Source organism: Candoia aspera, chromosome 10 (genome assembly GCF_035149785.1).
Source record: "Candoia aspera isolate rCanAsp1 chromosome 10, rCanAsp1.hap2, whole genome shotgun sequence".
Taxonomy (NCBI): Eukaryota; Metazoa; Chordata; class Lepidosauria; order Squamata; family Boidae; genus Candoia; species Candoia aspera.
In genome coordinates, this window is record NC_086162.1 from 17,860,881 (window position 1) to 17,932,059 (window position 71,179).

Sequence of the window (71,179 nt, forward strand, 5' to 3'; positions counted from 1 at the left end):
CTCCTTGCCCCGTTGCAGCTCAGAAAGCCTCCGCCCCAGAACTCTCCCAGATGGCCTTCCTAGGGGCTCCCTCCCCTCCCCTCCCCTCCCCACGGAGGACACAGAGAACTCCTGCGACCGACCCTAGCTACTCACTCCCCCTGGAGTCCCGCAGGCACGCGTCCCCAGGGCCGGGAAAGGCCCCCTGACACCCCCCTCCTTGCGTTTCACAGCTTCAGGATCCACGTCCCCACTTGCGCTCTTTCTGGGGAGCTTCCCTCCCGGCAACGCCGGGGATCCCCCCTTTGCTTTCCTTCTGCTCCGCTCCACGGTGCAGGCGCTTTATCAGCCTGGAAAGGGGACGGCGAGGGGGCTGCCCCACTCCCAGACTCTGGCATTGGCGCTCGGGGGCGCCCTATCCCCAAATCCCCCCGCCCCCCGGACTTACTCCCTCGCGAAGGACGTCCGGAGCTCTGAGCGATTTCGGCGAGGATCTCCCGCGATTAATCCACGCCGCCGACGCAACCCCGGTGCGCCTGGCCAAGGGTCCCGCTTCTCGCTGGCCACGCGATCCGCTTCGCCCACAGCGTCTGCCCCGCGCTGTGTCCGTTTTGCGGGCGAGACTCCCAGCCCCGCCTCCGAGCGCCCTCCCACTGGCAGCCCCAGCCCGGTCCCTCGAATCCGCGCGGGTGAGCAGCCGGACGCAGACTGGGAGCGGGGCGGTGCCGGCCGCTATAAACTCATTCCCAGATAAAATAAAATAACACGCATTTTATTCTTCCTTAGATTCCGAGCCTGCAGACCTCCTATTTTCCCCAATGCCCACCCTGTAAGGTAGGCTGGTTGGAAACATATCAACGGGCCCCAAAGGCACCCAGTGAACTTGCTCGGCAGAGGATGCCTTTAAAATTGGCTCTCATCTGGAGAGGTGAATTGATGGGTTTACTTAATTGTGGTTAGCAGGCTAGGTACATACCATGCATTAAATCAGTTTGCCCCCCCCCCACACGAGTTTTGCAGAGTTGGTCAAGCCAAAATGAAACAATTGTTTTATTGGATTCTCACAGGGTGCCAATGTGGTTTGCAAACTGTGGCTTCTATCTTAATGCAAGATGCAAATCAGCCCCACTTGGCTTATTCCACAAACTAGGATTATACAAGCCATCATTTCATATGATATCTGCTGGGTAAAACACCAAATCTTATGCCAGAGATCCCAATCTACTTTCAGTCCATTGTTTAGGTTTAGCAGAATGTCACTGGGTGATTTAACAAGATTAAAGTCCTAATTAACACTCATCAAGTGACCCTCAGTATTATCTGCTCATCAGGCCAATCATATTCAGTCTATTAACAAATATTTATCAGAGAGAGCTATAAAGCTCTTTGGATTCTTACCTTAAAAGTCAGCATTGATTTCTCTTCACACAGTCTCAAATTCATTCCAAGAAAATCAACTCTTCTTCAAACTCAATATTTAATTTCATTTAGAGGTGGGCAGCCCTGGGGGTTGCAAACAGGCCTTAGAACCTCCACATCCAAGACCACACCCCTGAATATTGAGGGTGATTTTCCATTGATTTCTAGCTTACTCCTCCCTCTTAACTCAAAGAGACTTAACAAAACTATTATCATCTTTAGAAGCCCAAACCCAAAACTCTGGCCCTGCTCCTCTTGGTGACAAAACTGCATTTATGGAACCTGCATCCCTTGGTGACCAAAGGTTAAAAAACTACAGTTCAACCTGATCATCAGATGACTTGCTGATAGCTACCAGATCTGAGCAGAATCACTAGATGGCAACTAGGAGTTAAGGTTTTCCAAACCTTTGCTGCCATCTAGTGGCTGTATAGAAGTTTGCAACTCAGATTTGGCAGCTTTAGGATACAATCTTTGCTTTTTTTTTTTAATTCTATGCAGATGATACCACTTTGATGGCTGAAAGCAAAGAGGAACTGAGGAGCCTTATGATGAAGGTGAAAGAAGAAAGTGCAAAAGCTGACTTGCAGCTAAACCTCAAAAAAAACCAAGATTATGACAACCAGCTTGATTGATAACTGGCAAATAGAGGGAGAAAATGTAGAAGCAGTGAAAGACTTTGTATTTCTAGGTGCGAAGATTACTGCAGATGCTGACTGCAGTCAGGAAATCAGAAGACGCTTAATCCTTGGGAGAAGAGCAATGACAAATCTCGATAAAATAGTTAAGAGCAGAGACATCACACTGACAACAAAGGCCCGCATAGTTAAAGCAATGGTGTTCCCTGTAGTAACATATGGCTGCGAGAGCTGGACCATAAGGAAGGCTGAGCGAAGGAAGATCGATGCTTTTGAACTGTGGTGTTGGAGGAAAATTCTGAGAGTGCCTTGGACTGCCAGAAGATAAAACCAGTCCATCCTCCAGGAAATAAAGCCAGACTGCTCACTTGAGGGAATGATATTACAGGCAAAACTGAAATACTTTGGCCACATAATGAGAAGACAGGACACCCTGTAGGAGATGCTGATGCTAGGGAGAGTGGAGGGCAAAAGGAAGAGGGGCCGACCAAGGGCAAGGTGGATGGATGATATTCTAGAGGTGACGGACCCGTCCCTGGGGGAGCTGGGGGTGTTGACGACCGACAGGAAGCTCTGGCGTGGGCTGGTCCATGAAGTCACGAAGAGTCGGAAGCGACTGAACGAATAAACAACACAATGGTATGGCATAGCAGTTTGGTGTTCAGGCTGCTTTTTCTTGCTGGGAAATCCTTGGGAGGTCCAGCAGCCAGATGTGTTGACTATTTAGCCGTGACAAGTCACGTTGCCCGGGGTGCACCACAAGGAGGCTAGTCTACATTGCACTGAATTGGGCTGAGAGAGAGTGACTGGCCCAAAGTCACCCAGCCAGCTTTCATGCCTAAGGTGGGGCTAGAACTCACAGACTCCTGGTTTCTAGCCCAGAACCTTAACCACTAGACCAAACTGGCTCTCACACAATCTTTGTTGAACTAGTAGGGCAGCAGGCTGGGAGAATGACCATGGCAAGGGAAAAAAAATATGGCTCCAAGATTCAGGCTGCTTGCTGGGGAGTTGGAAAGAGTGGAGAGAAGAGCCGCAAAATCCTATCAAGAACTGGGTATGCTCAGCCTACAGAAGAGAAGGCTAAGGGGAGACGGTGGTCTTTCAGTACTTGAAGGGCCGTCACAGGGAAGAGGAGGTGGAGATATTCTCTGTAATGCCCAAGAATAGGACAAGACCCAAATGGGTGGAAGTTTTACAGAGGGAGATCCAAAATTGAAATGAAGAGGCATTTCCTGGCTGTGAAAGCTATTGAGCCGAGGAACAGCTGCCCCCTGGAGTCATGGGTGCCCCATCTTTGAAGGTTTTCAAGCAAAGGTTGGACAGCTATTTGTCTGGAATGGTCTGAGGCAGTGTTTCTCAGCCTTGGCCACTTGAAGAGGTGTGGACTTCAACTCCCAGAATTCCCCAGCCAGCATGGGAGAAACACTGGTCTGAGGATTCCCACCCTGGGCAGGGAGTTGACTAGAAGACCTCCAAGGTCTTTTTGAACCCTCCTCTCTCACACCTGCACATACACCAGACCTGAATGCTTTAACCCAGTGTTTCTCAACTGTGGCCACTTGAAGAGGTGTGGACTTCAACTCCCAGAATTCCCCAGCTAGCCATGCTGGTTGAGGAATTCTGGGAACTGAAGTCCACACCTCTTCAATTGGTCAAGGTTGAGAAACACTGCTTTAACCATTGCATAACAGATCTGCCACATTCCTACACCTGCATTTCAACTGGGCGATTTTACGCATGACCAACCAGTAGAGGGCAACCCATTTCCACCAATCAACTCCAATCAATCTAACCAATCAAGTTTCACAAAGGTGTTCAGTATTTTCTTTAGGGATAATTGGCCAGAATTGAGCTCTCTGTCTGTCTCTCTCTTTAACATTGCCAGCTTGTTTAAGGGCTCTTCTGTTGTGCCTTTAAAAAGGAGAAAAGTTTCACCTGCTGAAGTTCTCTGCATTAGGTTGATGCTTAATGATTGCAAAAACAACACACTTATGAACAAATGCACGGAGAGAGGGGTGTGTGCATGTGCAAATACTGTGGAGGCCCAGGGCAGAATTTACAGATAAATGTTATGATTTAGCTTGATAGGTGAAGCAAGTCATGATGGACTTGAATGTCCTGAGTTGGCTGACCTTTTTTTTTCTGGAGACAGGAGTATTATCTTGTCTAATGTCGAAGCCCAGCACTGGAGGCATTTTTTTGCCTTATTCCTTGATTTTCTCTCCAATGATTTATCCGTTGATTTCATGTATAAGGTGTACAATTTATTTATTTATTTATTTATTATTCAAATTTTGTTACCGCCCATCTCCCCCAAGAGAGACTCTGGGCAGTTTACAATAAAATTCAAACCACAAAACATAAACATTAAAATCTGATAAAGTAAAGAATTTACCAATATAAAATACAGCGTAGATAAATATAATATTAAATATTAATATTAAAGCAATTAATATTAAATATTAAATACATAAATAAATTTATATTTTTATCACCGCCCATCTCCCTCATACGGGGGACTCTGGGTGGTTCACAATAAAACAGTTTAAAATGAATAAAATCATAATATCATTAATCTACAAATATCTATATCAATAAATAAATATAAAATGTAATGAGATCCAAGTAATGGGAGATCTAATACCACCCAGAGGGGAGCAAGATCGGCCTCGGCAGGACTAGGGAGCCAACCAACCCCAAGGGTGGCTCTTCCTCTCCCCACTCCAGGCATGGTGACAAAACCAGGTCTTCAGCCGTTTCCTGAGGTCCAGAAGCGAGGAGGCCAACCTCACTTCCGGGGGAAGGATGTTCCAAAGGGCGGGAGCTGCTGCAGAGAAGGCCCGCCTCCTGGACCCCGCCAGCTGGAATTTTCTTGCAGATGGGGTCCGTAGCATGCCCTCCCTGCATGACTAGGTGGGACGGGTTGATGTAACAGGGATGAGACAGTCCCTTAGGTAACCTGGACCCATGTCATGTAGGGCTTTAAGGGTGATAACCAACACCTTGAATTGGACCTGGAAGCAAACTGACACCCAGTGCAGCTTGCACAGCAATGAGGTAATATGTGCTGATCTTGGAGCACTCAAAATCGCCCGCGCAGCCGCATTTTGGACCAGCTGTAGCTTCCGGATACTCTTCAAGGGTAGCCCCATGTAGAGTGCATTACAGTAGTCTATATGGGAGATGACCAGGGTGTGAGTGACCGTTTGAAGGGCCTCGATATGCCTTAATATTAAAGCAATTAATATGAAAGCAATATGAAAGCAATTCCAAAATGCAAACAAAACATCTGGAAAAATAAACACAGACATCTGGAAAACTAAAACCACGAGCTCTAAAAAAGAGTCATATAACACCCCAGGAACATGCACCCTCTCTGGCCCAAGGCTAGGGAAGAGCCAAATGTTAAGAGCTCTTTTGAAAAGATGGGTGTGTGCGTGTGCAAATGAGTCTCGGGCAGTGTTTCTCAACCTCTGTAACTTTATGCTGTGTGGACCAACTCCCAGGATTCCCCTAGCCAGCATGCTGGCTGTGGAATCCTGGGAGTTGAAGTCCACACAGCTTAAACTTACAGAGGTTGAGAAACACTGCTCTGGGGGATGTTGTCCCACAAAGCAGATGCTATGAAGGAGAAGGCATGCTTCCTAAATATAAACAGTTTGAATTACACATTGTCTTGAGAACTGTCCCCGTTATAAGACTTGAACATCCTTCCTTAAGTAGGGAGTTATTTTGGACCATGAGTGCTTGGAAGCACTGGAAAATTCCTTTTCTTAAATTTGAGGGTCCTCTTCTTTCCCGTATGGGCACTGAATCTCTGTGACGTTGTAAGCAATTCGTCTTTCTCTTTCTTCACCCCCAGACAACTTTTTTAGAACAAGTCTTCTTGTGGGTACCGCTAATAATTTTGGGAGCCCTGGCCATACCCAGAGACAAAAGTATTCTCAGCAGTGAAGATGAAACGAAATAGCTTTAGGCTGGTCAGCAACTTCTGCCCGTGGGTCAGAGAGAGAAGGAGCTGGGCTGGAGAACTAAGAGGTGAGGTCTTGTCTTATTTCTTCCCCAACCCCTGATCAAAATGGCACCAGGGAGTCTCTCGGACAGAAATGGAGCCCATCCAGATTCCTCCCCCCGCCCTAGCCTGTGGATGGCAAATGGGAAGCAGCCAGATTTAGGCCAAGGTGTGTCATTTGCTAACCTCAAGGACTTTTAGAAAATGGAGGCAATTCAGATGGATTTCTGGCAAATATCCCCCATATAGCAGTGATCTTCCCCCCCCCCCCCCACCACAGTAATTTACTGAGATTTCCCAGGAAATTCCCCCCATCCTGGGCAAACTTCTCTTTCTCCTCCTCCTTTATTGTGGTTGGTCACACAGTCAGCCAGATGTTTAGACTGGATTTGGCAATTTTGTCCACCTACTGAGTCCTTCCCAAGGACCTGGGATAGGCAGATGTTGTTGTTTAATATTAAAGGTATCTCGCAGGACGTAAGCTATTCTGAGTAAAGCTTTTGCTCAGAGCAGCTTACATCCTGTGACTATACTTTTAATATTATTCAACAACAACATCTGCTTATTCCAGGTTCTTGAGAAGGTCTTCTCCATTATTATTATTATTACTTTTATTATTATCATTATCTGCTTTGGCCCCAGGCTGTTCTTACTTTAAACAGCTGCTCTATAAGTTCAAGCCCACTCCCCCCAACCCCAAAGGCACTTGCAGAACAAAGCTGGGCTGTGTGCAGGGAAATGCCGAGCCCTGGGCGGGAATCCCAGCTTCTAGGGCATTTGGCCAAACAGCTGGGCTCTTTGTAGTGGTGGGGCCAGCTCTTTGCTCCACACTCGGCTTTCTAGCTTGGCATTTGAGCCGGGATGAGAGGGGCGGATGAGAGGGTGTCGGGGGAGTGGAAACTATTAGTGCTTGTTGGCGACTCCCTGGAGATGGAGAGATGGCATCAATCTTGTGGCAGTTGCCAGGCTCCCTACTTTGTACATTCAAAGAAGGCAAGTACAAAATCTTGGCCCAAAATCTTGGCCCAATCTAAAATACCAGAACTAAAGAGCAGATGGTGTAGCCTTTAGGATGAGAGTTTTATGAACTTCAGCTACTCAATGTCTGGATCTGATATAGAGTGCTGTGTTTCACCTAACCGTGGTGTGTTGAATAAGCTATGATTGGCAGGGTTCACACAGCATGCCACCTCCCAAACTCAAGTCAACAAAACATAGTTGCAGTGCTCACCTAACATGCAATGTTGCAAGAACTCCAGCATATCATGGTTTAACAGGATGGCCTGGTTCACTAGGCGGTGACAATGGCTGTGTCCCCCACCCTTTTTAAGCCTCCCCTCAAGGGCTGGCAGGCCCCCCATTCTCCCAGTGTTCCAAAAGGCCTTTAAAAACTGATTCTTCCATCAAGCATGGAAAATGTTAATGGATTAGGAAAGATTGGTTCGGGCATCTAATCGGGACTCGTTTGGGGCTGTTGGTTTTATTATGGTTTTGTGATCCAGAGTTGTGACACATAAGATGGATGGTCCTACAAGTCTTTTAAATAAATAAATAAATAAATAAATAGTCTAGCAGGCTAAATAAATCCAATTTTTTGGTTTTGCAGTTTACACTATTTCTGGCTTAGCCAACAATCCCCAGTGTCTGTGTTGATATAAGATGTGAAGACGGAACAAACCATATTATACTGTGTTGTGTGAATGATTTGACTTGGCCCCTGTGGTTTGTAAATCATGGTTGATGATTTACATGTTGTGTGAACTCTGTTCCTACCCTACAAGCTAGGCTTCACACAACATAATGGTTGGGTTCAGGCAACTCACAAAGTTGCACAATTTTGTGAACCTAGTTGCTTTTTTATCTACAGATTGGACTCACGCATTGGGCCAAGCCATGGTTTGCTAAATAATCCACAACTGGCTGGGTTCTTGAAGGCTGGTACACCTGGAATGATGGAAAAGGCCAAGTTTGTTGGACCCAACATTGTTCCCAGGAATTGACAAAGATCCGTCTTGCTGTGATGGCATCACCAGGAGTGGGCTTTCCTGTGTCAGCAGAAGACTCATCTATCCAAAGATGAGAAAGACAGATAGGGTTTTGACAGACTCGAAAACAAGCCATGATGATGCCAGAATGATGGCACATGGTTTATAACAACATCACAAAAATGATGCAATGACGTAACTGGCATCATGATGTTCAATGCAAGTTTGTAAGTTGACTCATTTGCCCTCCACAAATGCCCACGATAGCATGGACGGCATGATCTTGGTTTAGCATACATGCAAACCCAGCCCTTGTAGTTCGTACACCACAGTTTAATGTATTCAACAAACCATGATTAACTTATTGTGATGGATACAAATGAGCCCTTATTTTCCTGCAAAGAGCTCAATGTAACTTATATGAAGACAATGGCAGATCCCAAATCATCATTGTCATTTGAATTTAGCTCTCACCACAGCAAGCTAACATACTGGCTGTGTTCATGCAGCAAGGTCAGTTGCATGAACACTAGGAATTCCTAGTGCCTCTATTTGCACAATATATGAAGCTTGGTTAGTTTAAACCTTGTTTAGTTGACGGAGGACTTAGCATTGTGCCTATGATTCCACAGCTTGTGCAAACACAGAAAGTGGGTTGATTCATTAACCAGATTAAACATATTAAGAAAACGCCACAGTTTGATCTTGCTGTTGGCTGTCCTTCAGGAATGTGGCTGGGCTTACATCTTTTATTTGGTGTATTTATTTATTTTATTGGGTGTGTTTATATTATTTACTTACATTCCATTTGGTTTCCACCACGGTTGTTCCTCTGGGTGTCCTCAGCATCCTTTCGGTATTCATTCACTGGAGGAGCTTCAGCAAGATTGACTGCTTGATATATCTGCAGGGTAGAGGCCAAATCTTGCTGGAACTGCCCTTCTAAAATGACAGATGATTCAGTAAAAAACTGGAGAAAATTCTTCTCCAAACTCGTGGTGGAACCTGAGTCACAGTGAAAGGGAAGAAAGAATACCAAGAATGAAAGCTTCAGCTTGATATCATGGAGATTGGAGATAGACCTCCACCGCTTTTGAAGTTCTACCAGAGGTTGCCATTATATACAGTATTATCTGTCCTCAGGCCTAAGAACTTATTGTTTCTATTTTTAATTGCAAATAAATCCATGATGGCTCTTCATGTGGGATAACTAAGAAGGGATAGGTTAACACATCTGCCAGCAAGTCAGTGTTGATGTCAGCACCCGCTCATTCAAGCATTCACACACACACAGTCAAGGAACTGGATTTCTTTGAACTGTTTTATTGAAGCGTAATGAACGGTACAGAAGGCAAGCTGCGAATAAAGACTTCCCGCCAAAACCTACTTTAAACTACATTCCCTTAGCTAGTTCCCTTTCCCACGAAACGTGTCACTCCCCCTCCCAACCAGATGGTACTCCTGTCGTATCTCAATCCCTTGCCCTTGAGGTGCTTATAGCCCAAACAACCTCTTACATTCCAACTTCACACACCCCCTCCCATCTTCTTCCCATCCTGCAACTAATGAGAATGACACAATGGGAGATGCCCTGATAAGGGTTTCTGTGAAACCTTTGATCAGGGAATCTGACAGTTGACAGTGAGAGCATAGAGAGATTTTCTGCAGGACAATCTGTCCCCAGATTGGCCCTTCAGGTCTTCCAACGGTGCCCCCATTGCCACTGTAACTGAGTCCCTCCACCTTGCTGCTGGTCATCCTCTTCTCTTTCCTTCCACTTTTCCCAGCTTTAGAACATTTTCCAGAGATCTAGGTCTTTGTATAATGTGTCCAAAGTTGGGTAATTTGAGCCTGGTCAATTTGTGCCTCGAGTGAGAACTCTGAACTTGATTGGCTCTATGATCCAATTGTTTGTTTTCTTGGCTAATATTCTCGGAAGTCTTGTCCAAGGTCAAAGTTTACATATTACCTATTACACAAAGCTAAAATATAGCTTCATGGAGAAAATCTATGTGGTCGCTAGGATTCAAAAACGACTTGATGGCACACAATCAAAAATGTAGCTTCTTTGCAACTTAGCCTGTGCGTGACCATGGGTTTAAATGCCATGGTTTGAGGCTTAGACTGTTGCATGAACCTAGTTAACTGTGATTCGTTTAATAATTCATTTTAGTAATGTGATGTATGATCCAGGTCAGTATTATCCCAGAAGACAATCCCTGGAAAAATAGCCCAGTGCCATCAACAGGCATCCCTAAGAAGCCACAGTGACTTCATTTGCATGATGACATCATGGCACTATGTCACTTCCCTCCTTGCCTCCCCCCACCCCCAGACACCCATGGACATGGGACTTCAGAAGCAGCAAGGAAAAACCAGTAACAGTGTTGCATGCAACTTACACACTTGTTTCAGTCATTAAGCTGCAGATCTTAACTGCATCATTTGCACAGTGAAGTCCTGGCATCCATGTTTACATTTTGACATCACTGGCTACAAACACCTATGCATGCCAAACCCATTCTGACGTTCAAAGACTGGCACAGATGGATGCTAAATGGAAGAGAAACACCGGGTTGTCTTCCTCTTTGTGAATGCTCATTTCCCACGTGGTAAGGCCGGATTCCGCAATGGATGAATTCTTCAAAGGCAGGCAATATTGAAAGAAAGGAAGGGATGTGCAGCACTGAGAACGTCATGCTTGATATGCAGCCAGCGCAGAAGCAGATGCCGTGAATAGCAGCGCGGCGGGGGGCGCAGTGTATGGTCAAAAAAGTCAAGATGGCGGACATCCCTAATGTATGGGGACAGAAAAAAGCCAGGTCTCTACAAGGTGCAGCTGGAAAGCTACCAGTGGACGTGATCCGTCCAGAACCCGCCTGATCGCTTCCGGAGGGAGCCTGGAAACGTGTGAATTAGCTTTCCTTTAACGCCTACTTCTCCCGTTGCATGATAACAACCCTCACGATTCTTTCTCTACGCCGCCCGTGTTTCACCGCGTCCCCGCTGCCGCGCGGTGGCCCTGCCAGTCAGAAGCCTGCGTTTCGATTGGCTATCAGCAGCTTGGCGTGCTGGCTCCCCCACCCCCACCCCGTGGTTGCGTGTCTTGGTGCACGTGTATACGCGGCGGTGATGCGTTGGAGCCGAGGGAGGAGACGCGAGGAGCGGTTGCTCGGAGGCGCTATATTTAGCCAAGGGATCGCTGGGCTTCTCTGTTTTCGCTTACATCTTGATCGATGGGGTTTATTTTTGTTTATCCGGCGAAGAAGCCAATCGATTAGATGTAGTTTTTAGACTCGAGGGAGCGCTTTGAAAAACTCAACGCGCGCGCGCGCCAACGCACCCGCGCGCGTATATCTACCCGGCGAGCCGCGGAGAAGCCCCACAGCCTTCTCGCAAGAGGGCAGGGCAGGGCAGGGCAGGGCAGGGCAGGGCAGGGCGCGCAGGAAGCGGCAGCAGCAGCGGCGGCGGCGGCGGCGGCGGCGGGCCTCCCGTCCCCTCCCCGGGAGGCTGGATGGGGCCAGGCAGCGGTTCGCCCTGGCCGGGAGGTGGCGGCTCTGCAAAAGCTGCCTCGGAGCCCGGCGCGAGGACGGAGGCGCGGTGGCTGCTCTTGGCATAGACCCCAGGAGAAGGCAGGGGGGCCCGGGCGCGCGCGCGCTCCGCTTTGCGGACTGCACGGGGAAGGGAGGCCGCGAGCGAGCGGCCGAGGAACCCTGCCGCTGCGCCTGCTCGCCTGGCTGGCTGGCTGGCAAGATGGGCTGGGGCCGGGGGATCGGCGGAGCCGGCGCCCCGTTCCTCCTCCTCCTGCTGCTGCTGCTCGTGGCTGGGCAGCCGGGCGCCGGCCGGAGGCCCCCGAAGAGAAGATGCGCTTTGGGCTGCACCTGCACCAAGGACACGGCGCTGTGCGAGGGAGTCAAGGAGATCCCCCGCGATCTGCCCCCGAACCTCATCTCCCTGTAAGCTTTCTTTGGGCGAGGGGAGGGGGGCTTCTCTTAACCTCTCCCTGCCCATCTACTTGCTTTTTTTTTCTTTTTCTTTTTTTTTTAAACCCCCACCCCACCCCCTTGCTTAGAGGCAGCAAAAGAGCTAGCAGATCTCCTGGGTTTTTCAGGTTAAGTCTGCGTTTACCCCTCTCCCTAGGTCGAGGCTTGGGGGGCCCGAGGAAAGGAGAAATGGAAGCCCCTCCTGGACATCCCTTCTCCAAAGGGAGACTAGCTGGGCTTGCCCCCCCCCCCCGCGTTCTAAAATCTCCCACAGGGGGCCACGGTAAAGATCTGCAACCCCTGGCCTGGCACAAGCCAGGGACTTCAAAGCTGGGCTGGCCTGCAGAGTTGAGGACAACTTGGCCTGTCTCTTGGTGACCAGAGAGGCCTGGAAGTGGCTGGGTGGTGGTGGTGGGGGGGGGAAGCAGGTAAAACTGAGCTAGCAAGGGGCCACGGAGTGCATTGCTTCCCCTTGGTGAAAGCACCCATCTCTGGTGCAGCGATGGAAACCTGGTTAGCAGGGACGTGGCTGCGAAGCAATGGATTTTAACCAAGGCAACACACACATATGCACACTCTCTCCCAAATTCTGCTTGAAGCAGGCTGAAATTCTCCCCTTGACCACACATCCTCTGTCTTCTACCTTAGAGCTCACCTCCTAAAGGCAAGCTACCTTAACGGCTAGTTGCTTCCTCTGCATTTTTTTTCTCTTAATGTATTTATGGGATATCTGACAGGCAAGTTTCCAGTGCATCTTCCATCATTGTATCCCTGAGACAACAACCCTGTGAAAGAAGAGAGGCTGAGAAAGAGCAGCTGGCCCAGATTCACCCCGACTCCAGAACACAAACGTAGGGTTCCCCCATCTGGGCCTTAATCAGTACAGCACGCTGGCACTCAAAAATCAGGAAAATATGTCCATCCTGAAAAGGATGGGCATATTGTTGAAATTGGCAGCTGCACACATTCCCTCCTGCCACAATTCCCCTCCCACAAATTATTGCAGGTCCCCTGAGAAAATTAGATGCAGCTTGGCAACCCCTGTCCCCCCCACCCCGCCTTTGAAACTGAAAATACATGCTCAAGAAAGCTTGCAAGAGGGACATCTCCGTTCCCACAAATGTGCCTAATCGCTGCATAAATTCCTCCAGGTAAAGCTAGCCCCAGGGACCGCCAAGAGGAGAGTGTTCGGACTGCATCAACGGATTTGGGAATGCCGTCCGTGGCTAATTTATTCCTAGCAAGGCTACATTGGATAGTACTTGAGAGCTTCTGGCTAAGCTGGGAGGGATCTGGCTGGCCAACTCCCTTGGGCCAGGCTTTGATGCAGCTGGCTGCGTTGCTCTCCCAACCTCTCCCTCCCTCTCCCTCTCTCTCTCTCTCTGCAGGTGTCTCATTCGGTCAGGGTTCACTGAGGTCTTAGAAGGCAGCTTTCAACAGGTGCTGTCCCTCCAGCTGCTGTAAGGATCCTCTCGGTTGTGGGTGTTGTGGCGTGCGTCAAAATGTGTGTACTTGAAGTGCTCCTCAGTCCGTGTGCATGGTACAGGAGAGCCTGCCGCTGTTTTGCTACCCAGCCTCCCAGTCGCAGTCTCTTGCTGAGAAGTCCTCTGAATGTCTCTCCTTTTGTGTAATTGTGCAAATGCATATTATTTCACCTGATTCTTGGGCAAGGAAAGGGGCTGGGGTTCATTCTTTGGGCATAGGGGTGTATACACTTCTTTTCTTTCCCTTGGACTCAGTTCTTTGTGGGCCCATCATTCAGCCTCAGAAGGGCCCCCTGAGGACCTGGGGGAAGGAAGGTGAGCAGTAGTCATAATTTAAAATGTTCACGGCACGTGACTCTATTTACCTGTATATCTCAGGTCTGCAAGGTTTATAGGTCTTCCCAATCCAGCACCCTTTGCTCCTCTAGATGTGTTGGTCTGCAGCTCCTCAGATTTCCAATCAGCATAGCCTCCCAGTTGCAGTTCCATCATATCTGAATATTGGGAAATGATGGTGTATTCTCTCTGAAGTTACAATGTTAGGATTAGTTGGCGAAGTAATTTTAATTGATGCTTTTAAAAAAAAAAATCCATTCAATCATGTCCAATTCTCAGAGACTGCCTGGACAGTCCCTGCAGTTTTCTTGGCAAGTTTTTGGAAGTGGTTTGCCATTGCCTGCTTCCTAGGGCTGAGAGAGAGTGACTGGCCCAAGGTCACCCAGCTGGCTTTGTGCCAAAGGTGGGACTAGAACTCACAGTCTCCCAGTTTCTAGCCTGGTGCTTTAACCACTACACCAAACTGGCTCTAATTGATGATTGTGTGAGGTGAAAGGTCCCCTGTGCAAGCACTGAGTCATGCCTGACCCTTTGGGGGGATGCCGCTTTCGCGACGTTTTCTTGGCAGACTCTGTCGGGGTGGTTTGCCATTGCCTTCCCCAGTCGTCACCTTCCCCAGCAAGCTAGGTGCTGATTTTACCGACCTCGGAAGGATGGAAGGCTGAGTCGACCTGAATCCAGCTTCTGCTGGGATCGAACTTGGGTCGTGGGGAGAGTTTCAGTTGCAACACTGCCGCCCACAACTCTGCACCACACGAGGCTCATTATAATGATTAGGAGCACCCAATTAAGCAGTCAGCAAATTTATGTATACCTCTGTCTCTACTGATCAGTCTATGTGCAAAACAAAACCCCAAACCCTCTAAAATTATAACTGCATCAATGGCATGTTAGGAGCGATCACTCCTAGACAAGCAAAAACAGAGCATGCACTTTTTCAAAGAAGCATGTGCTGCCATGCAGAACAATTACACCATCTGAAGAGCAAAGACTCTCTAGGGCGAAAACTTCGACCTGCAGACGAACAGTGCGTTTAATCAGTTAGTTGTTTGGTGAAGCTGCCATTTCCTTATTTCAGTAGGATTCCCTGCAAAGTGAATAGACCTAGAATTGTGCTGTTAATTGATTAATGCATGAGCTTTTGTCAATTAGCGTCTTTAATAGGGCAACGCACCCCTCTCCAGTCTGTCTACTGATGGGTTGTGTTTGAACAACATATTTTTCTCAGCCAGTTACAAACCACAGTGGCTCTATTTGTGCAGCAGGCTAAGCTTGATTAGTTTTAATCTTGAGTAGGTCTTTTTAATGCCTTTGCATGTTGTACAAACTCAGCTCTTTGGATGAGTTGGAGTGTATTTTTCAAAGCTACTAAATGGCTTAATTCAATAACCAAGTAAGTTCCCATATTTATGGATTTCAGAAGTGGGCTGTGCTATTTCACTGGCTCTCACTTGTGAATTAGCATTCCTGGGAGCATAAGCATATATAGGCTACTCCTATGGCATGCACTTTAGGCGCGAAGATTACTGCAGATGCTGACTGCAGTCAGGAATTCAGAAGATGTTTAATTCTTGGGAGGAGAGCAATGACAAATCTCGATCAAATAGTTAAGAGCAGAGACATCACACTGACAACAAAGGCCCGCATAGTTAAAGCAATGGTGTTCCCCGTAGTAACATATAGCTGTGAGAGCTGGACCATAGGGAAGGCTGAGCGAAGGAAGATCGATGCTTTTGAACTGTGGTGTTGGAGGAAAATTCTGAGAGTGCCTTGGACTGCAAGAAGATCCAACCAGTCCATCCTCCAGGAAATAAAGCCAGACTGCTCACTTGAGGGAATGATATTAAAGGCCAAACTGAAATACTTTGGCCACCTAATGAGAAGACAGGACAGCCTGGAGAAGATGCTGATGCTAGGGAGAGTGGAAGGCAAAAGGAAGAGGTGCCGACCAAGGGCAAGGTGGATGGATGATATTCTAGAGGTGACGGACTCGTCCCTGGGGGAGCTGGGGGTGTTGACGACCGACAGGAAGCTCTGGCGTGGGCTGGTCCATGAAGTCACGAAGAGTCGGAAGCGACTAAACGAATAAACAACAACATGGCATGCATAGTATGTGCTCATCCTATGAATGAGAGTTTTTGATTATCTACAGATGAACATGTGCCTGTTTTTAAACTGGTAAAGCATTGTAGCTACCCATTGTACTGGGAGGAATGCTGATTTAAAAAATGCCTTCTTTCCCATTTGCATCCTAGGAGACAGTAATTGGCAAAGCAATAGTGGTTTGTTGTTGTTTTTTACCAGTGAGATGCCTACTAATCTTGGGCATTTAGGGTCTGGAAGCCTCCCAATCCTGTGTGTATATTCGGATAGGACCTGATTTAAATATACCGTGCAGAGAAAGACATTTACTCAAGACTTTCTTTGTTGTCCCATCGAGCGCTCCAAAACTGATCCCTGAGGTTGAAAAACTGATTTTTTTTTAAAGCTGAGTCTATATGGACTCTGACTCATGGCTAGACCGAGGGAAATTTTAGGCAGGAAACAGATCACTTCTACAATCTGGGTTTCATGGTTTTAGAATGTGTTAGCTGAGTATAACCCCCTTTTTATTTGTATGTGTGTTATGTTTTAGAAGTAAAAATGCTCAAATGAACATCTGTAAATATTTTTAGCCCAGCCAGTTGCTGATGGATTATAAAGGGGGAGCAGGGGATGAGGACAATGATGAGGATGCTTGACAGAACTTGGCAAGCAGTGCCACCTTTAGTGGACTGCAATGCACACCGTCTTGTCCCAGACTCTACCAGGCCCTGGGTGCTGCTTTCCAGACCACTGGGCCTCCATGGCTGTTGGGCCCCTGACATCTGCCCTGCAGTCTGAACCTGACTACGTGCCCCCCAATTGCAGAAAGGGCTGTGGGGAACTGTATGTGCATTAGAACTTACTACTTGCCAGCTTTAATCCCTGTCTTGCTGGGCCATCCCAGAGTAGATGTTGCAAGGCTTGATGCCCTCAATGCCTCCCCAACTCTGGCTCCTCTCTAGCCAGCAGCCGGGACTCCCAGCCTTTTGCTTCCAAGACCCCTAGAATAGGGAGTCTTCTGATCCTTCCATCCTGCAATACTCCTAGTTGGTCAAAGTGCTGTCGTTCTTCATAGAGGTGGTGTTTCCTTTAGGAACCCAATAAGTGGCTGTTCCTCCTTTGCATTTCTTTCATCTGACCAGCTTGCCTGCTTTTCCCCCAACCTTCTTCCCCATTAGCTTGATCACTTACAACTCCCTGGAACTGATCGGGGACGATGCTTTTGTGGGACTTGTACATCTGGAATATCTGTAAGTGTGCAACAGCGGTGGGTTTGAGAAAAGAGGGGCAGGTACATTGGGGGGGACCAGGGTGGGGTGGCACTGGGAACTTGCCAAGGCTCAGTGTCTCAGACAAGGACAGGATAGCATGGCTTCTTCCAGTGTGATGGAACAGCCACCCTCATCCATCCAATCCAGCAAGGGCTATGGCGAGGGTTGATCGAGTCCCAGTCTTATCAACATCTGGGCTGCTATATGTTGCAGATAAGATGCAGAGACTACAGCTCATAAAGAGGTGGGCTTGTTGGGTTTGAAGACTGATTAGTATCTATGGAATGATATGCTGGAATTGTATAAGACTGAAAGTCCCCAGGAGGGGAATATATCTATAGCAAGACTTTTTTTTTTAATCCATTCAATCATGCCTGATTCTTGGAGACTGCCTGGACAAGTCCCTGCAATTTTCTTAGCAAGGATTTTCGGAAGTGGTTTGCCATTGCCTCCTTCCTAGGGCTGAGAGAGAGGGACTGGCCCAAGGTGACCCAGCTGGCTTCTTTGCCTAAGGCAGGACTAGAACTCATAGTCTCCTGGTTTCTAGCCTGGTGCCTTAACCACTAACCAAACTGGCTCTAAGAGTAAGATATGCAGTCAGCTAATTCCGAAAAGCCCTTTCCTTTAATCATGAAACTTTCATTCCAACATCTGGAAGGTTAGACACTGCAGATTCCAGATTTAGAGCCAATTTGCATTTTGTTGTGCATGCTTCTTTACTTGTTAGATTAAGATGCTGCCTTTCCTCCAGAAGCAAAAGACAAGGTACATAGCACTGGCCCTCCCTGAGTTGAGAAAGCTTGCCTGACCCAAGTTCCCCCATGAGCTGAGGATGGATGTGATCCCTGGACTTAGTCCAATGTCTTACCCGCTGCCCCATTCCTTTTGCTCTCTCTCCGTACTGAGACCTACAAGGTCTTCTCCTACTTGCCAGGTTCATCGAACAAAACAGACTGGAAGCCATCTCCAAGAACGCCTTCAGAGGCCTGAAGAACCTTCTCCATCTGTGAGTACTTCGTGGACACCTTCCTAGTTCCAGTTTGGACTTGGAGTTCTTACAGTTTACCACACAATCTCACTTGGTATTTTTTAATTAGATTTTTTAAATTCAGCCGTTACGTTTGGTCAACTCAAAGTGACATACGTACTTAATGGTCCCACTTCTTATTTTCCCCAAACCAACAACGACTCTGTTGGGCTGAGAGAACAGGGCAGCCTAAAGTCACCCAGCCAGCTTTCAGGCCTACAAGAAGACTAGAACTTGCCATCTCCTCGTTTCTAACCCAGCAGCTTAGCCACATACATACCATACTGGCTCTCACTTCCAAATACCACCACCACCACCATCAGTCTTCATATTTGCTGGCCAATCACCATATGCTTTATTTAGTCCAACTCCTGTTTGTCAAAACAATACTATCCACATCTTTTTTTCTTCCCTTCTTGCAATAAGCATAAATTTTCACTGAAATAATCTGGGTTTGGGCTGCAGCTCTTCAGATGACATGCCTTGATTCCCATATCATGCCCGGTTAATAAAACTAGGTTTTACTCTCCATAATGGCCATGTTCATATTAAACTCAGAGTATGCAAAACAGTAGTAACGTGCAACACTCAAGAATCAAAGGCCAAAAGATGCTTCGGAGTGTGCAGGGGCACACACATAGCAACCAGATATGACTTTTCCCAGGATTGTGTGTCAGCTGCATTAAGTTCCAGACAGGTGCTACATTTGAACCTGCCCACCAGCCCCTTCTTGGAAGCACCTTTTTGCCTTCAGGTTCAAAGGGTTTCATAGGGCTACAAACTACCTTAAGACTTCATGTTGGGTCTGGATTGAGTCCAAATCTGCAGGATGCAGTGTTCACAAAGCCCCGCTCCCTTTTGTACATGAGTTCACAAAGCCGTTCTTTAGCATCCTTGAAGTGGATTCACCCAACACACCCATTTGCCTGCAGTTTGCAAACCCCCATTGCTGGCTTCACTTCATCTATTCAGTCAGATCCAAACAAAGCTTATTATGGTTCAGTGCAGTGTTTCCCAGATTTGGCCATTTCTGGATGTGTGGACTTCAATTCCTAGAATTCCCCAGCCAGTGTGACCCTTGCTGAGCCTTCTGGGATTTGAAGTCCACCCATCTGCAAACTGCAAAAGTGGAACACTGGTGTAGTGCAATGTGTTTCCTCCAACCTGCGTATGCCTCATTGGCACTTTAGCCTCAGACTGCAAACACTTTGCTTGGCCCAGATCCCCTTATTGTCTCAAACACTCCTTCATTTGCCAACATGCAACACACGGCGTGTTCCCAGACCTGCCAACTTCCTTTAAGTACATTGTTTTTCCTTTCCATTCTCACAGGAATTTAGCCAACAACAACTTGCAGACCTTACCGAGGCACCTCTTCCGAGGCTTGGATTCTTTGACTTCAGTGTAAGTTGTGGGTCCAGGAAAAGAAACAGGGGTATGATTTTGGATACAGAGGATGGTGTTACTCAGCCTCCTGTCCACAGCTGGTCAGGAGTGCAATCAAAGGACACAGGGCCTTGCGTATAGAATCCAAACAAACAGCTGAATATCACACATCCCAGTGGGCTGGAGATTATATGTCAGCTGTCCAGTGGCTTTTAAATGGCTTGGACCACAACTCCCCATCACCCAAAGGAGCATAAAAATTGTAGTCCATTATACCTGGAGGGTACTAGGTTGGAGAAACTTGATACCTAATCTCAATCCATACATCCTATTGGAAGGGAATGAAATATTGGGGGTTTCCTTGCTATGCTGCTTGGTACAAAGACCTCCATCGTTTAAAACCAAGGACAGTTTTTAAACAGGTTAGTTTCCATGCTTGCCATGAAAGAGGTGGATATGAACACAAAAGGATTGGAAGTGTAGCTCCAAAGTGTAGCTTTTGTGAGCTTTTGTACTAGGTTGATTTAACAAAGATTTTTACAAAGAAAATAGAAGCCCACCAAAAATTGTATCACCAAATTTTGATGGCCCAACCTGAAGATTCTCACAGGGTTGCCTATGGTTTGAGGGCTGCACATTCCCCATTTCTGGCTTAGAGGAAGAAGACAAGGGTGTGAATTGTGGCAAGAAAGAGATGGGCTGGCAAAAGAATTAACCAACCCTCCCCCAAGTACCTGAAGCATGGAAAGACATCCCCCCATCACGTGAAGCTGGCCCTGGGTGAACATTGTGCAGCCACCCTGCACTCCTGGTGGTCACCAACCAACTTCATTCTCAACAGGGACTTGCGGGGAAATGCTTTCCACTGTGACTGTAAGTTGAAATGGCTGGTGGAATGGTTGAGCCACACCAACGCCTTGGTGGAACCCATCGAGTGCCACTCGCCGGCTGAGCTGAACCGCACAAATCTCAGTGAACTGCGCCCTGAAGGTTTCAACTGCATCACCACTGGTATGTTACCCTTTGTCCTGTGGGTTCCCTCCAGCGAGGAAGGACTGCCAGCCCTGCCATGAATCAAAGGTGGGGGGAGCTGCCTCAGTCAGCAAGTTTTACTATCCTGGAAGTGTCAGCCAAATGGGTTAGCTATTTGCTTTGTTTTAATTATAGTTTTCCTAATGGGGAGAAGACAGGTATTTGTTGGATATTGTTGCTCTTATCTTTGTGTATATATTGCTGTTCTGTTTATAGGGCATTTTCTGTCTCGAGTACCAAAAAAGACTTAGTTGACATTGGATTCTAGGTCTTTTGACTTGCAGGGAGAGGATCTATCTGCAGGTTTGATTCAAGCATCCAGACATCTTGGCTTGACGCCCTTCTCCTTATTTAGAGAATTTACAGCCATGGAAATGGAAGAAGTTTGAATTAAACATAAGGGACAGCTAGAAAGATTATAGATTTGTCAGTGATCAAATGAAAGCGGTTTGCGATGTGTGAGTACTTACCAAGCTCCTATCTCACTAAGGAACGTGGCAGTTCCAATCTAAATTAGGGGCATCCTTCAGATGTGTTGGAGAATCCCACAGATTCTGGGAGTTGAAGTCCCATTCAAGTACATCTGGTGGCCAGCAGAACGTAGACCGAGGTTGCGTAGATTGTGGTGTCTTTTTCCCAGCCTTCTCTTCACTTTACCCTGCAAACTGGCTGATCATGCTGAAGTCAGTGTTTGCTTCAATTCACAATATGCCCACTTTAATTCAACAACTTTGGATGTTTTGAATGGCTGAGAAGTGGGTCTTAGGAAATGTGCTCTTCCCTATGTGGTCTGATCTGTTCCATGGTATGTCATGCATTGTGCTGGTGATCCTTATCTTCAAAGTCTTCAAGAGAGGATTTAATATCCCAGGAGGAGGTGGGAGAAGTCTATGCAAGGACAGTGATTATCACAATAATCACATGCCACATTTATTTCTGGAGGTCTTATTCCCTTGAATGCTGGGTGCTGAAGGTTGGTGGTGAAAAGCTTAATTGTTTTCATGGCCTACTGATGAGCATCTCACAGACATCTGGTTGCCAATGTTGGAAGCAAGATTCTGGATTAGATGGACTCACAACTTTTGTTAGTCTGAAAGCTGAATTTGGCTTTTGAGGATTGTGCTGGGGGATGAAGTTCCAAGAAGTGGAAAAGACCAGTACAAAAACCTAAATTTGGCTCCTTGTTGCATTAAAAATTGCAATTCAGTAGCAACTTCAGGGCAGGCTTGAAGGCCCATCTTGAGGTTTGCAAGGCAGTGCATGGAACCTAGGCTTGCAGATGCTCCTCCCTTGCTCTGAGCTGACCCAGCAGGATTCATCATTGTGAATCAGCCATAAGGCGTAGCAAAAGGAAACAGAGTGAGCAGATAAAGATGTGCTGCATGGGACATTTAAAAACAGCATTGGCCCTTGCAGAAATGCATTTATTGATTAATTGCATTCCAGGCTGCCAACTGAGCTTCCCTTCCCTGAATATTTGAAGGCAACAGAGGATTGCAAGATTCCACCCCTGATCTAATGCTAATTTCCACCTTCCTTCCCGCAGAACTTGTTCTCTTTGATACTTTGCCAGAGCAATCGCTTTCGGTAGAAACATTCATCTACCACGGAGAAGAAAATTTGGTGATTGCGCAGCCCTTTACTGGACGTTGCAACTTCTTGGAGTGGGACCACGTGGCTGGGAGATTTCACAGCTATGCCTATATCAATGGTAAGAAACACAGAGACACGCAACACACACACTTTTCTTTGGCCAGCATTACTAGGTGAAAACATTGCCTTTGCCATTCATCTTCAGAAACACAGAGTGGCTAAGATTCAGCAGCACCAAATGACACCACATAATGAATAAGATGCTCCCTTCTCCACCCTTTCATGCCCATCAACCTTTTCTGTGGTTTGTAGGACATCAAGCTGTGGCTCGTATTTTTTCATTCCAAACCTTTCCTTGACATCCCCAGAACCTCGCTGCACCACTGCCATTTGATAGCAAAATGAGGGGCACAAGTCCCCACTGAGGTTTGGGCAGAAAGAAATAACAGGACGCTACTGGAAGAGTTTGTCACACCTCAAAAGCAAATAGATCCCTCTCTGAATTGTCTTAAAACTGAGTTGGTAGGGAGGAAACAGGATACCAAGTAGAGTTTACTTGCAGGACATGACGTTCTCGTCTCATCTTCTGCAGACTTTGCCTGCCCAGAAGTTTTGAGAGGAGCAGTACAGATTCCAATTGTGATGTCTTGATTAATAAATGTAACTAGTTAATGGCAGTTAATAAGTAGATAACTAATGTGAGAGGGATTCCAGCATCCCATTTCAGTGACTCCATCTTTCTACTTCTCAGGTTCTTCCACAGTGGTCTGCAAACCCTTGGTGATTGAGGGTGAGCTCTTTGTGGTTGTGGCTCAGCTCTTCAAAGGGTCACACATCTATAAACGACATGCAGCGACAGGACAGTTCCTGCACACCCAGGTCATCGAGAGCTCACGCATCCGCAAGCCCAATGACATTGAGGTCTTCCGAGTGGAGGGGGACTGGTATTTCATCATGGCTGACAGTTCCAAGGCTGGCTCCACCACACTCTACCGGTGGAACGGCCACGGCTTCTACTCCCACCAGTCCTTGCATTCTTGGTACCGTGACACAGATGCTGAATTTCTAGAGATTGCAGGCAAGCCCCACCTCATCTTGGCCAGCAGCTCCCAGCGACCTGTTGTCTACCAGTGGAACAAGCAGCAATTTGTGCGCCGTACCGACATTCCTGATATGGATGATGTCTATGCTGTCAAGCATTTCAAGGTCAAGGAGGACGTGTACATTTGTCTGACACGCTTCCTTGGCGATTCCAAGGTGAGGTTGGAGGCAGGGGATGGCAGTCAATATTGTGCGTGCTTCACTGGGGTCACACGTTACACGGAGCTCTAAGATGGTTTGCTCACAACCTCCAGAAGTGTGGCTCCTTTGGCTTAGTATGCTGGGTGAATCCAAGCACCGTGGCTTGCAAATCAGAGGTTATAGCTGAGCATATTGTAGGCCTTAGGACAGTACGGCTTGTTCAAGTAAACTTGATGCAGTTATGAACTGTGGGAGGATGTATTTGTGCTTGGGGAAGACTATTGCTTGCTTTGGTCTGCTGCCCATAAAAAACATGTCTCAGTGAGAAGCTCAAGCTATTAACATAGATGACCTGAAGGCCAGACAGATCTAGGAGTGCCCTCCCGATGCGCTGGATGTCAATTCCCTTAATTCCCACCCATCGTTAGGAAAGTCTACAATAGTTGAAACAACAGATGGAGCCAGCTGCTCAGAATACCAAGGTTCCCACCCCACCTCCTTGTTGGAAGACTTTAAACCAGACTGGACAACCATCAATTAACCCGTAGGTCTGGGTTCCTGCATTAAGCAAGAGCTCGCCTTTGTTGGCTTACACAGCCTCACTCAAATGTACAAATCTGTAGTGTTTGGTAGGGCAAGGTGGAACCTTGTCTTAGCTCCTGACCAGCGCAGATTTGGTGGCCATTATGTCACAGGTTACCAATGGTATTGGGAATACACAAGCAGAGCCAGATGAAGCAGTGACAAATTGAACGAACAGTAAATAGCGCATACATATGTACATGGTGGTCCAAAGATTAAGCCATCTGCAGTTGGAGTGCCCACCATTGTACACCAGTTTAGTTTTAGCCTAGTAAGAAGATGGATGCAGGTTATGCCTGGTCCTTTCTCTTCAGGCTCAAAGCAAGCTCAAGATACCGCCTTCCCACTGTAAGGTTGGGAGATGGGGGAGTTAGGTTATTTACCTCAAATTCACCTTTGCTCTCTTTGCTGAGCTTAGACTATAAGGCTTCCAGGCAGAAATTCTGTGACTTTAATGAGTTCCTACATTAAGTACATTAAGTCTACACTTTAATGGTTCTCGCTAGGCCTGAGCCCAGGGGAAGAGAAAATGCCAAAATATATGGTTCATTCTTGGCTCAATCAAATCTAGCTTATTGGGCCAAGATAAATCTGAACCACCTTTTTCTTTTCCAATGTGTGATTGGTTAAGAATCAGGTAGACTGCTCATTAAGAAATAAATGAAATCTCTCTGCATGGTTGGCCCATTTTTTTTCACTGTCCAGAGGAGCTTTGCAACTGGACTTACATTAGGTTCTTTTCTCCCCTAATGACACTCACATCCTTATAAGACTTGCTGTTGTCTTAGCCGCAGCAGAGACTGCTCTGCGGTTGCGCACCTGCACACCATTTTACTGAAACCATCTTCAAGAAATTGCACTCAAGGCATGTTCTGCTCTCCGCAGGTGATGCACTGGGACGGTTCCATGTTTCGAGATGTCCAGCAGATGCCTTCTCGTGGCTCCATGGTCTTCCAGCCCTTGAGCATTGCCGGGTATCGCTATGCCTTCCTAGGCAACGACTACTCCTTCAGCAAAGTCTACCGCCATGACCCCATCACGGGGCTCTTCGCGCACTTCCAGGAACTCAACACCCAGGCCCCGCGTTCCTTTGCCCACCTCAACGTTGACAAACAAGACTTCCTGATCGCCTCCAGCTTCAAGGGCAAGACGCATATTTACCGCCATGTCATCATTGATCTGAGTGCCTGAGCCTGGAGACAGTGGGGTTGGGGGGCAGCAAGGGTAGGAGGCAGCTACCACAGGGAGAGGGAGAGGAAGCGCAGGAGCAGCCAGCCAGCTCCTGGAAGGTGCAGTACCAGAGGCAACCACAAGGGGGACAGCACTGGAAGCAGATGCTGTTGAGGTGCACTTCTCCAGTGGCGCCAGGTAACAGCTGGCCAGCAGGTGGGAGTTAGGTGACTTAAGAGCCATAATCAATCACTAGCAAATGCAAGGAGTGGCAGCAGCAGTCAGCAGAATTTTTTTTCTTTTTGGCCTGCCAAATGATGATAAGCTGATGCTGCCGTTGCTGGAAAGGGCAGATAGCTTGCAGCTTTGCAGTGGGGCTAATTCAGAAACCCTCACCAATAAGGCACTTAAGTTTTGGAGAGAGAAATCCTCTCCACAATGGCTCAGAATCTCATTGCCAACTCATCCTTTTCCCCCACTTTTCATTTTAAATATCATTTCTGTTCGTAACAAGGATGAGGGTGATTCAGTTGGATTTCCCCTTCCCCTTTAATGGATCCCTGGAAACTTTTGTTTGTTTGGCTTATTTTGCCTGCTTGCTTGTTTGGCTATGTTTTCTTTTGAAAACATTTTTTTTTAAATTGTGCAATCATGCATAAGATAGCTGGAACCAGTCCTATGCATGCCTGTTGAAAAAGCAACTACCGCTTATGGCTGGATTCACACAACGCAACAGAGCCAGCTAAAATGGATAGCTTGTGATTTAGTTTTTGAGGATCTTAATCTATTGCACAATCCAGGCCATGATGTTAAGCCATCATATGGTTTATTTGGCTATCCCAGGTGGAGGACACAGGGTGTTGTGTGAACACAGCCAAAGAATCTTGGAGCACCTTTAAATGTATTACGGTATAAGCTTTGTACGTTATACTTCCCTAGGAATAAGCCCCATTGAGCTTAACTGGGGTTAACAGCTTAGCCAATAGGTACTGGCCTGCCTCCCAGTCAGTCATGGTGGGAGGCTGCACAAGCCTTTAACTGAGATAGACTACATCTTCCCATGAATATTTTCCTACATTCAGCAGAAGCAGATCTAAATCATGTAACAGTTACAGGTAGTCCTCGACTTATGACCACAATTGGGACCAGAACTTTGGTCACTAAGCGATGTGGTCAAGTTGACCATGCTTGCTTTTATGGCCGTGTTTGCCATGGTCATTAAGCAAATCATGTGGTTGTTAAGTGAATCTGGCTTCCCCCCATTGATTTTGCTTGTTGGAAGCTGGCTGGGAAGGTCGCAAATGGCGATCTCGTGACCCTGGGATGCTGCAACTGTCATAAATACATGCCAGTTACCAAGAGCCCAAATTTTGATAATGTGACCATGTGGACGCTGTGACATAAGCAAGCAAGCGACATAACTTACAACCGGTCATAAGTGTGAGGACTGATTGCAAGTTACTTTTTTCAGTGCCATCGTAAATTCAGATAGTCATTAAACGAATGGTTGTAAGTTGAGGACTACCTATACAGTCATCTCCTGGTTGCATTCAATATGTTTTAATGGTCGTTTTCTATCTTCCAGTTTAAGGATGTATAAACATGATGTTAGGCATCAGACTATGTCAGGGAAAGACATGACTGAAGCACAAGCTTAGCGTTAAGCACACAAGGGATCCCCGAAAGTCTTGATCAGCCGGGAGGAGGGCTTGCGTGGGAGAGAGCAAGTAATATAAGAGACGCTTGGACTCATTGATAGAACAGGCAGACGGAAAGCATTCTGGACAGAACTGTCAAGGTGGACTTGCAAGGAATACAGTTCGGCATTTATTTTTAAGCTGTAAATAACCACCATGTTACTCAGAGTCATCGAACCTCCAGGAGTGGGAAATACTGAACAATGAGGAAAAGACCCCAACGTGTCTTCCCCTCACAGGACTTGGAAAGACACAGCTCAGGCAGAAAATACATCATGTGAGGTCTCTTCAGAAGGACAGGCTGATTTCTTCTTTGTGATACAGAATCCCACATACAATACATTGTAAATAAAAGACAATATATTGTTGGTGGGCTCACGGGCGTTCAAACTTGTCCCTGCTTTCCAAATGCCCAAGGAAGCACGTGTAGATGATCTGCAGAGCCAAAGGGAGGAAGGAAGAGCCCCTGGCCTTGAAATGACAACTGGAATAAACCCACCATCATTTTCATGCAGGCTCTTTGCAACTGTAGAAGCACCGAAAAACTGGGTTGAGCACTGAGCTGAAAAATGTAGCATAGCTGATTCGACATTACGTTAAACCACAGCTTCTTTAACCATGATCTATTGAATAAGCCACAATTGGCAGGGTTGGCCCAGGAGGATAAGCCAGAAACTGAGCAAGCCATATTCTCAGTAGTCCTCACTTAATGGCCATTTGTTCAGTGACAGTTCAGACTTACAACAGTGCTGAAAAAACCAACTTACAACCGATACTCATATGACCTCACAGCGTTCCCACAGTCATGAGATCATGATTTGGGCACTGGGCAACGAGTTCGCATTTATGATTGTCGCAGCATCCTGTGATTGCCATTTTTGACCTTCCTGGCTGGCTTCTGGCAAGCAAAATCAATGGGGAACGGTGTGATTCACTTAACCATGTGATTCACTTAATGGCACCACAAAAAGTGTTGTAAAATTGGATTGGATTCACTTAATGACCACTTCGCTTAGCAACTGAAATTCTGTTCTCAATTGAGGTCGTTAAGCGAGGACTACCTGTAGTATGGTGTAGTGGACCAAGTCAGCATAGGCTACATGTTTCTGATTTTCTGCATAGTACAGCCCAGAACTGGTTTATTTAGAAATCAGAGTTAAGCAAACAACTTACTACAAAGCAAATCTTCTGGTTGCCAGGCAATTCCATTGCAATGTAAAGTAGTGTGTGTGTATACACACACATACAATACATACATACACACTATATACACACACACTATACATACATACACATTGTGTGTGTGTGTGTGTGTGTGTGTTTTCCCCCTGGAGCATCGGACACGCTTTACTCCAAAACCTTCCTGGCAGAGCTGGGGAATCTACCAATTTCCACAAAGCAGCAAGATTTTATTACATGAAACAGAGGCAAGAACAGATCAGCTGTTTGGGGGCCCAAGGCCACAGGCCCCTGGCTTATTGATCAAGGGGAGAGCCATTCCACCAAGGAGGCTCAGGGCTGGTGGCATCACCGCTAGGAGCTCCATCTCGATTCAGCATTCGCTGGTTCCTCCTAGAAGAAGTGGGTGAGAAAACCAGAGAACGAGACACATTTTAGGCAGGATGAACAGCATACTTTTCCCCTTGCCCCACATAAAAGGTTGACGTGTGAGACAGGGAGGGCAATCCCCATTCACACTGAATCCACCGCAGCACCCAAAACGGTTCTCTTACCTTGAAGGGCACGTTTTGATGCCACGTTGACCTGCATGCTGGATGGGAAAGGACATCAGGTTATGGATGCTAGAGCCAACCTTTGCATCCACCTCATTTTAGGAAATGAGATTCAGGCTTGCTCTCGCCCCAAACGAGGAGCATGCAACCCAAGTAACTCTAACCAGAGGCCATCCCTTCCCGTCCATCCAGACGTGCCCCGTGGCTGCTTTTGGAAAAGGTCTCCTACCTGCTGCTGCTCCTCCTCCTGGGCTTGCATTTGCACTTTCCACCTGGTGGGGGGAATGACAACAATTAAAGCAAGAAAAGGTGGGGCAAAATCACCCAGGTCAGCTGATTCAGCATAAGGCAGCATAGTAGGCAGGAAATTCAGCTTCAGTCCCCACCTCCTCCTGGGATGGCTGGAGAACATCTAATAGGAAGCAGGAGGACCACCGTGTTGCAATACGGGCTAGGTGGAGTCTCATTCCACAGAAGGTTCTGCTGCAACTCTTAAACAAGCTTTGCATGTGGAAGATATTGACCAGATTCAAATCTCAGGTTAAGCCATAAATCATAGTTTACAATCCATAATGGCTAAGCTAAAACCAAGTGATCTACATCATGGTATGGTGGCAAATGTGAATCCAGGTGCAGGGAGTCAGCCCTGTAAGAGACTGCTGAACTCTCAGCAGCCTTAGCCAGGCATGTCCCTTGAAGAGGGATCCTGGGAGTTGTAGTTCAAACCACCTGGGGGTCATGGATCCCCCATCTCTGCTCTAAAGGAAGGGGGTTAGCTAGAAAGTGACCACAAAGGTCTCTTCAAAGCCTGGCTCTCATGGGAAGTACACTTCTGTTTCATTGCCAGTGATTTCACTAGAGGGGTTCCTATGATTAGGCCGAGGGAGGAAACCAATTCAGGTCATAGATGCTGGAAGATACCTGTAGTAATCCTACCACCTCTGGTTCTTAGCTCTCCTCCCTCTCTTTTGAAGGAGAGAGCTATGTATTTCACCCAGCCAGTCATGACCACCCTAGTGTAACTTCCTAACCTATTGTGGTGACGGGACATTGTGTTTAAACAAGAGTTAGTCCTTCATCTCAGGTAGTTAAATGTCTTGGGGTGGGTGTATATCTATCTAAAGCATTTACATCCCACGCTGCAGCCTGAAAGGCTTACAGGTCCAATTACTTTTTAAAAATAGCAGACCTCTTTTTAGTTGGACAACTGTAAATAAATAGAGAGAGAAGAAGCATGCACAAAAGGAAAAAGGAATGGGGAGGGCAAGGGAAAAACAGACAACACAAAAACTATTTCATTCAACAGGTCAGAAGGGAGTGATATGAGTGAGTACTTCCACACAGGGGGATCACCATAAAATAGTTTGAAACTTCAATTGGGAAAGGATATTTATTTTACTGGGGGAAGAATTCGATTCTAAACATACATTAAAAACAATACAACCCTGAAATGTCTTCCTTATTAAGAGCTAGACCAAAAGGACTCAACACAGATAGCATCTCCCCAGGCTCCCTGAACCGTTGTTTCCACTTACTCAGAAGGATAATAATTCCCAGAAAACACAGAATGCCTGCACAGATCAAACCACCAATACGGAGCGAATCCCAATCTAAAACAGAAAGGAGACCATTGAGTCTTGTTTAGATTACTGGCAAAGTCTGTCTTGCTAATTTCAATACTACCCACTTCGCTAGAAAAAGTGGGGTGAAGACGGCTTTCCCCCTTGGCTGAAGAATTCTGGTTGGCTTAAGAAAGAAACAGTTTGTGTTAATGGACTATTTCATGCAAAGGAAAAGATAACATTATCGAAAGAGAGACATACAAAATAGGCCACATGAGTATATGGATGTGGGAAAGAGTCTATTATGGGGTACAATCTTTCTACATACTGTTTCCTCCTTTTTATAAACAAACACCCTACTTCTTCCACCACCACCCGTTAGAACCCTGCTGAGAATTATATATACTTACCATAACAAAAGGGGCTCTTTTTATCTGGATAAAGGAAAAGAAAGATAATCAACACTCTATACCTGGGATCTGCAACTCCAGTTTGGTACATAGCAAGAGATTCGAAAGGTTTCTTCCAAATGCATTCAGCAATTTTTGTTTAAAATGCTGTAGCAGAAAATGTTGACTCACAAGGGTATGAACCATGCCTTGTTCTTGAGTGGGCAACTAGCAGCTCCCCAAATGTTGCTGAGCTACAACACCAAACTACACTAGCGAACACAGCCAATGGCATGAAGGTGATGTTTGGAAACATCTGGAGGACTTGCTTAGGTAAAGGTAAAGGTTTCCCTTGACATTAAGTCCAGTCGTGTCCGACTCTAGGGGGCGGTGCTCATCTCTGTTTCAAAGCCAAAGAGCCGGCGTCTGTCCGTAGACACTTCCTTAGTCATGTGGCCAGCATGACTACACGGAACGCCGTTACCTGCCCGCCGAAGCGGTACCTATTAATCTACTCACATTTGCATGTTTTCAAACTGCTAGGTTGGCAGGAGCTGAGACTAGCAACGGGTGCTCATCCCATCACAGAGATTCGAACTGCCAACCTTCCAATCGGCAAGCTCAGCAGCTCAGTGGTTTAACCCGCAGCGCCACCCATACCTTATTTGGATTGTAGATCTCTCCATCCTAGCCCTGCTTTGTGTCCTGTCCACTTATGTCCCACTTTCCCAAACATGTCACTCAAAGAGCTCTCAGGAATAAACTGTTGGAGACCAGCACACCTTAATCCCAGTTGGCTGGTCTCAGTGATGCCCTGAGGAATTTCATCTGGCTTGAAATAAATCCCTCAAACCCACCACCTCTAACACACATCTAAACAGCAGTCAAGGGTGGACATCTATGGTTTACTTTAGGGTTCTCCAAAGTGGTCAGTATTGACCCCCAAGGATTGATGGGACTATCCAAGGGGTGCTTATTGTTATTTGCAGTACTACTAGTTAAAGTTGTATTTATTAAATTATTTTCATATAATAAATGTTTGGGGATTGATGAACAATCTGAAGCTTCACAAAGGGGTCAATGAACTGAAGAGTTTGGGGACCCCTGGTCTAGTAAAAGCATTTTTCACGATTATCCTGGCCTTCAGTGGAATTTCAAAGAGATCTTCTGCCATGTTTACAGCAAGCCCTGAGACATCAGTCTACAAAGTTACTCACCTGTACAGTCATTTGCCTTCAGAACAGGGAAGCCTGCAAACATGAGATGAAAAAAGTTATTCCCAAGGGATGGCAAAACTACAGCCCTGAGTTTCTGCCCCCCAATTCTAAAGATGCTATTGAGGAGAAAAAGCATCATGCAAATATAAAAGAGGGGGGACAGTCCCTTTCTCTACATCTCTTCTGCACCACACTGTTCACTGGGACTATGATAGCAGTCACTGGCTGGATTCACATAGAACAGTCAAAACAGAATCAATGGTTTAAGTATGATACACGACCCCAGTTCAAACACCCTGCCCAATTTTCTAAGGACTCCCAACATTCTCATACCATGTCCCAAAGAATCAACCTCATGAATGACTGTGTCTGAGTTCTCACAACAGGCTAAGCCGCATGAGACAAGCACTCCAGATTTCCAGAAACTGACACAGAATCTGATGGTAAATTTTGGTTTTCAATTCCAGTTTCTACAGATCCACAACGGTAGTTAGTTCAAGTCTGGGGAAAGGCTCTGCCTCAGAGAAGGGTCTGAAATGGCGGTGCCAGGGTTCTTGTGCCCTCTTTCCAATGGCAAGCGCTGCTTGTAACTTAAGGAAGGAACCTGGTTGCTCAAGTTGGCCCTTGGTGTTTTGTGCAGCCAGAGGTGTGAGACCATCAACCGTTGGGAGAAAGAGAATCGGGGATAAAGGTTGGACATTAGCCTCCCGCAAGGTGAATGGAGCAATCTCTGTGCACACAGCTTTTATAGGAAAGATCAGATTCCCGAGAAAACTCCAAACCTCTTTTAAAGGAGACCACAAGGTGGAGAAGAATGGCAAGAACACTTACCAGCCAATAGACAAAGGAGGATTTCCATGGCAGCGGATTTCATTTTGGTATATAGTGAGAAGCAGAGGTCTAGGGGGCAAAGGAAAAGAATTGCCAATTCAGATTTTCTACTACCCAGTTCAAGATTCCTAGATAATCTAATTAAAAAAGTGTGTGTGTGTGTGTGTGTGTAGCACATACACACATATATAGCACATATATATATTCCACTGTATTGTTCATTGTTAATACATTTAAATAAATGGAAAATCGTAACTGAGAGTCTAAATATTTGCCCTATTCATATCTCCTGGGGTCTTTTCTTCTTCCTGACCGAAGAAAGGAGTTCCCTTTTGATACATCTTAGACCCAAGTCTGTGCCATGAATGACACTCCAAGATCAGCCATAATACAAGCTTACTTCCACCACATTTCATGGTAGCGAATTCCAAAGTTGAATTATTTCCTTTTGTCTGTCCTGATTCTTCCAGGATTTCATCGGATGACCTCTGCTCCTAGTATTTTGGGAAGGGGGAAATAGCTGCTACCTGTCCACTTTATGCTCATGCATAATTCCCATTCAAGACTTTAGGGCTGTGCATTTATGCAATATTCTGACAGGGGACAAATGGGCAGGTTTCATGCTAGACCATGCACCAGAAACATGACTCTTACCTAGAACCAGGGATGGGAGATTTCTGATCTTCCAGGTAAAACTGAACTATGCCTCCCCCCATCCCTCATACTAAGAGAACGCTGATTGCCGGGTACCATCATCTACAATTGAAGGTCACACTTTCATTGTTCTTGCACAGAACAACTCATCTAACCTATGCCTTCCATAAGAGTGCATCTTCCTGTTGCCAAGCTGGTTTGGCAAACTGCCATGGTAATTAAGAAGAATGGGAGTTGTAGTCCACCCCGTCTGAAGAACATCAGGTCGGGGGAAGCCTGAGCTAGACATTGCAAAATGGGTTTTTTCAAGTGTTCGTGGTCACAACAGATTTTACAAAGAAGCCTCAGCTGGTATTTTAAAATTATGTTTTAAAGCTACAAAAAGGAAATAAAAGAAGCTGGCAATAATCAGTCCCCCAATGCAAAGCTATAACTAGAACAAAATATTTTTAAAAAGAGTACAACAGCAACTCCGTTGCCTAGACTAAAAGTTCCACCAAGTAGCCCAAGCAGCATTTCATAACATTTCTTAAAAAGTTTCTTTTGACACACTGTGAAAAAAAAAAGTAATGTTCTTAGCTGAAGGTAAAGGTAAAGGTTTCCCTTGACATTAAGTCCAGTCGTGTCCGACTCGAGGGGGCGGTGCTCATCTCCGTTTCAAAGCCGAAGAGCCGGCGTTTGTCCGAAGACACTTCCGTGGTCATGTGGCCGGCATGACTACACGGAACGCCGTTACCTGCCCGCCAAAGCGGTGCCTATTAATCTACTCACATTTGCATGTTTTCGAACTGCTAGGTTGGCAGGAGCTGGGACTAGCCACGGGAGCTCACCCCGTCACGCAGATTCGAACCACCGACCTTCTGATTGGCAAGCTCAGCAGCTCAGCGGTTTAACCCGCAGCACCACTGCTGAAAGCCTTCTTGAATAACACAACGTAATACAATGACTGGTTTCTGACACTGCATTTAGTCATACCTTGATTTAATAATAAACCATTAAGCCATCATTAATACATTAAGCCATAAACCACTGTTTACAAATTACAATGACTGGGTTCACACAACACCATATAATGGCTTAAGTTCATGCTGTGAATATCACCTGAGATGCTTTCAGACTATCCTTTCCTAGCTAGTACTATCAAAACGATGCTACTAATTCACCTTTCTTCTGTCCTTAAATAAATGTATTGTGAGGTGAAATATGTTAGGTGAAATATGTTAGGTAAGAATCATGGGAGGGTTGCAGAGAGAATACAATATTTCTGGAATGCCCTCTAAAATCCCATAACAAGTAGAATGCTTTCATACGCAAAAAAATCTTATCTGGAAATAGCCTTGGAAATGCATTTTGACAAAGTAGATGCCACTCTTGAGACAATCTCAGGACTCAGATGCAGAGCCTTGGGTGATGACCAGAAAGTTTTGGAAGATAAATACGGGAGAAATCATCAAGGAGGGACTAAAAGAGTAACAATACATGGGCCAAGTATGCCTGTAACCAAACAGAATCTGTAACTGCCTAACAAAGGCAGGACAAAGGCAGAATATTCCAAACAGAATGAATATTTTATCAGGGTTCTAAGCCTTCAGGGTGTCTGCAGGGACCAAATGTTATCAATGAATAGAAGGCATTTTTGAATGATGAATTACTTTGGAACAGCTCTGCCCCATTTTGGCACACTCCACTTGTGTGATCTTCTATTCCCAGAATTCCCCACAATGGCCAGGCTGGCTGGGGAATTCTGGGAGTTCATTTGACACATCTGCCGGGTCTTTTGACGGTTATAACTTAACCCATTAAGTTAACGGATTAAGCAGGGGAACGCAACAGATTAAGGGCTGGGAAGAAATGCCGAGAACGGTGCTAAAAAGGAACCATGAAGGTTAATGGAAAGATAAATTATTTCATCTGACCAGTCCTAATCCCGAGGAACTTCACAGGCAAACATGTGACAAAATGTTAATTAAATTGGTAAGGACCAGCTTCTTTGTAGTGGATTCTTTTGCTATTAAGCACAGTGGGTTGCAAAACACTAAAGGGTACAATCTACTCCCTGCAGTGAAAGGAGCAGTCCCAACATGTTGAAAGATAATACATCTTACCAGTGCAGAAAGCAGGATGATCAGTTGGTTCCAGAGAAAATTTCCTGGTCCTCAAATCTCAAAGCCACTCAGGGGCAAAGGCTGGAGGTACACTAAGAAAAGAGAAGGACACTTTTCATGCAGACCCAAGGCAATTCCTTTTGGTGGTCCCTGGGTCAGGGTTACCAAATCTGTGCTGCAAAAATCCTGATGCCTGCTAGATGGAGCAAAGCTAAGAGATTTCTGCACCTCTTTGCTTCCATACCTAGTGACTGGCTGATTTTGTGCAGCCCAAATCTGCAGCCCTTTGTAGAATCTTCTCCAAGTGCAAAGCATAGAACTGACTTCAAACAGTTTAAAAACTGTTTTGGGAAAGTCCATGAAAAGAGGAAATCCTGCCCCCACACATGTCTGTGACATGGTCCCTTCCTCTTTACACCCTTGTACCACTTACTAGAGCAGTGTTTCTCAACCTGGGGAACTTGAACATGTGTGGATTTCAACTCCCAGAATTCCCCAGCCAGCATGATGGCTGGAGAATTCTGGGAGTTGAAGTCCACAGATCTTCAAGTTGCCCAGGTTGAAAAACTCTGCTTTAGAGGATCAGAATCCACTTCAACAGATACACAAGAACTTAATTCTCAGGTAGGAGAAAGGCCCAATATGAAGGAGGAGAGGAGAACAAAGTAGGCTAGATGGTGGCCTGTGAAGTGACATGGTTGACACGGGGGAGGTTACTATAATCAGCATTCAGAACTGGATAGTGTCTTAATTCAGGATAGAGGGCAGTGCTGCAAATAATGTTGGAGGCTACTGTGGGTTTTGCATTCAAAGGCACGGGGTGCCAAGGCCATAATCTGATTGGCAAGGCAGAGAACAATGAGCTCCTTGGAAAACTCCCATTTCCAGCTCATTATGACAGCGTCACCGTGAAAGAGAAACAAGTTTTGACAAGCTCGGGAAATCTCTTTTCTAAGCAGCTCTTATACTGCAGCTTTAATCCCAAAATGAACAGCATTTTTAAAATTTTCTGCAAATGAAGAGGCCCAGTATTCATAAATTCCAAGTTTAAAAAGAGATTCCAGAACTACCAAGTAGTTGTGTTTTGAAACCAGCATTACAAGTCATGGCCATAGTTACCAATTCAGATAGGGTTTTTGTTTTTTTTTAAAGGGATAAAAACAGGATAACAGTGTTAATCTATGGATTTTAGAATGGAGTGGAAGGATTTACAGCCACGGAGAAAATGGGTTAATTCAGTAAGCAGATTAATTGTGTTAACTGAAGGCAGTCTCTCTCTCTCTGCGTATGCATGTATGTACAAGTTGAAAGGTAATTAGCTTTTCTTTCAGGAGTTGGATCTGAGAAATGCAGGTTCAAGTCTCTGTCAGAAACCGCTTGTGTACACTTAACAGGTTTGAGCATTATACTTAACTATGGTTTACTTATCCATGGTTTGACAAAAGCAACACTGGCTACATTTGAACAACACTCTAAGCCAGGGTTTCTCAACCAGGGTTCCATGGCACCCTAGGGTATCACGAGAGGTCCCTAGGGGTTCCCTGGGAGATCGCAATTTATTTAAAAAATTATTTCAAATTTGGGCAACTTCGCATTAAAGAGGTAAGTTTAATTCTTTATTTTTAGTTTAAGAACACTGTTAATGCATATATGCAGGCCTACCCATGAAACGAATCTAATAATTTTTGTAACTTCTGGCCAATATTTGAACCCGAATGTGCAGGGGTTCCCTGAGGCCTGAGAAATATTTCAAGGGTTCCTCCAGGGTCAGAAAGGCTGGTCTGAGTCAAAAACCATGATCTACAAATCAGTGGATTCCCATTACATACCAAATCAAACAAAATCAACATATATTATGGCTCAGTTACATGACTTTATTCTGGCTGGTCCGGCAAACTGCACTTACTACAAACCATGACTTAGCGTTACACACAACTGCCTGCAGCATCTGAAGCTCACCCCCCACCCTGCCCTGATTTGTAAGAAAGGAATCAAGGAAAGTTCCTTCAACTCAGTGACACCATGGTCAAGCTCTGGCTCAGTATTTTCCAGAGCAGTAGTTAAGCAACCTGATGTGTTCCAAATGTCTATGAGTCACAATCCGTACAGACTTGTCAGCAGCTATGGGACTTGTAGTCCAAACATACAGAAAGCGCAAGCTCATTAGCCCCGCTGTGTAGGACTCTAATTTACAGCCTCCTTCTAATCTATCTAGAGAAGACAACGATGGGATTTCCAAGTTCCTGCAGGCAAAGGCATGCTCTGCTTCTTGGTTTGTGGTTATACCTGCACAGCAGCAAACTTCACAATAGGAAATAAAATCAGGCTGCCGCTTTGAAGAATGTATACAATGTAACACTCGCAGAGAATCAAAATAGCTTTAAAAGGCCTGGGTCTAATGAGAATTGTTGAAAAGTGTCAACATAATAGAGAGGTTATTATACTATTTGCACACACCCCAAGGTGTTGCATCAACAAGAGGCTGATGCCTGTGAGAAAGCAACTGCTTTTATTCAAAAGGACTGTTTCCTGGAAGTTTCACATCACTCCATTGTTAGAAGCCTCCAAAGTGTGTTGTCATGCACACATTAAGTGGCGAGGCGCACACATTTTCCCCACCTAAATATCAGACAGTGCGTGCAACCACCCAAATTCCCTATCTTACATAGAACATTATGCCAATGCTGATTATTTTAAAATCAGTACTACCAGAATTTGAAATAACCTGGTGTAACACAAGTTACTTTACACCCCAGAGAAGTTAGCATATGCCCTTTCTTTTAAAAACTCCCCTTCAAAATATCCTTTTCTCTGCTGACAAAAATGTGTCAAACAGCACCATTCACAACAAACCAGTTTAAGGTTTCTTTAAATAGTACTATTTTTTATTATATTCTTGTGAAACATAATACAATATATTGTTTCAATACAGCGGTATTTGTACAGTAATGATTAAAGATTATTAATATTCTAATGTTTAGATAACTTAGATCACTGATGCTAAAAAGAAATAAATATTGTATAAGTATTAATTATGATTTATAGGTAGTCCTTGGATTATGATCTTTTGTTCAGAGACTGTTCAAAGTTATGATGGTGCTGAACGAATGGTACTTACGACGGGTCCTCGTAGTTATGGCTGTCGCAGCATCCCCACAGTCACATGATCACAATTTCCAATGTTCCCTGCTGGCTTCCCACAAGCAAAGTCAATGGGGAAGCTGGCAGGAAGTCGGAAGTTACAGTCATGTGAGGTCCTTGTTTAATGACAGCAACCAGGACTGCTAGAATTGTCAGTGTTAAGCGACACAGTCACATGACATTATGCTTTACGACCGCGTCGCTTAGCGATGGAGTTCCCAGCTCCAATTACTGTCGTAAGCTGAGGACTACCTGTAAAATGTTAAGGAGCGTAAGATCATTTAGCTTTTTCATCCAGAATTGAATATCATATTAAAAGCCACTGCAGGTTGCATCAAAGTGTTTGCTGTACCATAAAGGTTTTGGTCTTAAGCTGTTTACTTAGTATTAAGGTCTCCACTGTATTGTTACTTAATATGGTTTGGGCGTGTTGCTAAAAAAAAAAAAAGAACAAAGCAAATTTAACAATGATTAAAATGCAAAAAAAGAAAGGGAGAGAAAAAGGAACAAAGAAAAAAAGCTATTCAGTTCCTTTGTGTTTGTTTGCCTGCTCTCCTCCTTCCAGCTTGATCTGATTTAACCATTCAAAAAAGAATCCCAGAGACCCGTGAAAACACACCGATAACTTTTGTGCCACTTTGGGGAGAGCCTTATCAAGATATTATCTTCCTGCGGCTTTTGCGCAATAGCCACTGAAATGGCTTTTTCCACCCACTGAGAAAGAAACTTTGCCCAGAGGAATTTTTTTTCAAATTTTACAGACCAAAAGATCAAAAAGGACATAATTTGCATATGGTGGCAAGAGGGAAGAACAACATGCACAAGAAAAGAGGCAAATTATCCACACAGGAGGGGGAAGGGGCTTATGGTTTGAAGAATCCTTTTGTTCCAATGGTCCCAGGGAGAAGACTCCCTGTAAGAAACATCTCAGGAAAAGAATAAGCCCAAATTTCTCCCTTCTGGCTTCATTATTAAATAAATACTTTAATAAAGAGGAAACTACCAAGAAATCTGCTCAGTGGAAAGTTAATAACTTGTTCAGATCGCTCAATTTAATTATCAATGAGATGAAGATAGCATCTTTCAGGATTGTTACTTTGCAATAGTCCAGTCTACCTGACTAGTTTCAAGATCTTAAAATAAGTGGTCAAGGAGAAGCTATTTTCTCTTTCCCAAAATACAAAAACCAGTGGTCGCCCAATGAAACTGAATCCTGAAAGAATGAGAACAGACACAAGGATTTTTTTTTACACACCATAAAATTGTGTGGAATTGGAATTCACTACCATGAAATGTGGTGCTGGCTACCAGCTTGGCTGGCTTCAAAAAGGGGTTAGAGCAACGCATGGAATTCATGGCAATCCATGGCTCTTAGCCTTGATGACAGTGGGACTACCTCTGAAGGCCTTCTGCTGGGAGACTCATGGGCTTCCTTGTGCAGCTGGTTGGCTACTAGGAGAACAGGCTGCTGGCCTAGATGGGCCAGGGGTCCAATCCAGAGAGCAGAGCTTATGTTCTTAAGTAGTACAACATTAAAGGAATTGAAAAACAAGGAATATTGAGAGATCCGATGCTCTGGTCCCTCTTTAACAACGTTCTTAAGGCCCTCTCCCTCCCTCCCCGCCACCCAGTGTAAATCTCTGTCCGGAGACTGACCTCTGATTTGGTTCCTTTCTGTAATCGTACTTTCTTCCCCCTCCCCCCACAAAGGAAACAGTGTCTCCTAGCAAGACAAAGATAGAGGAAAACAGCAATAATGCCATTAGATAAAACTTTGGCCAGGACAAAGGTCTAGGTTCCGTTCAGCAGAACGGCAGGATAAATCTCTGAATACAAGCAAGAGGAGAATAATCAATGTTATTACCTAAAGGCCATTAAATCCACTGGCAGAAAACGTCTTTGTATTCAATCCTGACTGGTAGTTACTTAATTTTTTTCTATGTTCACGTGGGCCTGAAAATTTCCCCCAACTTCTCTTAGTCTCTTAACCAACGTTTCTCAACCTTGGCAACTTTAAGATGTGTGGACTTCAACTCCCAGAATTCCCTAGTTATGCTGGCTGGGGAATTCTGGGAGTTGAAGTCCATACATCTTAAAAGTTGCTAAGGTTGAGAAACACTGCTCTTAACAATGGCCAGAGGTGATGCAACTATTTGACAAAAGCTTCCAGTTTGACTAGGCTTGTTTTTCAAATCAGCAAGCTCACTTGATAGGCCAAAGTTTCCAAGTAAAGGTAAAGCTATTCTGTCAGAAAGTGTGTGTGTCCATTTGACCTCATTCCAAATTTCAGTCCATTAAAACAGACATCATCCTCAACCATGGAATCCTGTGTTTCTGTTAAGACATTTGGCATTTTACACTTACAGGTTTCAGAGGGCTTCTTGGAGAAGCTGTGAAAACCAACCAGTTCAAACTGGTGGCTGCCCATATTCCAGGTGGGAAAGTAAAAGATAAAGAGAATCATTTTGGGCTTTGCTTGTACAGTACAGTTGCAGCTTCCTTCAACACCTGCCTGTCCTGTCTGAACACAAGGCCCCCACCTGAGGAAACTGGACCCCCGATCGCCACCAGGAATCAGCCAGCAGGTGGTTCTGTAACTCAGAGGGCCACATTCTGGACTGAGATGGCCACAAGGCAGCAACGTCCCACACTGTCACGGGCCAGTGAAAACAGTGTCTTCTAAATAGTGAGAGAGTTCCTGCCTCACTTCAGCCTGAACAGCCTTTTCATTACACAGACAGTTTGAGTAATAAACAACTTCAGGAAGAGAACATTTAGTTGTGATCTCAAAAGCTAAGTTGGGCAAGATCTAATTAGTACTTAGATGGGGGACCACTAAAAACCCCATTGTTGTGGACTAGACTGGGAAGCTGAAAAATCACCCCCGAAGAAGACAATGACAAATCACTTATATACTATTGCCAAGAAAATTACACGGATGTGCCCATGGAAGTCAACCAGGAGTTGAGCTGAATCTTATGGTGTCCCTTTAAGATGCTCTATGAATATGGACCAAAAATGTTTCTTCCTGCAGAAAGACTTGAATACCCCCTACACCAATTTTTCTCAACCTTGGCAACTTTAAGATGTGTGGACTTCAACTCCCAGAACTCCCCAGCCAGTGGAATTCTGGGAGTTGAAGTCCACACATCTTCAAGCTGCCAGGGTTGAGAAACACTGCCATACACAAGCATAAACAAACCACAATATGGCCTAATGGGAGTTAATCAGGGGACGGAAGTCCCCAGCTTGGGTGCCTCCAGCAATCCATCCCATCCCCATCCATAAAAGGCAAAAAGGGGCACCCCTCTGAAATCTGACCCAGAGCTAGGCTTGGCTTCCATTTCCATGCACGTCCTTTAAACGAGGCGGGCAGACCCATTTTCTGCACCATCCTTTCTGAAGAAAGGGCGAGTCCTGAGTTGGGGGTTCCCGATTCAACAAAGCCCCCTACAAGCAATTTCGGAGAACCACTAAGTGCCACTAAAGGACGTGGGTGTGTTTTGTTTCCTTTAATGCACCATGATTACTCAAGTGCCACCCCAGGTATCCACTTTTTGTTTTACAAGATTAAAAAAGAAAATCACGATTCAAGCCGCGTCCACTGCCCTGGGGAAATTGCAGGAGTTGAGAAGAAAGCGCAAAAACACTTTTTTTTCCCCTCGGGTTGCGGCGGGCCAGATCAGCCCATTTGGAAGCCTCGCTTCGCCCGGCCCGCAAGAGGCATCGCGCTGCTCCCTTCGAGCCTGATCCGAAATCTAAACGAACCAGGGCAAAGCCAAGCGCGGGGCTAGCCGTCCCCCCCAGCCCCGAACGAGGCCACTCCGCCAGGAAACCAGCTCTGCTCCCCCTCGGCCCCCAAGAAAAGGCCCAAGGGCGCCCCCTCCCCACGAGAAACGGCCCGCTCCGGGCCCCACCCGAGCCCTTCCACTTACCTGCTCGGGCCCCTGCCGGGAGAATTCAGGGCAAGCAACGTGGGAGCCCAAACGACCCGGAAAACCCAGCGGCGGGCGGGGGCGCCCCTCCTGTCCGCCTGGCTAAGTAGCACCAAGGGCGGGCCACACCCAAACCTGCGCGGCCAGGTACGGCGGAACAGGTTTCGCTGCCGCGGGGCCGCGGCCTCACCGTTGGGAGCGGGGGAGGGAGGGGCACCTGCTTCGTTAGCACTAGAGGAAAGGAGGCAGGACGGTGCGCAGGCCCCCCACCTTCAAAAATTGCCCCCTCCCCCATCTGGCACCCTCTAAACGGCACAGATTACAGTTCCCATCATTCCCAGGCAGTATGGCCGTGGGGGCTGGGGATTACGGGGAAGGCCCTAAGGCTGCAGAGTGTGGTTGTTGAAGGATGGGAGGACGTCCATCGTTCCCCTGATGGGATTAAGCCTAATGGGGTGTCTCACTAAGGACTGGCTAGTTTTGTTTTCATTGCTGAGGTGCTGAAATCATGGTTTGTTTAAGAGACTATGGTGTAGGTTCACCCACAGCACCCCAAGCATAAACTGTGCCTTGCAGGGGATAATGCTGGGTCGGCCCAACACCTCGAGCTCTTTTCCCAAATAACACCTTTACAAACACCCACCCCCACACAATTACATTATGGATTATTGTGATGTATAGATCCAGATTGTTTTTTTATTCCTCTGCCCTTCTGTGCCTTTGCTCCCTAGTGGTCTTCAGAGTAACACAGATCCTGCTGTAGTGCCATAAAGGAGTTTTTAATCCAAATAGGGTTCCCACCTCTGAGCTGCAAAAAAATTCAGGACAATCAGCAGAGATGGGGAGCAGAGTTATTTTATGGACACTGCCATTTTATAGTCTTCTGGAGTTTTGCAGTCTAGACATGTACTCCCGATGAAAGCTATCAACCCCTTTGGGGGGAAAGGGCTGGATAGGATTTTAAGGACCCTGATTTGCTGATCAATACAGGCACCTCCCCCAGGAATCTACAGGTGACTGATCAAGACTGGTCTTGTGATGTGAGCAAAGGGGTGGGAACTTGATGATTGTTACACACCTTGGCTCTCTGCCTAATCAAAGAGGAAAAATTGTTTGGACTGTCACTAGATGATTCAGATTGTGGGTTGGGGATAAGATAAGATGAACGTGCAAGGGAGGAGGATTGCGCTAAGATGATATGGTAGAAATGCATACTACAAGGGATAAAATGGCTTTTTCCTCCTAAGGTGTAGCAGATGTGGGGGGATGACAGACAGACAGACAGATGATAGATTATGTGCCACCAAGTCATTGTCAACTCTTAGTGACCATATAGATTTTCTCCAGGATGATCTGTCCCTAACCTGGTCTTTCAGGTCTTCCAACAATGCAGCCATCAGCACTGGAACTGAGTCCCCCCACCTTGCTGCTGGTCCTCCTCTTCTTCTCTTTCCTTCCACCTTTCCCAGCATTAGAGCCTTCTCCAGAGAGCTGGGTCTTCGCATCATGTGTCCGAAGTAGGCTAATTTCAGCCTGGTGATGTGTACCTCGAGTGAGAACTCTGGGTTGATTTGTTTGATGATCCATTTGTTTGTTTTCTTGGCTATCCATGATAGTCTCAGGAGTCTTCTGCAAGACCAGATTTCAAAAGCATCAATACTCTTTTTTATCCTGTTCCTTCACAGTCCAACTTTCGCTTCTAGGAAGCGTCACCGGGAGTATCATTGCTTGCATTGTTCTGATCTTTGTAGGGATAGACACCTCACGGCATCTGAATGTGTAGCAGCTGACAACCATTGCAAAGAACAAATGAAGGTTCTGCCTTCTGCAATTAGGATATGGCCTAGTATATAAATAGTCATGAGATCTCAGTCCTAGAATGATCTTCTCTGTCGTGGCATTCTTTGCCATCTTGATTTTTTTGATGTGGATATGTATCTCTGTGGATATGTATCTCTGGCTGGATTTGCTCAGCACACCAAGCTAGAGTGTGGCTTGATCAGTTTCCTTCTAGCAAGTGCTGGGAACCAAGCCATTGTGGGTGAACCTGGCCAATGGGGCTAGATGGGCAACCAGTCTGACTTAAGGCCGTTTCGTTCCTTCTTCCTCTGGACTGGTCTTCCAAAGAGGCCTTTCAAGGGGGTTGGGCTTGGCTCTGTTCTGCACAGCTGCTGGCCCTTCCTTTCAGCATCTTATCAGGCGGTCCTGGCTGCTGCAAATCATAAAATGTTCCCGAGCAGAAACAGGGCCCTGTTACAGCCTGTTCTCAGTAATTACCAAAGAGGCTACTCTGTTCTTTCAAAAATCCAGCCTGGGCTGGAGAGGACTTGAAGTATGGATGCCTGAAATTGTTAAAAAAAGGAACTAGGATGGTGCAATCTCTGCCTGCACAAGGCAGTTTGAGTGTGGCTGTGCAGGCTGAAACAGAGCCTCCAGTGACAGTACAATTCATTGCATACAATAGATGCTTCCAAATGTAATTACAGGTAGTCCTTGCATAACAACCCCAATAGGGACTGGAAAATTCATCGTTAAGCAGTGCAGTTATTAAGCGAGGCATCATGTGACCACACCTGATTTTCCAACTTTTTTGCAGCAGTCATTAAGCAAATCATGTCATTAAGCGAACCATGCAGTCATTAAATGAATCACGTTCCTCATTGATTCTGCTTGTTGGAAGCTGGCTGTCACAAATGGCAATCACATGACCCCGGGACACTGCAACTGTCGTAAATACATGCCAGTTGCTAAGCACTGGAATCTTGATCACATGACCGGGGTGACGCTGTGATGATCATAAGTGCGAGAACCAGTCGTGAGTCACTTTTTTCAGCACTGTCTTAACTTTGGTTGCTAAACGAATGGTCATTAAGTGAGGACCACCTGTATCTTAAAGAACTAAGAAGAGAGGAGCCAGGATCTCATGTTGATTCTCAGCTCTGGTATCCACTGGTGCAAGAGGTAACAACAGGACTGCGACTGTACATCCCACTAAGCCATAATACAGTTTTCTTGATTGTGGTGAGTGTCTTGTGCAAACCCAGCCAACTGTGATTTATTTAACAAACCATCCATGATCTTAGCAATGACTGGATGTGGTTGAAGCCACTTTGCAAAGATTCTGGAGAGAATGGCCAGTGCAGGATGCTGTTCACACGGCAACCCGTTCTTGGAGCCCTAGTTTTGCGCAAGTCAGTTTCATCTGCCCCAAAACAGAGAAGATGAAGAGAAGATGGCCGATGTCCAAACTTGCTGGAAGTCTGACTTTCAAAAGGGCAGACAAGTTAATCTTTTGCAACAAAATTAAGTATACAATGGACTCTTGCAATAGGTTAAAATTTTCATCCAGGTGAAACAACCAACCTTTTATCCCAATTTTCATCTAGATAGCCTGTTGTGTAAATTGAACTCAGTGGGTCGTGGCACCTTAAAGACTAGGTTTTTTTTTTTTTCACATAAGCTTTCAGGGAATAAAACCTTTCCATTTTATACATATAGTTATATATACTTAGAGAATACTGAATTTTTCAAAAGTGCAAAGAGCAGAGCCAAATGGCAATAGCATTTCAAAAATATATAGTTATGACAATTTCAGTAAAAACTTCCATGTAAATTAATTTGAGTTCAACCGTGGTGGAAAGTTGTACCAGAGCGAATTCTAGTTTTGTCATTGTCATTCCAACTGAAGAATAACAGCATGAATGCTGCAGTTAAAGATTTAGGCATGCAGTTATGAAGGTACCAGTCTGGGAAAGTCCAAAATACAGCTTAATTGCATCTATTAGAAATGCAACGGTCGTTTACAACCCAAGTAATAGATGATAAAACAGGAATGCTCACTACCTTAAGTATGTTCATTTAATTCAGGTGGACATGGGTGTGCATAGACAGATACGTACACCTATGTAACAGGAGAGGAAACCATAATCTTTCAGGCCTAAACAAATAGAATCTAATTTCTGAAGGTCCTCCTTTGAAGAAGACCCCTTTCAAATCAGCTGCAGTATGTCCTAGGATATATGTGGCACAGGCTCATAGGAATTGGTACGCACCAAGATGACCTCACAGCATCGTGATTAAATAGTGCAAACGATGCAGATGACATAATTCATGCCTGATACCTCACAAGGGACGCGGTGGCACTGCAGGTTAAACCGCTGAGCTGCTGAGCTTGCCGATCGGAAGGTCGGCAGTCCGAATCCGCGTGTTGGGGTGAGCTCCCGTTGCTAGTCCCAGCTCCTGCCAACCTAGCAGTTCGAAAACATGCAAATGTGAGTGGATTAATAGGTACCTCTTCAGCGGGCAGGTAATGGTGTTCTTTTTAGTCATGCCGGCCACATGACCACGGAGGAAGTGTCTATGGACAAACGCCAGCTCTTCGGCTTTGAAACAGAGATGAGCACCGCCCCGTAGAGTCGGACACGACTGGACTTAATGTCAAGGGAAACCTTTACCTTTACCTATGATACATCACGCACATGCACTCCCACAGATACCGTGCACACTGTCAGATGACAACCATGTCCTTTTTAACACTACGTAAAAGAAACTTGTCCGTCTTTTCCCCAAGTTCTAGGAATTCATTCATTTTTTCCCTTTATTTATTGCTTCCATATGGACTCATCCTGACAATGACTCATTGTACTTCTAGACCTCCCAAGAACTGTAATCCTCCCAGGGAGCATACAGAGCAATTACAGAGTATTACTAAAAGAGATTAAAGAGGAAAACAGCACAGTAAACACAATACAATTATTATTAGCAGCAATAATACTACCAATACGTAGAGCTGAAGTCCACACCTCTTCAGGCTGCTAAGGTTGAGAAGCTGCACTACACCATCAGCAATGGTTTACACACCACAGGGGTTGAGTTCGCACAAGAATCCAAGCCATCAGTGTGCACTGCAAGCCACAGGGCAGCTTAGATGCCCATGGAAAACTTACAAGCTGAACTCAATTCTTCTCACTTATATTACTCAGCTGAAAGCTAGTTTGGTGTAGTGGTGAAGGCATCAGGCTAGAAACCAGGAGGTCATGAGTTCTAGTCCTGCCTTAGACACAAAGCCAGTTGGGTGACCTTGGGCCAGTCCCCCTCTCTCAGCCCTAGGAAGCAGGCAATGGCAAACCACTTCCAAAATGGAAACTGCAGGGACTTTCCAGGCAGTTGCCAGGCATCAACACTGACTTGAAGACACCAAATATATATATACATACACACACGGTATATACATATACATACACAAACACACACACACACACAGCTACTTGTGTTTTTATCATGTCTGTCTGTAAGCACCCAGAACTCTTGTAAATATAGAACTGTGAAAGAAGAACGAATGGACCAGAACCAGGCATCAGCTGACTGCAAAACATGTTCCTCAGTTGCAGAGTGGATGCACAGCTCCATTTTGCAAGAGCAGATGCTGCAGAGATGCCTCAGTCCCCGTCTTCTTTCCGGAGGCATGGCTCTTTTAGAGCTGATCCTCGTGAGCCTCCCTTGTGCTTGTAAGTCAGCATTTTAGGAGCAGAGATGGAGGAACCAAGCCCAGAATGTGCTGCACTGATATGCATACAAATGAAATTCCAGGGCTGCGTGGGCGGGAAGAACATCATAAGTGCTTAGAGGCAGCAGCAGTTCTCAGTTCTCTGGGGATCTGCGGGAAAGGATCAGTGGAATTTGCTGGTTGCAAGGCCCAGAAGCAAGCCAAATCTTTCCACAACCCCCAGGGCTGGGAAAGCCCTAGTTAGCTAATGCATGCCCTGTAGGTGCCCTGGCTTAAAAGACTGCTTTCTCCCAACAGTGGCTGAGGGACTTGTCTTCCTGCAACTGATTCACCTGGTGTAGCTACTAATGCCACATCATCCTCCAAGCTGAGAGCTGAGGGTCTCCAGGAGACAGGAAAAAGGAACTGGGAAGATGCCCTCCATGTCCTAGCCTGCTAGCCCTCCAGGAGAGGCCAAGTCATGAAACAAGGATGGCAAGGATTAAAGGAATGCTCTTTTACAGACAGTCCTAGCTTAATGACCACAATTGGGACTGGCATTTCAGTCACTAAACAATGCAGTTGTTAAGCGAGGCATCACTTGACCAGGCCCGATTTTACGACCATTTTTACCATGGTCATTAAGTGAATCATGCAGTCATTAAGCGAATCACAGCAGTTGTTAAGTGAATCAATGGTTCCCTATTGATTTGGCCTGTCAGAAGCCATCTGGGAAGGTTGCAGACTGTGATCACATGACCATAGGATGCTGCAACCAATTGTAAATGCGAGCCTGTGTCATGAGTAAGGATGGCGAGCAGGGGGCTCCCACCCAGACTGTCAAGCGCATGCGTAGCACTGAGGAACTGTTCAGCCATTCAAAGAGACACAGATCGGGACCGCCTTAACCTTTGGGGTTTATATGGCTGGGTTTTTCCCACGCTTCCTCAGTTTGTTAGGATTCTTGTTAAGTACTACTAATAAATATTAGAGACCAAGTCATTGTCTCAGTGTGTTTCCTGGTAATCAGGACAGCCTGTTTCCAAGTGCCCAAATCATGATCACGTGACTGCAGGGGTGGTGCAACAGTTGTAACTTCAAGGATGGGTCGTAAGTAACTTCTTTAGCCTCGTCGTATCTCTGAACCATCATTAAATGAATGGTCATTAAGTGAGGACTACCTGTACTGTTGGAGGGCATGATAACAGAAGCTTGAAAGCCTCCCAGAGATTCCCCCTACTCCATCTTATACCAAACAGAATCAAGGTGGGGTTATTTTGAGTTTCTTTCTAATGCTTTCCCTTTCCCCAGGACTGAGTTGCCATTTTTCCTCCCTTCATGTTTCCTGCATTCCTTCAGCGAGATTATCTCTACATTCCTCTACAAGCCTGTTCTTGGGAAGTCTGCTACTGTCACCCCTAACGAGCAGGAAAGTGGCGTAGCTGATGGAAACTGCGGCTCCTCTTCCTTGCTTTTTTTCACCACCTCAGAGAAGGCAGAAGGAGGAAGAGAAAAAGGGAGAAGGGTTCTCTTCTTTCTCCCAATATTAGAAGCCAGAGCTACCTGTTGGGGTTAATCACAAGAGTGAAAAAAGGTAGAGCAGTTTTATTCAATGCATAGTCATACTGTGCCATGGGACAGGATGATGGTGACCAACTGAGAAGGTTTTAAACAGAAGCAAAGTGAGGTCATGCCTAATTAATACTTGGTGGATGGGAGACCACCAGGAAGCCCCAGGGTTATGGATTAGATTAGAAAGGAAAAAGTAAAAAACTTGAAGGATGCCAAGAAAATTGCATGGGCATGTCTAAGAAGCCAATAGAGCCAAGCTCAACTTGAAGGCAATTTACCTTAAAAGCCACATAGGCAGGACCCATCAATGGCAGGAAACTAGGCAGACTGGTCCTCACCAGCCATTTCCCCCTGACTGGTGGAACCCAAATAACTTTGCTATGCCCACTAACAGCAACAAAAGAATCACTGATCTGAGAGGCATGCGCAGGTGTGAATTTTTTGTTTTAATTCGTTCAATCATGTCCGATTCTCCGAGACTGCCTGGACAAGTCCATGCAGTTCTTTTGGAAAGGTTTTCCAGAAGCGGTTTGCCGTTGCCTCCTTCCTAGGGCTGAGAGAGAGGGACTGGCCCAAGGTCACCCAGCTGGCTTTGTGCCTAAGGCGGGACTAGAACCCACAGCCTTCCCGTTTCTAGCCTGGTGCCTTCGCCACTACATCAAATTGGTTCCCGCAGGTTTGAATAGGAGCACATTAATGCATCTCTATACACGTGGCCTCTGAGGCAGCAACTAGCATGGCCCTTGAGACCAGGCAGGTTTTCCAGCTATGCTTGCCTATAACATCAACACCAGCCAAGAGTGAGCTCCAATTATAGATTGGAGGATCACGAATAAACCAAGGGAGATCTATTTCCATCAACATTTTGCAACAGATCCGCAGGTTGTATGGGCCCAGGGGCAATGCATTAGCCTGGGGAATTGGTGGTGGTGGTGTCTCCTTAATTACCCCAAGAAGCTTCCCTTTCCCCAGTCATTTCCGCTGCCTTGAAAGCCACCCATGACCTTGCCACTTTTGAAAACACCCCAGGCTCTTGCTGGGCTGCCTGCACACAGACAGAACATTGTTTGGCGAGCTGGACGGCAAACAAGGGACCCTTTGAGCGATGTGAGAACGGCGGCACCGCAAGCCGGGCGGGAGGCTTGGCCTTTTGTTCCGGCTCCCGAGGAGGCACCGGGAGCCAATGACAGAAGCCAGAAACAACATGGGGGTGGCTCTAAGACTTCGGAGGGCATTTCTTCCCACCTCCACCCCTCCTTGCTCGGGTGCGTTTTGGCCTGGAGACGCAATCCAAGAGCCACTTTGTCTGGGTGACACCAAAGAGAGAGAGAGAGAAAAGTTCTTTTTCTGCTGCGAGGCGTCCTTCTCCTGACTCAGACAGACAGCAGGCGCAAAGGTAGCTTGGCAGCGCTGCAGAAGTTGCATGAAGCTGGCCCGGCTTCCCCAGAGGACATTTCATTTTATGATTTTGCGAAGGCCAGCCGGGGAGAATGGGATGATTCAGTCTGCATTTTCTCAAGCGGCCGCAGCTGTACCCTGTTGCGCAAGGGCAGAAAGGGCTCTGAGGCACCCCTGGCACACCGCCAAGCCAAGTGGCGCCTTTGCAGAAATGTCAGGGAGAGTTCAGCAGGGTGGCCTGCTCCAGGAGGCAAACTCTTATTTCCCAGTGCTCAGAACTGAAAGGTGAGACAAGGCGAAGGTAAAGGTTGTGGGGGGGGGGGGGGGGGAGAGAAATGTATCAAAGCCTCTTCTGCTGGCCCAGTGGGATGAACTAAGGGGGGAAGGAATAAAGCACTCAGTTTGGTCTCTGAAAGAACTCAAAGATTACATTGCGTTGGTGCTGAAAGCACTGCCAGGTTGGAGCTGGTTGGTACTTGGAAGGGAGACCACCAGAAAGTCTCAAAACTGCAAGCTAGACTGAGGAAGGAAGGAAGGAAGGAAGGAAGGAAGGAAGGAAGGAAGGAAGGAAGGAAGGAAGGAAGGAAGGAAGGAAGGAAGGAAGGAAGGGTCTCTAAACCAGTGTTTCTCAACCTTGGCCGCTTGTAGATGTGTGGACTTCAACTCCCAGAACACCGCAGCCAGCCTTGCTGGCCAGGGAATTCTGGGAGTTGAAGTCCACACATCTTCAAGCGGCCAAGGTTGAGAACACAGCTCTAAACAACAGCCATACTTCTGTGCTGTTGTCAAAAAATCCACATGGACATGTCCATGTAGGTCATCTAAAATGTTTCCCTAGTTGCCAGTTGGTTTCCAGGCAAAAGACAAAGTGCTGATTATTATCCTGACAGCTGCCTATGATTTACACCCAGCAGATCACAGAGAACTTTTCTTTCCACACAGACATCCCTGACCCCACGTCTTGAGTTCATTCGCGGTGATTCACCTATGCTTGCCACTGGCTCATCTTGTGGCAATTCGAGGTCAAGCTCTTTCTCTGGCCCGGCCCGTTCTTTCCACAGTTCCCCTTGCGGAGCTGAGGGGCCTCTTCTCATCATCCTTGCTCTGAAATGCTTGTAACATCTCTGCGTCCAATTTTGATCTTGCAGCTCACTGTAACGGTGGAGAAACTTCATAGCTGGCAATGTGTGAAGTCTAATTAACAGGTACTGTTCTTCCATCCCACATTTCTTTTTCTCACAGCCTCCATCTTGCACTGTCCACCTGATCTTTGGCTAGGCTTAAAAGCGAAAAAGCAAAGCCTACATCTAAAAGAAAGGGATTTGGCACAAGGAGGTATCTCAGGGCATGTGAAGAGTTCCTGGCCTGTACCACCAAAGGGCTGAACCCTGTCCCTTTTTACAATGTAGCCCAAGCATCTTTTGCCTGGAAATTAAGCCTGATCCATCACTTGACTAGGAGAGGAAGAACCTTCAAGAAGGTGGTGACGTCTGTGATGGCGTCATCCTGCCACAACTGAAATGCACACTTGCACTCCATGCTGGGCTGTTCTGCATTTTGCTTTCTCAGTCCCACGATCTAGTTTCAGACCAAGGCAAATTTCACCCTCTTGATTTCAGACCCGTAAAGGCAACGTGCTTCTACTGAAAAGGAAGAATTCTGTTTATCTGGGCTGTGCATGCCTCAAAAATGAGTCTGAGGAAGCGTTTTGGATTTCACTGGAGCCCAGGTCAATTTTTCGAAGTCCATTTTTTTTCTCCATCTTAGTCAAGAGTCAGGAAACAGGAGGGCCCTGGAGAGCTCCAGAATATTGATATAATCCCAGGAGTCGCTTTTCACAGGTTAGGTTCCATCTGATCAGTTTGCAGCGTGCATAAGGGTGTCCGCAGGAAGGGACGGGGGTTTGAGATGGCAGCCACAACAGTGTAATCAAAGCTTTTCTTTTTCAGGGACAGACAAGTCTCTCATAAAAATCAGAGCTTCAGTCACACCATCGTGGCAGCTCTCTCTTTTCTGACCATACCCTGCGGACAATCCCATCCTGAACAGATTTGAGTTCAGGGCCTTGGGGCTCCACTGCAGCATGAGGGGATGAATGTCAGATCATGCCAGATCTTCTTTTTTGGTTGGGGGGGAGACCACTCTAGAAGATCTCTTGCAAGGTGTGACCAGAGGCGTGACGCTGGAAGGTGTGCTGCTCACCCCCCCTTTCAGAGGTCACTAACCAGCAGGTCACCTCTGTCATACAGCCCAGACAGTGACCATTTGCTGGTCTAAAAATACAGCCAACCCTGAAATCATGAGGGCATTTGAAAGGCCTCGTGAAACCGGGAGAGGACCCAATCTCTGGACCAGCCAATGGATGATGTCCCTTCGTTTGATCATGGAAGTCCTGGGGATTGATGGCTCTTAGCCTTGATAGCAGCGTGTCCACCCCGAAGGCCATCTGCTGGGGCACCCATGGGCTTCCTTGTGCAGTTTGTTGGCCGCAGGCTGCCAGACTAGATGGGCCAGGGATCCGACCCAGCAGGGCCTGGCTATGTTCTTACAATCTCCGGGGAACTCGCGCATCTGCATCCAGCACCAGGAAAGACACACAGACAAGCTGCCTTCACACGTGCCCCCAAGATTGCACTCTGTCTTGTCCCTTCTCTCCTGCTCCTGCCCTCGGAGGCAAAAAGAAAGGGCTTTCCACGCCTTTGGCACAGGGAATGCGGAGATGGCCATCACCACCTCGACTCGCCACACCCCACCCGGGCCTCGTGCCCTGTCGCCACGAATTAAGATGCCTGACGTCCCCTCTCCCAGGAGAGGAATCTGCTCTTCCTCCAGCTTGCCCAGAAAACCCAGCGCCAACCTTTGTGCGGGCAACCCCCTACTCAGCCCGGGGATCAGGGAGCAAAGAAGGTGGCAGTGGCAGTGGTGGCACGCTGCCCTCTAGTGGATTGCAGGTGCACCGCTTGGTGCGCAAAGCTCACCAAAGAGCCCGCAGGCACCTTTTCCTCCACGCTGAGTGCGGCGCGTGCAAGAACCGCAGGCTCCTGCTCCATCTTGGACCCTGGAGACCCAGGGGGCTGGGCAGCCCGTCTTCAGTCTTAACGCTAACTCCCCCAAAACTTGTCTATTGCAGCAATGCACCCTCAGAGAGAAACCAAGGGCGGCGATGCCCGGGGGCAGCGCACTGGGCAGCCCGTTGCTACTGACCTCTGAGATGCAGAAAACTCACTCCTTACTGTTATCTAGCGGTTGTCAAATTTTTGCAGCTTTATATTGTCTACTGCAGCCTTGCTCCACCTATTGACCCTGGAGGAACGCTTGAAATATTTTTCAGGCCTTGGGGAACCCCTGCACATCCAGGCTCAAATATAGGCCAGAAGTAACAAAATTATTATATTCCTTTCATGCACAGGCCTGTATGTATGCATGAACAGTGTTCTTAAACTAAACATGATGAAATTTACCTCTTTAATGTGAAGTGGCCCAACTTTGAAATAATTTTTTAAATAACTCGTGATCTCCCAGGGACCCCTAGTGATCTCTCAAGGAACCCTGGTCTATTGATTTGTTGGTTTATTTCAGTTTTTTCAAACTTGGCGACTTTAAGGTATGTAGACTTCAGCCCCCAGAATTCCCCAGCCAGCATTGTCTGTTCATTCATAGATATCCTTTTTGAAAATGCACCTTTGTTTTAGATCAGTTTTAAATCCCCCAACAGCAGTTTTTGTCGCAAAGCCTGTCTGCTGTGCATCGTGCTAGAGAAGGTGGTGTGTGCGAACTGCACTATTTCCAATTGCAGGGAGTGTGTGTGTTTGTGCATGTGCATGCACAGGCACATGCAGATGTGTGGGTTTCTAAGAAAACCTAATACATTGAGGAGAATGGTTCCAGATCAGGCTAGTTCACACTGAGCTATTTTAAAACCAAAAATTACAATATAATTAGCATCATTTTTCCATTTTTACCCAGCCTCATCTGTCCGTGCAAGCAGCAGGCCACTTTCTTTGTGCAACTTTCTTTGAGCTTAGAAGAATACTAAGCCCCTGCTTAGTATTTGGATGTCAGACCACAGGAAATCACAGGGCTGTAGGCTAGATTGGGAAGTTGAAAACTATCCTGAAGGAAGGCATTAGTAGACCACTTCCCTATTGCTATCTAGAAGACCACATGAACTTCTCTATGAAGCCACCAGGAGACCTGCTTGACAAAGGAGGCTTCATCCTATCTACCTCCAGCTAGATGATCCTCAGTTCTATTTTATGGCCAGTGGCTTAGCCAAAGTTGAATCTTGAGTGTTGAAGAGCAGGGTCCCACAACCCAAATGATCACCCAGCAAACAGGAGTATTCTCCCTTTTTTAAAGTCTTTTAAAATCAGAAGGAGACCACAGAGTGTGTTTGTAGCTGCAAATGATAGTGTTATGAACTGGACTTTAAAAGGGATTATCCTTTTGTTTCTCCAAATGACTTTTAGGAAAATACACTTGACACTGGACAGCAGAGAGAAATTGGATTTTATTCTTGAATGGTGCTGCCATTCAAGTGAGCTTAAAGTGGGCAACCATCCATATCGGGAACATTAAAAGCTGTGAAAAGCATGGAATGGCATTGAGGGACAGAGAGAAGAAAAAAGTTATTTGTGTACCTCACAATTGAAATGATACATACATACAGAAAGAACAACCAAGGCCATGTCTAAATATGACTCCTGAGTCCTGACATCACCCAGAACTTTTCCACACCCTGACTTCTAATGCTCTCTACCCATCTTTGATTCCATAAAAAACTATACCAGCATGAAATTTCTCTGTGAATGGTGGGCCTCAAGTCTGCCATCTCCATCCATCCATAAGACATATTCTCAGCATAAGATGTTAACGTGGAATCCAGCAGGACACTACAGTGCTGAGGAACAGAAATAGGAAGACGACGGGTGACGGGCTACAGTTTCTACTGGCCAGCTGAAGACCTGTAGAGAGAGGCATGGAAGCGTCAGGTTCCCTGTGACCCTGCTGGTGGATGTTTGCCTCACTAGGAAATAACAATATCTGGAATCCATATCATGCAGGATTGGGTAACTTTTTATTTGAAGGTTGCAAGTGATGGTTGGATTGGGAACGGGTAGCTGCAATTTACTCCCACCACTCATACAGTAATGGTATGTGAGAAAGATCTTGAGAAAGGGGACAAAGAGATGCTGCCCAGGGAATGGTCAGATAAGAGAGGGCAGAGCCTGCAGCTGCATCATGGGAGGAGAAAGAAGCTCAGAAGGGACTCTCCCTAGTTTCTCAGGCTGTAAAGGGGATGGCAGGAGATTTGCACTTTGAGACGTGCAAGACTGATGTCAGCCTTCCCAGGCGGACCAGACAGGAAAAACAACCAGATGAGCTAATTCTACTTTATTGTAAGGCTACGTTAACAAACCTTGCACCTGTCTCCTTTACAGCCTGAGATGTCAGGGAGGGTCCCTTCGGAGCTTCTTTCTCCACCCGTTATGCAGCTGCAGGCTCTGCCCTCTCTTATCTGACTGTTCCCTAGGCAGCATCTCTTCGCCCTGTTTGTCAAGATCTTTCTCGCATACCATTACTGTATGAGTGGTGGGAGTAAATTGCAGCTACATACCATTACACATACAGAAACATGAGCAAATCATATTCACCCCACCCACTCCCAGCGATGTTGACCAGGGTCATAGAGAGGAATGAAGCAGTGAGCATCTTTCCCTGCGACCTTGCTTCTCAGTGGCTGGTCTGTTGCTGCAGGAAGCTGGTTTCAAGTGGGGTTTCTGGGAGACGGAGGAAATTGATAGGCTGGACGGGGATTTCTTAAGGGTCACATAAGAAGGAAAAAGCTTATAGAAACAGTGATTGGGGAAATTCTGAAGTCAAGGAGCACTTGGGCACAAAGCGACCTACCTTGATCAAGGAAATTGCTACTGTATTTCAAGAAAGGGCCAGCTGAGACGATGGCTGATGGAGGTTTCCTTCCCACAATCACAGAGCCTGGTGAATGGCAGTTCTGAAACAGAGAAAATAAAATCTCACTTGCTTGTTCAAGAGAACTGTCAGCCCAACAAGTTAGACCAGACGAAGAAACCAATGCCATATAGGTCAGGACTATTTTTATTGTAACAGAACCTTGCAAGTCTGATTGTGCTTCCCTCTCCCTCACTCTGTCTTCATGTGAACTAAGGAGGGGCTTGTCTAAGATGTTTTCTCAAGTTGTTTTCGTGGCCCAGGCTCAAGTCCCTCTTGTCTCACCATTGCCTTGGTAGCAGCTCTTCCTCCTGTCCTTCAAAGCCATTCCCTATGCCCTCTACAAGAACTCCAGAGCCAGTGCTGGGCTAGAAACCAGGAGACTGGGAGTTCTAGTCCCGCCTTAGGCATGAAAGCCGGCTGGGCGACCTTGAGCCAGTCCCTCTCTCTCAGCCCAAGAGCCAATCAGGCATGGTATGAGAGTTCTAGTCCCGCCTTAGGCACGAAAGCCAGCTGGGTGACCTTGGGCCAGTCCCTCTCTCTCAGCCCAACCCACCTCACAGGGTTGTTGTGGGGAAAATAGGAGGAGGAAGGAGTATTAGGTATGTTTGCTGCCTTGAGTTATTTATAAAGATAATAAAGGTGGGATAAAAATTAAATCAATCAATCAATCAGTCTCTGGCTTGGCTCTGCAACCTCAACCTTTGGTGGGAACCAAGCTAAGAGTGATGGAGCAACAGACTATTTTGACTCCACATTTCTTCATCACATTTCATCACACCCCCTAGCTGAAACCACACACAGGAGTTATTTGTCCTAATCTCAAATCGTAGCCTCTCTGGCACAAGTTGCAAGAAACGTCCACCATTCTGTGGAAGACTGTTGACTTGGCCTGATCTGACCAAGAACATTTGGCCAGATATTTTCCAGAGCCCATTTTAGTCTGATTGCCAGGTAACTGAATGCCATGGAGTGTCCTGGGAGACCTCAAAATCACTGGTTTGGAAACACAAAAACTTTAACAGTACCATTGATGAAGAAATTGTTGAACTCAAATACATCAACATATGGCAATCTCAGAAGGTCTCAACAAACACAATAGGTTTTTAAAACAACACAATTGTTAATTGATGAGGTACTTGTAATCAGTCTTACAGGTAATCTGCACAACCAACCTATCTTCCCCTCCCTCAGCCCAATCATCTATGCATCTGATGAAGTCAGCTGCTGCAGCAGCTCCCAAAAGCTGATGCCTTTTAATAAAATGCATCAGGTAGTCCTCGACTTACAACCATTCATTTAGCAACTGTTCAAAGTTATGACAGCACTGGAAAAAGTGAGTTGTGACCGGTCCTCACACTTACGACCGTCGCAGCATCTCTGCAGTCACATGATCGAAATTAAGGCACTTGGCAAGCAGCATGTATTTACAATGGTTGCACGTGACCACCATTTGCGACCTTCCCAGCCGGCTTCCAACAAGCAAAATCAATGGGGGAAGCCGGATTCACTTAACAACCATGTGTTTCACTTAATGACTGTGGCATAAAAGTTGTAAAATTGGGGGTGACTGACTTAAAGACTGCCTCGCTTAGTGATGGATGTTCTGCTCCCAATTGTGGTCGTAAGTCAAGGACTACCTGTAGTCAGAAAAGGTGCTATTAGACTCCTTCTGGTTTTTTGCCATTACAGACTAACGAGGCTCTCCTCCTACAGCGTCAAAGAGAAGACCTAATCAACAGCTTCTCCTCCCTTTCTCACCACTCTGCATTTGGCTATCCGGAAGCTGCAGAGGCGGATGCGACAGTGTAGATACACCTCTTCCAAATTTGCGAGGAACATGAAAACGCTGAAGGAGAAGCGCCCCACAAGGGACACTCCATCTTCCTCCACTGCTACTGTGCCATCTTGCGGGTTGGGACACCTACAGAGGGACAGGTCACATCAGACAGAGGAGTGAAAGTTGTTAGAAGGCATGATGAGATCAAGGATCACTTCGCATTTACCTGGTGATCACTTATCATCTATAGCAGTGTTTCTCAACCTCAGCAACTTTAAGATGGGTGGACTTCAACTCCCAGAATTCCCCAGCCAGCATGCTGGCTGGGGAATTCTGGGAGTTGAAGTCCACCCATCTTAAAGTTGCTGAGGTTGAGTAACACTTATCTATAGAATATTCATATTTCTCTCATGTCAACCTGATGCCTTTTAATGAAATCTGTTTTTGTATTTTCAACCCAGGACTCACCAAATTCTGATGAATACACTGTCAAGAGCCCATCCCACATGTGAAAATATCTTATTTGCAAAAAGCCATCATGTAACTTGATTGAATCTAGCTTATGATTTACATGAATGTAACCATAATGGTTGGCCAATCATAACTGGTGATATAATATATTTTATTTTACTTTATTTTTTTATCCTGCCTTTATTATTTTTATAAATAACTCAAAATATGCACAAATCAAACCAAAAGCAGCTTATTCAATGAATTAAATCATACATTACACAATTCATCTCATTAGTTTCCCATGACTTCCCCCCTGAGAAATCATGAATGCAAGGCCCAAATTCTGTTGGAACCATGGCATGGAATAGGCAAGATTTACCCTTGGCCCATTTTGCATTTCCACTTGGAATGTCATCCTCCACCATAACATGTCTTTGAAATGGAGGAAAACTTCAGTTAGTCCTGACAGGGACTTTGTCTCCCTTGCAAATTAACTGTTAGCTATTGTAAGCCGCCCAGAGTCACGTACTATATATGAGATGGACAGTTATATAAATTGAAGAAATAAATAAATAACGACTGACAATAGAAATCCCATTATTGGGATTGTAGTGGCCCCAAGAGAGAGCCAGTTTGTGTCATGGTGAAGGCACCAGGCTAGAAACCGGGAGGCTGTGAGTTCTAGTCCCGCCTTAGGCATGAAGCCAGCGGGGTGACCTTGGGCCAGCCTCTCTCTCTCAGCCCTAGGAAGGAGGCAATGGCAAACCACTTCTGAAATCTTGCCAAGAAAACTGCAGGGCCTAGTCCAGGCAGTTGCCAGGAGTCAAAAACTGACTTGAAAACACACACACACAATGCCCCCCAAATTAATTCATCCCCTTCCTTCACAACATGATTCCAATCTCCCATTAAAAAAAAATCTAGCCACACAAGGCCTGCAATACATGAAGATTTCTACTTTTAATTAATCTTAAGTACTGGAACTTTGTCTGGCAGTTAGCTTTTGATATACCCGTGATTAGGGTTCTTATTTACTGTTGTCTCAAAGGCAACCAGCGCCGTCTCCCCTTGATTCTCAGTATTATCTCTTGCCCTGAATCTTTTAGATGACACTGAACGGTCACTCCCACTAAGTTGAAGGATGGGAGACACCTGCTGTTTCAGATGTTACTGAATGATCTCACACCCCACACTACTGGAGATGCTACGGGGGCAACAAGTCCTCTCTACACCCCCCCCCCCCAAATTAAACTCTGTTTCCTTTCAGTTCACAGGAACAGCTTACTGGTTTGTGATGAGGTCCCACCGAATGCTGGAGGAAGGATCTCTGTCTGGCGTGGCCCAGCACGAGGACAAGGTGACCACAAAGTGGGTGGGGTCAACTCCCAAAACTTTGATGCCCACGTAGGCCCTGTGACTGACCATGAGCAAGATGGGGTTCTGGGCAAAAGGTCTGGTGTACTTGGGATCTTGGTACAAGGTCATGATGGTCTGGTAGGTCCCTTGGCCAGAGGTGATGGTTGTGTTAATGATGCTATATAAAACAGAAGAGAATGACCATGCTTTTTGCTAAACTTCTGGAGGAAGTGTTGAGAAAACGTCACACGTTCTCAGAAATAAGTGATTTGTAGAAATGAGGGTGATGGGAGAGAGAGGAGAAGAAAATGGTTAAGAGACAGCAGAATGGAGGGCAAGGTGAGACTGGCAGAGACCTTTGGTAGATCCTATAGAGTTGGTTGAACACTCATGTAACAATTCTAAAGAAGTCTTACCACATACAAATTAAGTTGTTGTATAGGAATCAGGAGGTCCTGGATCAAATTTCTGAGTCTCCTCTTATGGATGCTTACGGCTAAGCTAAACACAGGTAGTCCTCATTTAATGACCACAATTGGGACTGGAATTTCAGTTGCTAAGCAAAGCAGTCATTAAGCAAATCCCACCCGATTTTATGACCCTTTTTGTGGCAGTTGTTAAGCGAATCACTGCAGTCGTTAAGCGAACCACTTGGTTCCCCACTGATTTTGCTTGTCAGAAGCTGGCCAGGAAGGTTGAAAATGGTGATCACATGACCACAGGATGCTGCGATGGTCATAAATGCGAACCAGTTGCCAAGCACCCAGATCGTGATCACGCGACCACAGGGATGCTGTGACAGTCGTAAGTGTGAGGACTGGTTGTAAGTCGGTTTTTTCAGCACCATCGTAAGTCCAAACTGTCACTAAATGAATGGTTGTTAAGCGAGGTCTACCTGTATCTGGGCAAGGTCTCAGAGCACTAACTTTGCTTAAACGGAGCAACTCTGGTCAGGGACAAATGCTTCCCTCTAGAAAGAAAACATGACCTGAATTTGTTGCAGGCCAGGAGCATGCTGAAAATGCAGTTATTGATCTCAGGATACATCTGAACAATTTACGGCCCTTGCAAAACAGACATTTCATACAACAGCCTTAGCCAGGTCAGTGACAAACCTAGTAGCTGCATTTGTACGCTAAAGCTTCCCTGTTTAGACTTCAGTGTAGCTCAGTGTCCTGTGTGCGCTCAGACTATTTGATTAGATTATGATTCAATGTATTGAGAAAAACCCCCAAACAGGTTAATCCAGGAACCAAGGAAGCAGGTTGTGTGAACTCAGCCAATGTGTTTTTACATCATCATATTGCATTACAACACATTGCATTACAGTACATGAGTTTTTAATCCTGTGCGCCACCTGGAGATGCAGTCCCTCAATGGCGGTAGATAAATATTGTAAATAAATAAATAAACAGTCAATGAGGGTCTGTTTTTCCCCAGATTCCAAAAGAAAGGAATGGTCTATTTGGGATTTTTGAGGAAGATCTGCCACCCAGTGGCAGAGTAGGAAATTCTAACCACAATATGGAATGATGTATAAACTTCAGGAGGAGATGTATTTACACAACACGCACACGTTGGCTCTTCCCCTATGGGTTTCACTGCCATCAATTTTTTTCAAAGAAACTTGACATTTAGAGAGGACGCTGAGATTATTTCCTCCCATCCAGTACTATAATTCTTTAACCGCTGGAGAATGGGGGAATGCAATTTAACTTCCCTATCTTTTTCCAGATAGGGAAGTTAAACCAACAGACTTCAGTCTGGCCCAGAAAAGTGATGCTTAGCTGAAAGAATGCCGTATTGGGGAATCAGTATGAAGAAGATTGGGATGAACAGGAACAAAGGCCAGAGTGAGCAATATTTGATAGGAAGCAGCTGAATAGCGAGAGATACAGTCTTAGAGTAGGACTGGGTACCTTTTTTGCAGCTAAGGGAACATATTATTATTAGTATTAGTATTTTACTAGCTTACAGAAGATGTAAAATGATTTGTTGGTGTCTTTCTTTAAGGAAAACGGCACATTAAGGCTAGCAGAGGCTTAAAACCAAATGTATTTAAATGTGTGGCTTTTTGTTTTCTGAGAGGCTTTTGCACGCCACACAAAAAAAATCAAACTATGAAATTATGCTGGATTTTGCTATCAAACGTCAGAGGCCGCAGAATAGAAACCAGACAGCACTACATGGTCCATGGACCAGTCAGTCCTGTTCTAGGGTGTGAGGTGTGGCAGGATGAGAAAAGGCAAAAACAGGTGTGGGGGGAAACAGCAAATAAGAGGGTTCTTTTTAACACACGAAAAACACCAGGAAAGTTGAACAAAAGGACACAAAGGTAAACAGTGTCAGATGGTGTGGGACTCCAATAAGGGAAGAACGCAAGTAGTTTTGAACTATAATTGCTGCCTTGAGAGGTTTGTCCAGCTGAACTCACTCATGGATGGGATGGATGACAGATGCCATGGAGAGGTTGATGTTCAGGGGGAAAGCACAAGAGAAGCGCAGGAAAAGAAACCGGTCTCGGCTGATCATCCCACCATAGATGTTCTCCAGATGAGCCTGCACTACGTTGGAGTAGATAGCATGGGTTGTATTTACCTAGAAAGGGCAGGGGGGAAAAATTGGGAGGAAGAAACAGACATTGAAGAGGAGGACAACTGACTTGTAACAATTTATCAAGGAATATGTTAACCAGCTATCTAGGAATATGTTCAGAAAACCGAATTAGAAGAGAAGATACAATTTTTTCTCCATTATTTCCTCTCAGTGTTCAAAAATAGACTCAAGACTGGAAAAAGAAACCTCATGTTTTCATAATTCTCTCCCACACCCCCTTTAAAACATAAAACACAATATACCATTGCCCTGGATTCTGGAAACAATATTGGTATCTTCCACGGTGAAGATACTGACTTTCCTGCAATGGATTGCTGATTCTAAGCATGAGGCTAGAACCTCACTAAGGGAATGTTTGGGGAATGCTCACAGCTCAGAGGTTGTGCACATGTTAGCAGGCAGTGCCTGGTTCAAACCCTTAAGAAGACTTAAGAAGTTGACTCAGAACAGGCCAGGCTATTCTACCCATTTAACTCAGATATGTCTACCTGTCAGCCTTCCCAGGTAGACCAGACAGGAAACGTGACCAGATGAGCTAATTCTACTTTATTGTAAGGCCACATTAACAGAATCTTGAAGTCTCAAAGTGCAAATCTCCTGCCGTCTCCTTTACAGCCTGAGAAGTCAGGGAAGGTCCCTTCTGAGCCTCTTTCTCTTCCCATTATGCAGCTGCAGGCTATGCCCTCTCTTATCTGACCATTCCCTAGGCAGCATCTCTTCCCCCACCCCCATCTCCCAAGGTCACTCCCACATACCATTACACTACCAGGTATGTGGAAATCTCCCTGGATCAAATCTGAATCGCCAATTCCACTCCAAAGCTTGAAATGATTCCCTTCAAAATGGTGTTCAGAACATTGGAATATTTTGCTTCATAGCATCAGGTCTAATAATCCAATAGATTCAATCTGAATTGTTGTTTCATTCAAAAAAAAGCTAGTTTTGCCCATATTTAAAAGCTATCACACAGTATATTCTGTCTGACAAATTGACTTGAAGATTCAGTTGAATCACGACTGACTTCTTGAACTGAATCAGGGGTGTCTGCAGGGAAGGGAATCAAAGAGTCAAGCCTTTGTGGAAGGCTTGTCCAGAAGTCAACTGCCCTTCACCTGATCCTTTCAACAGCAGAGTCTTCAAATTGAATAAATGCCTGTATTGCTGCAACCCCTTTATCTCAGGTGCTTTGTGCTTCTCCCTACCTCCATTTGTGTCCCACAGGTTTTCTGCACCGTGTCAAAGTAGAAGATGAGTCTGTCTCCAACTAATGAGCCGGTACAAGTGAGATCAGCCAGGTGGAGTTTTTCAGCAGGGAATCCATCAGTGAAAAGGAGGCAACAGGAGAGAGAGACCATACTTCTGCTGGTAGTGCAGGTCAGCTGGTAATCTGCAGGAAGGAAGATCACAGGTAAATGATATGTGGCCTCCCTGAAGATTCAGTCAGAGATTCCATTTAAGGGTGAATAGATCAAATTTCTGAAATGAGTCACTTTGTTGAATCAAATCGTTGAAACAATGGTCATGTTGACTTCTTTCTCTAAATCAAGCCAGTAGCTTGAATTGAATTTATCCAATGGAATAATTCATCTCCACATTTCAGATGGAATTGTTTGGATGTTTTGAGTAAAATGAACATTTTGAAAATGGATCGTGGTGATTTGTATGCCCCTAGAAAATATCTTTGGTCTAAAAAAAAAATCTAACAATTCTTCTGCATTTTTAAACCCACTTTCTTCCGTGTGGTGGAAAAGAATTGGCCTTTTATTTTATTTTTATTTTCAAAAGAAAATGCGCAAGGGTGGGAGGCAGGGCTGTTGCCTTTCTTTAAATTATGAGATAACCAAAGGGTAGGTATTATCATACCTACCCTTTGGTTACAACGGCCTCTTCAGCAGCCTGCAGCCCTCCTGGTGTCTTCTGTTTCTAAGCATCCCCAAGTGAAGCCGTCACAAGGGAATTCTTCAGGAAGCAGGAAGAAGCAGGGAGACTGCTGAGGAATGGGGACATGTGTTATGGAAACACAATTGCAATGGAACTCCTGGCCAGAACGCAACAATTAAAAAATGCTCAACACCACACCCTGAGAATGAGGTAGAGGTAGAGAGGAAGGGGAAGGGGAAGGGGCTTTTCAGGAAACTGGGGAACAGAGTTTTGACCCTGGATTATTAAAACAGAGCTGTTGAAAAGCTCAGCTGATGCTACTGAACCCAGATAGAGTGAGATAAGAGGCAGGAAATGAAAGACTTGGGGAATTGGTTCATGCATAAATGCATTTTTCCTCACTTGATGCCAACTTCAAGGGAGAAAAACGCAAGCGTTGTTTGTGACATGGATGTCGAAAAAGGGAGTCTGCAGGAAGGGATTAAAAAAGTCACCATGGCCCCATAATGGAGGAATGGATCTTGAAGATGGCTGAGCTTGCAGAAGTGGCTAAACTGACTTGTTTGACTAAGAAGGGAACAACAATTACTTTCATTAAAGACTGGAAACCCTTTATGGATTTTTTGCTGAAAATGGATGAAAATGAACTGGTGATTTTGGGATTTATTGATTAAAAAGGTTTGTCTATGGGAAGAAGGGAACCGTGATATGGAATTTGGGAGGGTGGAGATAGTGATTAATATGTTTGTGACAGCTGCAAAAAAGATCACTTCTTTAGATACTGTACCTTTCTTTTTCTCTTTCTTTCTCTTTTGTAATCTTTCACTTTTTCCTTTATTCTTTTACGTTTCTTTCTTTTCTCTACTTTTGCTTTCTGTAGGTTTTTAATCTCATGCAAATTTTTCTTTTAATAAAAATTATATTAAAAAAAAAAGTCACCGTGGCAGCTGCAACCATGAGATCAAAGCCCTGCTCCTTTTTTACACAGGATGCATGTAAAAAAGGGGCAGGACTTCGATCCCACGGTCATCTTGATTTTTTTTGACACCTCCCCCTGCAGGCTCCTCTGATGCAGCCTCGTCATGACATGAAATAAATCTATATTCCAAAGCAAATTAGTACAAGGGGAAAAACCGAAAGCAGCTCATGAGTTTGCTTACCATAGTCGGCCTTTTTGGTGGGGCTATAATCTTTGCGGCAGAAGCAACCCCATTTTCCTCTCTTTTCCCCACACCACTCATTGTCTCCACATGCCAAGTCCAGGCAGGGATCAGTGGCAGCTGCAGAAAGAACAAGAGGTTTACTAGCAACAGGACTGGTCCTCGTGGTTTTCCTCTTCCCTTTCTTTGATTAAACAATGGGCAAAACATGATTCAGAGCAACTTGGCGATCTCAAGGTTATTCGCTGTCGATCTCCAGAAGTTTCATTATGAGTCAGGATTGTCTGCCTAAAGCTGCAGCCGATAAACACAGCTTCTCAAATTGACCTGTGCTGTTGAAGTTATCTTGGGGGAAACAAACCAGAAGTGGATTTATGGAATGGACATTGAATCGTTTCCTTTCCTAAAGTTATCATGTTTCTCCTCGTGCTTCTGACCACTAAAATTCTGGTCTTATTATGAAGAGAAGCAAGGAAGCTTCAAGACAAGGAAATCCTGACCTTCTCTCCTCTTCAGCAGTCTGAACACTGCAATTATCTTTCATTTGTCCAAGAAACCATAATCCTTGGTTTTCCTCTCTACTAACTAGAAAAGGAGACATTAGTCCTCAAGGTTGATTTCTTATGACTAGGGTTGGATGGATCTCTCAGTGTCCATTTTTCTCAGTTGCTTTTTTTCCTGAATCTGTCAATTTCAGTTTCTCTCAATTTCACGTTTCCCCCATATGAAAACCATCCCATTCCTGTCTTGGTTTGAATTTTGGGAGAACTGTTTAAAAAGCACTTAAATTTCTGTGATTTTTTTCCCCTCTGCATGTTGACCTGACACAGAGGTTTTACAAATAAATCTTTAGTGCATTTTTCTACATTTTTTCCCCATGAAACTACACACTTTTCCCCACATAGGTTCCTCATGGCAGTTGTGGCCTGTTTCTAATAGCGACCCTCCGTGCAAAAATTGGAGAAGGAAGAATTTAGACAGATGACAGATAAGTAAACTTAAAGAAGTTCCAATTTCCAGTATGAATTAAGTGTCTTTCTCCTGCATCACACCTTGGACTGCTAGTCTCAGCACACAGAGCATCAGAGCTCCTCCAAAATTTGGGATTTCCAGAAAAAAACAAACTCATGATTGATGGCTTTGACGATTAGACAGGCTAGATTAGAGAAAGAAGAGAGTCATGATGCAACTTTAGAGAAAGAGGTAAATTGATAATTGTACTTATAACTGCTGTAAAGAAGATCGGAAACCACTTCTTTGTATCTTTTTTCTTTCTTTTCTATTTTTCTTTTTTCTTCCTTTCTTGCACTTCTAGCTTTCTCTCTGATTCCTTTCTTTTTCTTTTTTCTTCCTTACTCTATATTAGTTTGTATTAGTTTTGACCTCTGTTTTTAAAACTTTTTATTTATATATAATAAATAAAAAGAGATCCTCCAAAATTTGATGAATGGCTGAGAAACTGACACTCACGGCATTGTACGGAAGCTCTCCAGCCCGAGGTCTGAATCCCCTGAAGGAGGCATATTTCCTCATAAGCTGCAAGGCTCATGCACAGCATGTTGTTATTTTTTCCATAGTGGCACAAATCATACAGGCAGGCCACATAAAATGGGGAAGGATCCACATGCCAGTGGCACTCAGCAAAGGGTCCCACTTGGCTGACCAAAATCCCACAGAGCTCTTCGTATTCCTGCGGATTTTCACAAGGCTCCAGGGTTGAATTGTCATCCGAACACCTTAATAAAACAACAACAACAACAAGGCAAGAGGTCTTGGTTTTACTACAGGCTCCGCAGCTAGATTAAATAGGAGAAGAGCTTTTATATCTCTAGTAAATACTAGATTTAGGAAGGTGATAAATCTTACTTAGGAACTAGATGGATCAAACAAGACTTATTTCCAAAGAAACTCTACCAAGCTCAATTTAGAGGTTAGGATGTGCAAAAAAGCAATGCCTATGTAAATGGGTTTAGCTACAAGACTTTACAAAGGCCCCCAATTAATTCATGGTCAGTCAAGACTATAGTCGACACCAGCAATAAAACAAAATGCATAATGCTTCATAAAGTTTCTGCTAGACCTTTGGTAACTGCCTGACGGAAAGTGCGTTTTTCCCAAGCATGAATCCCACCAAGTTCTATTGAGCAAGATAAGAATAGTGATAAGTGAATTATTTCCAGTTTTGAATAATGATTTCCAATATAGCCCATTACAGTGGGGCTTTGAATCTTTGTCTCACAGCTTTGCAGTACACCAAACAGAAGGTGGGTCTCTCTTCTGATAAAGGGGGAGTCTGCAGCTATGGGTTAATATTTATTTATTGGTTTATTTATTTATATTTCATATTTTGTCACCGCCCATCTCACTAAGAGCAACTCTGGGTGGTTTACAAAAAAATTAAAATAACTACAGAGTAAAAGGCAGTAAACACAAAATTCTTCATAAAAAATATAAATATAAAATATAAAATCCAGGATGGTGAATCCAATACTTACTTACTTTACACTATTTACTTAAGTTACGTTACTTACTTAACTTACGCTATTTACTTACTTTACGCTATTTGCTTAACTTACGTTACTTGCGCAAGTTACGCTATTTGCTTAACTTACGTTACTTGCGCAAGTTACGCTATTTGCTTAACTTACGTTACTTGCGCAAGTTACGCTATTTGCTTAACTTACGTTACTTGCGCAAGTTACGCTATTTGCTTAACTTACGTTACTTGCGCAAGTTACGCTATTTGCTTAACTTACGTTACTTGCGCAAGTTACGCTATTTGCTTAACTTACGTTACTTGCGCAAGTTACGCTATTTGCTTAACTTACGCTACTTGCGTGAGTTACGCTATTTGCTTAACTTACGCTACTTGCGTAAGTTACGCTATTTGCTTGACTTACGCTACTTGCGTGAGTTACGCTATTTGCTTGACTTACGCTACTTGCGTGAGTTACGCTATTTGCTTAACTTACGCTACTTGCGTAAGTTACGCTATTTGCTTAACTTACGCTATTTACTTACTTTACTTTTCATTCAAATGCAGATGTGCAGTATTTGCATCTATATTGGAATGCAAAGTGATTTTTATTTAATTGGACTCACAACAGAGCAGCGAGGCTTAGCAAGTGAATCTTTTCTTACCCTGCTGGGCTGCTCTCTGTTTTCCAGGCATTGCCAAAATGCAAGTCATTCTGGGCTCTGCTTCCATCAGGCAGCACTTTATCATCCTCTGGAATACCATTAAAATTCCCACACATTCCACACAGCTTCCCTTGGTACTCTGGTCCCACTTTGATGAACAGAGTGTGTTGGCCATTATAATGGATTTCCACGTCTGCTGCTAACTTTATTATCACCATATTTTTGATCTTGGAAATGGAGCCCGTGAACTCCAGGGTATGGGGCAGTCCCACCATTTCCTGGTTGACCTGAAAAAGGAAGGGAGGATTAGGGAAGTAAGCTGGATAGGTCATATCAAACCCAGGATGTGGTCAACAGAGATTTTTCTCCCTTTCCTATAATGTTAGAACATGAATGGTGGAAATTTTAGGAGATATGTGCAGTGATAGCTGGACAGCATGATGAAGTGGTGATGGTTATCAGCTCTGATGGTTTTAAAGGCGATTATTTATTTTATTTATTTATTAATCAAATTTATCACCACCCATCTCCCCGGAAAAGGGACTCTGGGCGGTTTACAATAAAACATAGGTAAAAGACATATAAAACTATAGATAAATGTAATAAAATATAAATATGGTGGGAACCCGATGAATTCATTACATGAATTCACGAAGGAAAAGGCCATTTGTGGACACAGGCCGTCCCCAGATTCAAAGGCAACCTGTGTCTAAACACCACTTGCTGGGGAACATAAGCAGGACAGCAGTATTGCACTCATGACAACCTGCAGACCTCCAACAGACATCTAGTAGACATCTGAGAAGAGGACACTGGACTAGATGGTCCTTTGGCCTATTCTAGCAAGCATAAGCAAAACCAGAAGAAGATATGGTGGTCTAGGACTAGGACTCTTAACACTGGGTAAACTCTTGACTATTGGAGAATTTACTCAGCTACCATCTGAGCAGACCTTCCTCCCTGAAAAGGTAAGTGTTATTTACTTGCAGCATCCCATGTCTTCAGCGTTCAAAAATATTCCTGGAATGGGTATTTGGCAGAACAAAAAGGCTTAGAATCAACTGTGATGCAGCAAGAATCTCGTATGGAAATATTTCACATACCTCCACAATTTGGCCACTCCTTAGGACAATATGAAAGGTGAGGGTGCTGCTCTTCAACCAGATTTCCACTCGAGTCACAAAAGACACCCAAAGGTTGCCCCGATGCCGATTCTCTGCCACAACCCGGTAGAAGAACGGTGAGGAAGCGCTGCAAGTCTTTGAGATCTCGTAAGCACAGGTGCCTTGGAAGTGTGCCACAGACCCATCAAAAGTGAAGTAATGAGGGTCCCCAGTCACTGTGCAGGTTCCCCATGGGGAATGACAACCTAGTTTCCCATCCTTCACAGTACACTCCTGTCCAGAATTACAACTGGCAGCAATGCAGCGGAAGTCAGAGGGACCCTGACAACTGCATTGCTTATAGCAGCCAGACAGCCAGACCCGGTCCCCAATCTGCAATGCATCCAAAGAAATGTTAGCAATGAAGTTCACAGGGTTATGAAGCTCAAGCAACACTCCAGAGCACATGCATATTTCTGGTCAAACCACAGCTCCTTGATATCATGGGATATGGGCAGACCTGAGCTAACGATTTTGCCCTTACAGTGTAACTAACATGTTAAGGACAGCTTTGATCTGATTAACTGCAAATGTTTGTTGGGTTTCTGCCCTTGCTTTATTCCGTTTGGCAAGGATGCAATCTCCTTTTCTTCGATGCCTTTAGGAGAACATTTCTGCTCTCACCAAGATGCAGCTGGTTAAGCTATTTCTGCCCAAATCATTTGACCAAATAACATGATCAGTCTTTTGTCCTTGAAACAAAAGTCTGAAGT

General features: G+C 45.4%; 2 protein-coding genes and 2 long non-coding RNA genes across 4 annotated transcripts; 1 reads left to right on the forward strand and 3 right to left on the reverse strand.

Annotated features, from left to right (window-relative positions):
- The first annotated feature begins 11,588 nt into the window (after nucleotides 1–11,588).
- On the forward strand, nucleotides 11,589–26,395 carry LGI4 (leucine rich repeat LGI family member 4). Its single transcript, XM_063312176.1, has 9 exons — nucleotides 11,589–11,992; nucleotides 13,408–13,479; nucleotides 17,103–17,174; nucleotides 18,130–18,201; nucleotides 19,555–19,626; nucleotides 20,450–20,619; nucleotides 22,187–22,351; nucleotides 22,985–23,490; nucleotides 24,943–26,395. The coding sequence occupies exons 1-9, from the start codon at nucleotides 11,790–11,792 to the stop codon at nucleotides 25,246–25,248; spliced, it is 1,638 nt and encodes a 545-aa protein (XP_063168246.1). The 5' UTR covers nucleotides 11,589–11,789; the 3' UTR covers nucleotides 25,249–26,395.
- Nucleotides 26,396–28,312: 1,917 nt separating this feature from the next.
- Nucleotides 28,313–28,878, reverse strand: LOC134503414 (uncharacterized). The gene is made up of 2 exons (XR_010068539.1): nucleotides 28,658–28,878; nucleotides 28,313–28,496 (listed from the first exon to the last, which is right to left on the reverse strand). It is a non-coding gene; the product is annotated as an uncharacterized LOC134503414 (long non-coding RNA).
- Nucleotides 28,879–32,622: 3,744 nt separating this feature from the next.
- LOC134503115 (uncharacterized) lies at nucleotides 32,623–42,634 on the reverse strand. The gene is made up of 3 exons (XR_010068501.1): nucleotides 42,492–42,634; nucleotides 35,416–35,507; nucleotides 32,623–32,725 (listed from the first exon to the last, which is right to left on the reverse strand). It is a non-coding gene; the product is annotated as an uncharacterized LOC134503115 (long non-coding RNA).
- A 12,879-nt stretch (nucleotides 42,635–55,513) lies between these two features.
- On the reverse strand, nucleotides 55,514–67,893 carry LOC134503104 (alpha-tectorin-like). Its single transcript, XM_063311745.1, has 8 exons — nucleotides 67,633–67,893; nucleotides 66,163–66,282; nucleotides 64,324–64,508; nucleotides 62,940–63,103; nucleotides 60,435–60,683; nucleotides 58,678–58,840; nucleotides 56,857–56,959; nucleotides 55,514–55,910 (listed from the first exon to the last, which is right to left on the reverse strand). The coding sequence occupies exons 1-8, from the start codon at nucleotides 67,718–67,720 to the stop codon at nucleotides 55,816–55,818; spliced, it is 1,167 nt and encodes a 388-aa protein (XP_063167815.1). The 5' UTR covers nucleotides 67,721–67,893; the 3' UTR covers nucleotides 55,514–55,815.
- Between the last annotated feature and the right edge of the window lie 3,286 nt (nucleotides 67,894–71,179).

Bases quoted from the DNA above. Each gene is read 5' to 3' on its own strand.
- LGI4 (XM_063312176.1), top strand. From the start codon at position 11,790: ATGGGCTGGGGCCGGGGGATCGGCGGAGCCGGCGCCCCGTTCCTCCTC. The intron at 11,993-13,407 runs GTAAGCTTTCTT...CTCTCTCTGCAG, and splicing joins CCCCCGAACCTCATCTCCCT to GTGTCTCATTCGGTCAGGGT. The intron at 20,620-22,186 runs GTATGTTACCCT...TCCTTCCCGCAG, and splicing joins TTTCAACTGCATCACCACTG to AACTTGTTCTCTTTGATACT.
- LOC134503104 (XM_063311745.1), bottom strand. From the start codon at position 67,720: ATGCTGTGCATGAGCCTTGCAGCTTATGAGGAAATATGCCTCCTTCAG. The intron at 63,104-64,323 runs GTAGGGAGAAGC...TGCCCTTTCTAG, and splicing joins CCTGTGGGACACAAATGGAG to GTAAATACAACCCATGCTAT. The intron at 58,841-60,434 runs GTAAGCTGTTCC...GTCCCTCTGTAG, and splicing joins TGGGACCTCATCACAAACCA to GTGTCCCAACCCGCAAGATG.